This window comes from Micromys minutus, assembly GCF_963924665.1.
Source record: "Micromys minutus genome assembly, chromosome: 4".
NCBI classification, from domain to species: Eukaryota; Metazoa; Chordata; class Mammalia; order Rodentia; family Muridae; genus Micromys; species Micromys minutus.
Window position 1 is genome coordinate 89,738,761 of NC_137973.1, and position 72,089 is coordinate 89,810,849.

A 72,089-nucleotide genomic window follows, 5' to 3' on the forward strand; every position below is an offset into this window, starting at 1 on the left:
AAGGATTAATATTTTGAGGTGGTTGGGTAGCCCCATCCCTATAGGGGCCCTGCCTATCCACAGGATATAGTCTTTATACATTCTATCTCCCCCATTTGGCTATTTTGGCTAATGTTCACCACTTTGGTCCTAAAAAACTCTTGGGTCCCTGGCATCTGGGACTTTATAGTGGCCACCACTAGTTCCTCGTCCCTCACTGCTACACACCTAATTTCAAATTCCTGACCTCCCACATGTTGTCCCATATCAATACAAGCCACCCTTTCCCCCCTGCCCCTCCTTTTTCCCTCCCAAATCCCTCTCTCCCTCTACTTTACAGAGATTATTCTCCTCATCTACTAAGTAGGACTATAGCATCCATACTTGGTTGTGCTCCTCTTTTCTTCTTGGGTTTCATATGGCCTCTCAGTTTTAGCATAGGAATTCTGAGCTTCTTTTGAGTTAATATTTGCTGATTGGTGAATGCATACCATGTGTGTTCTTTTGTTAATGTGTTACCCCACTCAGGATGATATTTTCTAGTTTCATTCATTTGCTTAATAATTTCATGAAATCATTGTCTTTAATAGCTGAGTAGTACTTTATTGTGTAAATATACTACATTTTCTATATCCATTCCTCTGTTGAGGAGCATTTGTGTTCTTTCCAGCTTCTTGATATTATAAATAAGGCTGCTATGAACAAAATGGAGTACTTATTCTTGTTATATTTTAGAGCATCTTTTGGCTATATGCCCAGGAGTGGTATAGCTGGGTCCTCAGGTAGTCCTATAACCAAAAAACTGCCAGACTGATTTTCAGAGTGGTTTTTACCAGCTTGCAATACCACCAACAATGGAAAAGTGTTCCCCTTTTTCCACATCCTCACCAGCATTTGCTGTAACCCTTGGGTTTTATCTTAGCCATTCTGACTAGTGCGAGGTGGAATCTCAGGATTGTTTTTATTTGCATATTTCTGATGACTAAAGATGTTGAATATTTCTTTAAGTGCTTCTGTGCTATTTAAGAATCCTCAGTTAAGAATTCTCTGTTTATCTCTGTCCTTCATTTTTAAATAGGGTTATTTGATTCTCTAGAGTCTAACTTCCTGAGTTTTTTCTATATTTTGGATATTAACCCTCTACCAGATGTAGGTTTGGTAAAGACCTTTTCCCAACTTGTGGTTTGCTGTTTTTCTTATTGACAGTATCCTTTGCCTTACAGAAGACTAGTTAAGAATCAGAAAGTTGTAACAGGAGTCTCATTAAGACCCAGGAAATCAAGGCTTTAAAATTCTAAGGAAGTTTCTAAAACTCTTAAGGTTCATAATGGCCTACCTCTTTAAGGTTATATAAGAAGTAATAATTGCTGAGGAGTGGAAACTCTCTTATCTGTTCATAAATCTGCAAGTCCTTCCACTTTTCCTGAGTCATCATCCATAGAAATACAGTTGTCTTTGAATCTTCCATGCTCCTATAAGTAACTCTTCACTCATTCATACTTCTTTTAGTAATCCTAATAGACTCATTAATTCACCAATTTGGACTTTGGTAGTATTGTTACTTTTGTCTGTCACTATTATCTTATCTGCAGTGAGAATAAGTTTCTTTACATCTTCTCATACATTATGTCATTCTGAAAAAATTTAGAATGGTCAAGTTTTGTTCTGCATCTCTGTTCATGTTTATGACAGCATTTCAAGATTTTGCTGAATATGGAAGATCTATCATGAATGTTGATAGTGCTACCCCATAGGCTGAGATACTCTACAGGAAAGAAAGAAAAATAGAAAGGAGGAGTAAGGAAGGAAAGAAGGAAGGAAGGAAGAGAATGAGAGAAAAAATTAAGAAGAAAGGGAGGAAGGGAAATCATTCTTTAAGTTGATATTGTTGAGTATTTTGCAATGATATGAAAAAACAGCTAATACAGATCATTGTACAGAAAAAACAAAGTAATACATATTTTAAATTTAAGTAGAACCTCCAGAACTCATGAAGCTATAAAATAGAATTAAATTTTGTATTATCCTAGTCATAGATGGAAATAAGAATATATTGATAAAACTTTTGAGAAATCATCTTTAAAAAAAACTCATTTAGTAAATAAATTTAAAAACTACCCACATTTGAAGAAAAGGTACACATTTTAGATCAAAGAAATGCAGCAAATCTAAACAAGCAAAATACATATTCAGAACTATCATATTCCAAATACTAAAAACTACATATAAAGAAATATCATTGAAGCAGCTCAAGACAAATAAAGTACCGTTTCTAAGAAAATCAGATAATTAAAGTCACCTCATTGTGGCCAGAAGGAAGTAAAACAATATTTATAAATTCCTGGAAGAAAAATAATTCTCAACTCAGAACTTTATATACACAGAAAAACTATTTTAGAAATTGTGGAGAGCTGTTTTGGCACCTCTGAACAGTTGATGGCAGAGTAATACTAATATTATCCCAGGACATTTTGGGGCTAGCCAAGGCAGGAATCAGGCCTCTGTGCTACACCCTGTAAGGGCTATTAAGGAGCACAACTGCATCTGTAGCCCTAGGGCAGATTCTAAGAATAAGGCTTTAAGGAAGTTCATCTACATCTGTAGCTCTAGGCAGGCTCTAAGAATAAGGTTATAAGGAAGTACATCTACTTCTGAAGTTTGGGGTAGGGCCTTATAGAATGCAGCAAAGGGAAGTACGTACCTATTTGTACCTCTAGGCAGTATCCTTAGAAATGCAATTTAGGGCAGTGTGGATTTTGTAATGTAGGCACAGCAGTATCCATTTTTGTCTCTGACCTTTTCACATGATCTCCAAGATTGTTAACTCCTTTGATCCCTGTCTCTGAACAGTTGTTACCATTTTTGCATGTAATTAAAAAGGTTTAAAAGAGGACAGATACCAAAAAAAAAAAAAAAAAAAAAAAAAAGCTTTGCTTCAGCCACAAGGCTTCAGCCTCAAATCTAGCCGAAGTCATGTTGCATCTTTAACTAACTTGTCTTTTTCTTTCAATCCTTGCTCCAGCTCCGGTTGGACCTCTTGGGAGTTCGAGCTGGTCTGGGACAAGAAATGAAGATGAAATATTTCCAAATAGGGATAAATATAATTTTAAGAGTAGTTGTCACCAAATGTGTTCTAAAAGAATTTTAAAAGACTTCTTTAGACAGAGGAAATAACACCCAAAATTACCAGTAGATTTGAAAAGGAACTAGGTAAACAGAAATAGAAAATGCCTCTGTAAGTCTAATATACTCTTGTTGTCCTTTACATTTTTGTAAAATACATTTGATCTCTGAAAACAAGAATCAAAACATATCTTGTATGCAGTTTGTGTAGATATAGTAAGCTATAGTAAACTATAGTAAGCTAAAGCTAGACATAAATGTCTCCACTTGCATTGTAGCTATCTACAGAAAAAATGGTTACTAATATCAGAAGCAAAATTAACAGGAATAGATTTGTAACTTTTAAAGTGAAGCTCTTAGAAGGCAAGTAACCTGAACTGTTGTGCTTTGCCTGCACAACTTAATATCACTTTTAAAATTCTCTTAATATTCCATTCTACCTGGCCTCATGATTTTGTTTCTTTTTCTCATTAAACACCCTCTCTCCGTGTGGCTTACTCTAAATCACAATCAGCTTTGGTGTTTCCTTCTTAAACAAACCCCTACCCAAAAGAAAGGCTTCATAACTTTTCTATCCATTCCACATAGTTCATTAAGGTTATCATAGTGATCAAGAAAATATATCATCGATTTATTTACTTCACAACTTATACAAAACATGAATGTGTGCTCAGTGTAAATTTAGGCAAATTGAGAAACAATTTTTTTTTTGCATAGAGTAAACCTTTACAGACCTATTCCCCCTGATTGATATTCTTCCAATTTTCCAACAAATTCTCTTTTCAGAAGCTAACAAGTGAATAAAAACAGATCATATACAAATACACATATTAGTAAATACACACACGTACATACACATATAATATTAAAGATCATAAGCAAGTATAAGGGAAGTAGAAGGAGAAAGAAAAACTTGGTATTGTAAGTAAATGTAGACAAGAAAGCAGATAATGTGAAATTATAAATAAATGTCAAGTAGTTTGAAAGAATGTTCCTTTTCCTATAAATTTATATTATACAAGTTAATTTCCAGATTTTGGTGGCCTTTTCTCAACAATGACAACAAAATCTTCATAATGTTTTCACTATTCTGAGTAAATTATTTCTGCCATTGTTATTATATAAATCATTATCTTTCCTAGAAGAAGACAGATAAAAGAGCAAGTCAAAGAAATTTTTACAGAGGTGTGAACTAACACATATGTGTATGCATCTTGATCCTATAAAACAGTACAGCTAAAAACAACTGATTTTTTTAAATGAAAATAGAACCATATTTGTCACTTTGCACAAAGCTCAAGTCCAAGTGGATCAAGGACATCAGTATACAAACAGATACATTGAATCTAATGGAAGAGAAAGTGGTAAAGAGCCTTGAACTCATTGGCACAGGGGGAAATTTCCTAAACAGAACTCCAATGGTTCACGATTTATGATCAAGAATTGATAAACAGGACCTCATGAAACTGGAAAGCTTCTGTAATGCAAAGGACATGGTCAATAAGACAAATCAGCAACCCACAGACTGGGAAAAATCTTCATTAAACTCACATCTGATAGAGGGCTAATATTCAAAATATATAAAGAACTCAAAAAGCTATCCATCAAAAACCAAACAATGCAATCAGAAAAGGCGGTTAGAACTAAACGGAGAATTCGCAACAGAGGAAACTCGAATGGCGTTGAAGCACCTAAAGAAGACAACTGATTTTTAAATGATAATAATTCATCTTAACTGAAAAAATATAAAAACGATTTTAAATAGGGCAAATATAGACATTTGGTGTGCACATGGTACATAAGCCAGCACTACCCTGTAACAGGTAGGGACTGAAGGATGCAGGGAAAAACTGCAAGCCAGGCCTGCTTTGATATGTAAAATAGGCACCTAAGCTGCTTGTTCTGGATTTGAAAGTACGAGTGAGAGAAAGAGAAAGAAAAGCAGGGAGGGAGGTTGAAAGGAAACACAGAGGCCATCCTTTTGGGTGTAGTGTCCGAGAAAAGCCCAGTTTGGTTTATATTAGCATTGGTGAAGATCCCCTAGAGTCAAGAAGAAAGAATCGCTTCTGCTGAGGTCCGGTTCACTCGCTTTACAAACCCTTTGGATCTCAGCTCAACAATCCTCAGTACCACCCTGACAGGCAGTGATCACGTCACAGCGCCCCCTCCCACCCCTGCCGTGTAGCATCATGTGACTCAAGGGCGCCACCAATCAGCTTCGCTCCGAGATATTCAAATCAGCAGCGCGGCAGTTGTTCCGATACCAACTCTGAGCCACAGAAGTTCCTGCTACCAAGCTGTTTCCGCCGCCTCAGCCTGGCAATGACACCATGGAGCGACAGGGTGCTCCTCTTGGACCTTACCGGGCCACCAAGCTGGTAAGAACGTGGAAGAGAGGGATCGGAGGCCGAGGTTTCCCGAGGGATCCTGGGTGACCTGGGTATATGAAGGACTTAACTTTCCTGAGAGGACTAAGAGCTACCAGATTCACGAAGAGCCAGGGATCTGGTATACCGAGTGACCCAAGGCGCCTAGATTTCTGAGACAGGTGCTGAGGGAAGCTAATGCGACTGCTCCTGTACACCCCACCTCCACCCCGTCTTCAACTTCCACTCCACTCTGGTGTCTCAGCTTCAGATCCAAAGTGCTGTGCCTCAAAGCTACACCACTTTCTGACTCTGCGAGATAACTCCTCAGATGTACTTTCCCTTGATGCTCATAATAGTCTTAGCCACTTTTCACGTGTAATTTACAGCCTCTCAGAATTAGAAATTAAAAGTTTCAAGTCTGTCAGACATGACAATTTGGCTTATTGACCCTATAGAATTTATAAGTAGCACTAGGAAGGAACTATTCAACCTAAACCCAGAATACTTTTAGTAACCTCTTTTAATAATCACTGGAGCTGTGCATTTGGATTACATTAAGAGATTTACCTAATTTGTTTCCACATTGGAACAGTGGTACAATACATACTTACTTTAAGAGATTTTTCTAAAAATATACTGTCTATATGAGAATTTGTCGTAGTTTGTAGAATAACAAGCAAATTATCTTCTTACAAATGCTGGTCCTACTTTACCATTGTGGAAACTAAGTCTGAAAGAAGTTTCCTAAAGCCACATAAATGGTGAGTGGAGGAACTAGGAGAAAAAAAAAAAAAAAAAAAAAAAAAAAAAAACTCTTTCTGGCATGGTTACCTTGTTATTCTATTGCTCAACAGGTAGTATTGGTTATGTTTATTAGTATAAAGGATGGACATAAGTTCTGCAATATACCATAATGAGTTAGTCCTGTAACATTAAAAATTTTCTATCTTAGATGAAAGTAGCATAAGCACACACACCCCAAAAATGCCAAGTACTTAAAAATACTTTAAATAAAGGTTTTTTAATTACAAGATAGGTATAAATATGAGGATGTTGAGGTACAGAAAGAAAGAACAAAGATTCATAAACAAGAAATAAAGGTAAAATTTAAGGAAAGCCTATATAAACGTTTTTGTGATGTCTGAGTGCAGTCACATGCCACTTTACTACTATAGTGAAGCAGTTCAATAAGTTTCTTGACTGTAAGTAATGAAAGACGTTTTGGATGAAAACAATTAAAGTTATTGTTTTTCAGGTGTAAAGTCAATATTGCGATCTTACATATGGCACAGTAGTAACATAATTAATAATTTTATCAATCAGGCTAATAATCTGATTTTAACATTTTTTCTATTGAAAAGTTATGCGTTTATGCATTATGTTCTAATGTTAATGTCTCAAATCTAGACAGTTAAATTATTTGAAGGTATCTAAAAAATAAGTGATTTTCTTTACATAAATATGCATAAGTTCATTAATGAATTTCTTTTACTAGTTTATTATTTTATCTATACTATGTTGATTATAGGTGTTTGTTTGTTTGTTTAGAGGTAGGTCTTTATAAGGTTCTGGCTGTCCTGATACTCACCATGCAGACCAGGTTGTTCTTGAACTCACAGAGATCCGCCAACGTTTGCTACCATACCCAGCACTATAACGATCTTCATAAGAGATACTGTACTAAATAACTGGCATTAAAAGCACATCAACATTATAATTACTGCGTGCCAGAAGTCTTATCTGGCTAGTACAGTAGTTGAACACAGATTCTCTACAGAGTTGGTTAAACCTGCCCTTTGCTGTTGTTTGTTCATTTTGTTTCGATTTTATTTTGTGATAAGAACCTATAGCCTCAGTTCTACTTTTAATTTTGAGTCAGGGTCTCACTAACTTGTGTAGGCTAGCTTTGAACTCACTCTGTGTCTCCTCCAGGACTTGAACATAACAAAGCTCATGCCTCAACTTCTGGAATTATAAGCTTATAATTATAGAATGATAGGCCCACTTAAATGTAGGTTTGAATATTTATGTTAATCATTTAGATCAGCAGTTCTTAACCTGTGGGTTGTAACCTGTTAAAAGATTGCATTTCAGATATTCTGCATGTCAGATATTTATATTATAATTCATCAAGTAGCAAAATTACAGTTATGAAGTACCAATGACATAATTTTATAGTTAGGTATCCCCTGAAGAACTATATTAAATGGTTTCAACATTAGGAAGGTTAAAAATCATTGACTTAAATACATGATCTTGGTCAAGTTATCAATCCGTGCTTCGTTTTTCTTATATGAAAATGAGATGATATCTTTATAAAACTGGGATTTACAATGAGAAACTGAACAAAAATATATTGTCTGGCATAAATGCTACCAGCATATTATTACTATTAATTACATTTAAAAAACTAATAGTAAATGCTGCATTGACTAAGAAATAGAAACATTATACTTTTCATTCTCAAGTTTCCTAAGTAATTGGAATGCCCAATGAATATTTAGTAAAGAAAGCCTGTTAAAATAAAATATTATTTTGACACAAGAATTAGAAATAAGAAATCTGTGAGATAAGAATTTATGTAGTACAAATAAGATTATTTTTTTCAATTGTATTTACAATATAATTACCTGTAAAATAAAGAATTATCTTTGCCTAATGATTTTCTTTATTCCATTTGGTTATTTTGAGATAGGGCCTTATGTATCCCAAACTAGCCTATAACTGGCTACATACCCAAATCAATGAGATTTCATTATATATTTTCTAATTTATGTAATTATGAAAATATTATTATATAATTATATATTTATAAAAATTGTATAATATTTTAAAATGTTTTTTCTTATCTTTGCAGTGGAATGAAGTGACCACATCTTTTCGAGTAGGAATGCCTTTAAGAAAACATAGACAACATTTAAAAAAATATAGCAATTGTTTTACTGCAGTTGAAGCAGTAGATTGGCTTTATGATCTATTAAGAAGTAATAGTAATTTTGGTCCTGAAGTTACAAGACAACAGACTATTCAACTGTTGAGAAAATTTCTTAAGAATCATGTGATTGAAGATATCAAAGGTAGATGGGGATCAGAAAACCTTGATGACAACAATCAACTATTCAGGTACTAAATTGATATGTCATTACAAAGCCTAATTACCTCTGCTTTCACCATTCTACCAAAGAGATATAGTCTTTCTTGTTAAAAAAATAGTTAGCCAATACCAAATGGTCATTTCTGAAATCATACACATGCAAGTAACATTATATTAATTGACCTGGTTGTGTTTCTATATTTAAAATATGTATATAAATAAATACATGAATTTGAGAGAGCAAGGATATATGGGAAGGATTGGAGGGAGAAAAGAGGAGAAAATCATGTAATTATATTTTAATTACAAAAATAAAAAATAAACACTAAAAAGAAAAAAAAACTGAAATAACAATATAGTTGTAACTCCAAATTTGTTATAGCTTTACTGCATTAGCAGCTTCTTTCAGAGAAGTAATGCTTTTGTAGAAAGGTATTGCTGCTCTTTTTTTCTCTTTTATTGAAAATAAATTTTTTAATACAATATATTCTGATTATGAATTTCTCTGCCTCAACTCCTCTTAATTCCTCTGTAACTCTATTCCCACACAGATCCACTTTCTTCTTGTCTTAGAGGGAAAAAACAGGTATTGAGGGAATACTAATAAAAATATGTTAAATAAGAAATAAATCAGAATATGATAAAACAACCAAAGGAGAAAATGGCTGAAAGAAAAAGCACAGGAAAATATATATAGATGCAGAGACACACACATTCAAACACTCAAGAATCCCATAGAAACACAAAATATAAAGTCATAATATATGACTTAGGTAAAGGACCTATAAGGTAAACAAAACAAAACATGTCTTAATGTTATGAGACAGAACCTTTTATGTTGTCTATCTGCTGGGCTCACGGCAATGCCCTTAGGAATGTTTTGTTTCCCCAGGAAGACTGCTTTGATAAAAGCTAATTTTTCTTATGCAAGTTGATAGCAATTGGAGATAGCTTCTGGGTTAGGGATGGGTGCAGGTCTACTTCTTTTAGCTCCAGGACCCCATCTGGTGCAGACCCTCTGTGAGCTAGTCCTCTTGTATCTAGAAGGCCTTGTTTCTTTACTGTTCTCCATCCAATCTGGCTTTTACACTCTTCACATTGTCTTCAATTTTTTTCTGAGAACTTAAAGCAGGAATTTGATGGAGACATACTATTTACAACCAAATATTCTGATATCTCTCATTCAGCATAATGTCTGGCGGAATGGGTCTCTATTTATTATTCCTATCGGCTCTAGGAGGTAGCTTCTCTGATGATGGTTAAACATGGCAGTGATTTATGAATATATAAGAATGTCATTGCTATATTTTATTGTTGTTTTGTTTTAAAATAGTAGTGTTTGATTTAAAATAATACCCTACTTTATCTAGTCTCAGGTTCTTGGATAACCAAGCAGTGTTGGGTATGGGATCCATCTCATTGAGTATACTTAAGTCAAATCAAATATTGGTTGGTTACCTATACTAGCTTTATGTCACCATTTCATTAGCATACCTTGTAGGTAAAAACACCACTGAAGATCAAAGAGTTTATGGCTTGGTTAGTATTTACATTTCTCTTTTCATAGTGTATAGAGTAACTTCCTGTACTAAATATGTTAGCACATAGGGGTGAAGACTATGTAGGCACCATGTTTCTTCATGTTTGTTGATTTGTGGTGTTGTCTTCAGCAGTAGGATCTTATTATCATTTGTGGAATGGTACCAATTTTAGTCTTGGCAATAACTTGGGTTGTTTGTGGCTCTTATGGGTCCCCTTTAACCAACAACACAATTAGATGTACCCATTGCTGGTACTGTAAGCTTTATTGTTGGTGAGAGATATTGAGTTGGGGCTCTGTCTCACAGACTATTTGGTGATTTTCTTCATATGTGTATGTATTAAAGAAGTTCTACTATATTGGGTTTTTAAATGGCTCTTAATTTTAGGTGTTCTTCCCCAGATCCCTTGCTTGTCCTACTCCTCACTTCCCTCCTCTTCCCCAATTGACCTAATTCCCAATCTAGTTCCCCCAGTCCCAACACACACACACACACACACACACACACACACACACACACACACACACTCTTCCATCCATGGCTGTGTGTTCTATTCCCCCTTTCTGGGACATCTATCCTTCTACCCTAGTACTTTATTCTCTAGCTCTGTGGTCCTATAGACTGAAGCTTGATTATCAATGACTTAACAACTAACATTCACATATAAGTGAATACATACCATATTTGTCTTTGGATCCGAGTTACTTCACTGAAGATTAATTTTTTTCTAGCTCCACCCATTTACCTGTGAAATTCATGATTCCCCCTTTTTAACTGCTAAGTTAATATATCACAGTTTCTTTATCCATTCATCTATCAGTAAACATCTAGGTTGTTTTCAATTTCTAGCTATTATGAATAGGTTAGTAATGAATATGATTAATCAAGTGTCTCTGTAGTAGAATAGAGTGAGTGACCTTTGGATTGTATGCCCAAGCCTGGTATCACTGGATCTGGAGGTGGATTGGTTTACATCTTCCCTAGGAACTGCAAAAGTGATTTCCACAGTGGTTTTACAAGTTTGTGTTCCTATCATCAATGGATGAGTGTTTCCATTAGTCCACATATGTGTCACCATGACCTTGCTTTATTGATCTTAGTCATTATGACTTATGCAAGATGAAATCTTAGGATTTCCAGTTTGTATCCCTTTGACTTTCTTTTGCTCTCTAATTTTTCTCGCTAGAACTTCCAGTACAATATTGAATATGTAGGGGGAGAATGGGCAGCCTTGTCTAGTCTCTGATTAAATTGGGGTTTCTTCGAGTTTCTCACCATTTAGTTTGATGTTGGCTACTGATTTGTTGTATATTTATTTTGCTGTTTAGTTATGGGCCTTGCTTTTCTGATTTTTCTAAGACTTTTAACATGAAGGGGTAGGGAATTTTATCAAATGCTTTCTCAGTATCTAATGAGATGATAATGTGTTTTTTTTTTTTTTCCTTTGAGTTTGTTTATATAGTGGATTACAGTGATGAATTTTTGTATACTAAACCATCCCTGTATCGCTGGAATGAAGCCTACTTGATCATGGTGAATGATCATTTTGATGTGTTCTTGGAATCAGTTTGCAAGAATTTTATTGACTATTTTTGAATTGATGCTCATAAGGAAAATTAGTCTGAATTTCTCTTTCTTTGTAGGATTTGTGTTGTTTAGCTTTGAGTGTAATTGTGGCTTTGAAGAATTAGTTAAGTAGGGTTCTTTCTGTTTCTATTTTGTGGAATAGTTTGGAGAGTATTGGTATTAGGTATTGTATGAAAGTCTGATAGAATTCAGAACTGAACCCATCTGGTCCTGAGCTTTTTTTGTTTGGGAGACTTTTGATGACTGCTTCTATTTCTTTAGATGTTATGGGACTGTTTAGATGGTTTATCTGGTACTAATTTAACTTAGATACCTGGTATCTATATAGAAATTTTTCTATTTTTTCTAGATTTTCCAGTTTTGTTGAGTATAGGCTTTTGTAGTAGGATCTAGTGATGTCTTGGATCTCCTCAGTTTCTGTTGTTATGTCTTACCTTTTATTTCTAATTTTGTTAACTTGGATACGAATACTCTCTCTTGGCCCTCTAGTTAGTCTGGCTAAGGGTTTATCAATCTTGTTGATTCCTCTCAAAGAATCAGCTCCTGTTTTTTCCTGATTTGTTGTGTAGTTCATTTTGTTTCTACTTCGTTGATTTTAGCTTTGAGTTTGGGTGTATCTGCTTCTTTTTTTTTTCTATAGCTTTCAGGTGTGCTGTCAAGCTGCTCGTTTATGCTCTCTCTAGTATCTTGTTGGAGGCACTTAGAGCTGGATTTTCCTCTTAGTACTGCTTTCATTGTATCCCATAAATTTGGGTATGTTGTGTCTTCATTTTCATTAAATTCAAGTTATCATTGAGTAGAGCATTGTTTAGCTTCCATGAATGGGTGGGCTTTTTGTTGTTTATGTTGTTATTGAAGACCAGCCTTAGTCCATGGTGATGTGATCGGATGCATGCAATTATATCGATCTTCTTATATCTGTTGAGGCCCGTTTTGTAACTGACTATATGGTCTGTTTTTGAGAAGGTACCATCAGGTGCTGAGAAGAAGGTATATCTTTTGTTATAGGATGAAATGTTCTATAGATATCTGTTAAATCCATTTGGTTCATAACTTCTGTTAGTTTCACTGTGTCTCCATACAGTTTCTGCTTCCATTATTTGTTCATGAATGAAAGTGGGGTGTTGAAGTCTCCCACTATTATTGTGTGAGGGGCAATATATACTTTGAGCTTTAGTAAAGTTTCTTTTATGAATATGTGTACCCTTGCATTTGGAACCTTGTTCGGGATTTAGAGTTCATATTGATAGATTTTTCTTTTGATGAGTAAAGTGTCCTTTCATATCTTTTTTGATAACTTTTCATTAAAAAATCTGTTTTATTCAATATTAGAATGACTACTCCAGCTTGTTTCTTGTGACCATTTGCTTGGAATGTTTTTTCCCAGCCTTTTACTCTAACGTAGTGTCTGCCTTTGTCACTGAGATGAGTTTTCTGTATGCAGCAAAATGCTGAATCCTGTTTACATATTCAATCTGATAGTCTATGTCTTTTTATTGGGGAATTGAGTCCATTGATGTTAAGAGATATTAAGGAATAGTGATTGTTGTTTCCTTTTAATTTTGTTGTTAGAGAGTTTTGTTGTATAGTAACCTGGGTTGGCATTTGTGTTCTCTTAGGTCTGTGTGACATCTCTCCAGAATCTTCTAGCTTTCATAGTCTCTATTGAGAAGTCTGGTGTAATTCTGATTGGTCTGCCTTTATATGTCACTTGTCCTTTTTCCCTTGCTGCTTTTAGTATTCTTTTTTTGTTTTGAACATTTCATGTTTTGACTACTAAGTTTCAGGAGAAATTTTTTTCTGGTCCAATCTATTTGGAGTTTTGTAGGTTTCTTGTATGTTCATGGTCAACTCTTTAGGTTGGGGAAGTTTTCTTGTATGATTTTGTTGAAGATATTTAGTGATTCTTTTAGTTGGGAGTCTTAGCCCTCTTCTATACCTATTATCCTTAGGTTTAGTCTTCTCATGTGTCAAAACATTCATTTCCTGCATGTTTTGGATTAGGAGCTTTTTTATTTTTGCATTTTCTCTGACTGATGTGTCAGTGTTTTCTATGGTATCTTCTGCCCCTGAGATTTTCTCTTTCATCTCTTGCATTCTGTTGGTAATACTCTTGCATTTATGACTCCTAATCTTTTTTTTAGGTTTTCTATCTCCAGGGTTGTCTCCCTTTGTAATTTCACTATTGTTTCTATTTTGCTTTCACTTCTTTCATCATTTTGGTTGTGTTTTCCTGTAGCTCTTTAAGTGATTTTTGTGTTTCCACTTTAAGGGAGTCTCCTTGTTTACATGTGTTCTGGCACTCCTGTCATTCTTTAAGGGAGTTATTCATGTGCTACTCCTGACTCTCCATCATCATGGCATATGAGTTTAAGTCCAAATCTTATTTTTCTGGTGTGTTGGATTATCCACTATTTCCTTTGGTCAGAGAACTGGATTTTGATATTGCCAGGTTGTCTTAGTTTCCATTTTTAAGATTCTTGAGCTTGCCTCTTGCCATCTTGTTGTCTATGATGCTAAGTGATCTTATTGTCTCTGAAGCTTGTCTCTCCTACATGTCTGTGGGTTTGTGGGCTTAGGAGGGAGATTGCTCTCTGAGTAGTCTGTGAGTTTCAATGGCAGTGGGCCAACACTGGCTTTTGGCAGGAGCAGTCCATTTTCAGGCAGCACCTGCTCCCGAGATTTCCTTGTATTCTCTCCCCTGTAGTCAGTGGAGAGGAAGCATAGACTCATCAGTGGTTTTAGGAGGGAGAGTGCTCCTGTGGCTCCTCTGGTTTCCCAGCAATCTCTGGACAAGCTGTGAGTCCTGATGGAGGTGATCCTGCTCCTTTGGGCTGCAACTGTCTCATATCTGTTTCTATAGCTATCTATTTCCCCTTCCTTGAGAGATCTGTCTTTTAGTCTATAGTCTCTTTTGGTCTCTCACTTGAAAACCATTGGGAGGTGCTTTTATTGAAAAAAAAATATAATAAATATAATATAATATAATACAATGCAATATAATACAATAAAAACTAACAAATTGGAGTTGAACAAAATAAAGAGATGGGGGAAAAGCCCAAGAAAAGACACAAGAATCAGAGACTCTCATTTTGACACTCAGGAATGCTATAAAAAACTGGAAGCCAAAATATGTATGCAGAAGAACCAATGCAGACCCTGAGCATGCTTCTTCAGTCTTTGGTGATTTCACATTTTTTAACTTCTGAATAATGTTCTTGTACATAAATGTACCACATTTTTTTTCTGTTCACTTGATGGTCAGCATGTAAGTTGTTTACAACTTCTTGCTACTATGAATAGAGCAGCAATAGACTTTGTTGAGCAAGTGTGTCTGTGATAGGATAAAATGTCCTTTGGGTCTGTGTATTCTTTGATCTTAAGATAGATCAATTCCTATCTTTTTGATGAAGTGCTGCAGTGATTTCCATATAGGCTGACATTTTTGCACTCCTTTCAGCAACAGATGAGTGTTCCCCTTCCTCTACATCCTTGCTGGCATGAGCTTTTTGTTGTTGTTTTACTGATCTTGGCCATTTTGAGAGGTATAAGATGAAATATTAAAGTAAATTTGATTTGCAATTTCCTGATGACTAAGGGTGTTGAAAACCTTAGTGCTTCTCAGCCATTTGGGTTTCTTCTTTGAAAATTCTGTTTACATCTGTACCCCATTTTTAAATTAGGTTGGTTTCTTGATGCCCAGTATTTTAAGTTTTTTTATGTATTTTAGATATTAGTCCTCTATCTATTGTGTAATTAGTAAAAAATATTTTCCCATTCTGTAGCCTGCTGCTTTGTTGTAATAGTGGTGTCTTGCTATTAAGAAGTTTTTCAGTGTCATGAGCTTCCATTTATAAATTGTTGCTCTCTGTCTATTCTCTTTATGTTTTATTCAGAAAGTCTTTTCTTGTGCCAATGAGTTCAAGACTATTCCCTACTTTCTATCAGATTCATTGAATCTGGTCTTATGTTGGGTATTTAATCTATTTGGAGTTGAGTTTTGTGCAACTATAAACTATAGCTGTATGGTACAATTTGAGATATAATATAATTTGAGATTAAAGGTGGTTATACTTTTAATCTCAAATTATATTAAACTGAATGGCAGTTCTTCTACCATTCAGGGGGTTTTAGCTATCCGGGGTTTTGGGGTTTCTATGTGAAACTAAACATTGGCCTTTCAAGTTCTATGAAGAATTAATTGTGTTGGAATTTTGGTAGGGATTGCATTGAATCTATAGATTGCTTTGGTAGGATGTCTGTTTTTATTATGTTAATCCTACATATTCATGAGCATGAGACATCTTTCCATCCTCTGATACCTTCTTCAATTATTTTTCTTCAAAGACTTAAAATTTTTATAATGCAAGTCTCTCACTTGCTTTGCTAGAGTTACCCCAGTATATTTCTTATTATTTTAAACTATCATGAAAACCATTTCTTTCCCAGACCATTTGTCATTTGTGCATGTGAAGGCTGCTACTGATTTTTGTGATTTAAATTTGTATCCAATGGCTTTGCACAAAGTGTTTATCAGCTTTAAGAGTTCCCCCAGAGAAAAATTTAAGATCACTTATATATAATAACATCTGAAAATAATTATTCTCTTTCTTCTTTTCCATTTCCTTGATCTCCTACAGTTGTCCTATTACTATACCTAAGTATTTAGTACATTGTTGAATATGTGTGGAAACAATCGAATACCTTGTCTTGTTCCAGATTTTAGTAAAAATGTTTTGAATTTCTCTACATTTAACTAGATATTTTGTATGGGCTTGCTATAAATGGCCTTTATTCTGGTGCAGTATGTATTTGTATCCCTAATCTCTATAGGCCGTTTATCATGAAGTGGTGTTGAATTTTGTCAAAGGCCTTTTCTGTTTCATATGACTAGATCCTGTAGGTTTTTTCTAATTTTTTTTTATTGAACAACTTTATTTTAAAAAAACAGAGAAAAATGTACAGCTTTTAAGCATTTTAGCATAAAAGTATATGAATACATTTTTGTCAGTGCTTGGTTTTTTTTAAAGGTTTGATTGTGTGCATTAAGATTTTACTAGTTGCAATGAGCATAAAGCACATGTAAAACAAGATGTAACCTGAAATTAGTCAAAGTTTTCTTGGTATGTAAAGATTAAGCAAAATGGTTTTTCATTTTCTTTCTTTTTGTCCTTTGTTTTTACATGAACTTCATATAGTCTGTGAGTTGTTTCTGGGGTATTCTGAGCTTTCAGGGGTTAGTGTCAAATTATTAGTGATTGCATATTATGTCTGTTCTTTTGTGACTGGGTTATCTCACTCAGGATGATATTCTCTAGATGCATCCATTTTCTTAAGAAATTCATAAAGTCATTGCTTCTGAGCTGAGTAGTACTCCATTGTGTAAATATACCACAATTTTTGTATCTATTCATCTACTGAAGTTCTTTCCAGCTTCTAGCTATTATATATAGGACTGCTAGGAACATTGTGGTGCATGTGTCTTTGTTGTATGTTGGGACTTCCCTGGGGTATATGCCCAGAAGTAGAATAACTGGGTCTTCAGGTAGTATTATGCCCAATTTTCTGAGGAGTCCCCAGACTGATTTCCAGAGTGGTTGTACAAGTTTATAACCCCACCAATAGTGGAGAAGTGTTCCTCTTTCTCCACATCCTCACCAGCATCTGCTGTCATCTGCATATTTGATCTTAGTCAATCTGACTGGTGTGAGGTGGAATCTCAGGGTTGTTTTGATTTGCATTTCCATGATGGTTAATGATCTCCAGCACTTCCTTAGATGCTTCTCACCCATTCAATATCCCTCAATTGAGAACTTTTTGTTCAGCTCTGTACCCCATTTTTTAATAGGGTTGTTTGGTTCTTTGGTGTCTAGCTTCTTGACTTCTTTGTATACCTTGAATATTAGGCCTCTATCTGATATGGGGTTGGTAAAGATCTTTTCCCACTCTGTTGGCTGCTGTTTTGTTTTCTTGACAGTGTCCTTAGCCTTACAGAAACTTTGCAATCTCATTCAGTACCATTTGACTATATTTGACCTTAGAGCACGAGCCATTGGTATTCTGTTGAGGAAATTTTCTCCTATGACTATGTGTTCTAAGGTCTTCCCTACTTGCTCTTCTAATACTTTCAGTTTACTTGGTTTAATGTGGAGATATTTGATCCACTTACACTTGAGCTTTGCACAAGGGGATAGGAAAAGGTATATTTTCATTCTTTAGCATGCTGAGTGCCAGTTGGACCAACACCATTTGTTGAATAGGCTTTCTTTTTTCCATTGCATGGTTTTACCTCCTTTGTCAAAAATCAGTTGACCATTATGAGAGGGCTCATTTCTGGATCTTCTATTCTATTCTATTGATCCACATGCCTATTTCTGTACCAGTACCATGCAGTATTTAGCACAATTGCCTTGTAATATAGATTGAGGTCAGGGATAGTGATTCCCACAGATGTTTTCTTGTTATTGATGATGGATTTTGTTATTCCAGATGAAATTGCACATTGCTCTTTTCAACTCTATGAAGAATTGAGTTGGAATTTTGATGGGTATTGCATTTATCTGTAGATTGCTTTTTGTAAGATGGCCATTTTTAAAATGTTGATCCTTCCAATCCATGAGCAGGGGAGATCTTTCCATTTTCTGATATCTTCCTCGATTTCCATCTTTAGAGCTTTGAAGTTCTTGTCATACAGGTTCTTCACTTGCTTAGTTAGTCACACCAATGTATTTCATAGTTTTTGTGACTATTGTGAAGGGTATCTTTTCCCTAATTTCTTCCTCCATATGTTTGTCCTTTGAGCAGAGGAAGGCTACTGATTTGTTTGAGTTAATTTTATATCCAGCCACTTTGCTGAACTTGTTTATCAGATGTAGAAGTTCTCTGGTGGAATTATTGGAGTTACTTAATTACACTATCATGTCACCTGCAAACAGTGATGATTTTACTTCTTCCTTTCCGATTTGTATCCCTTTGATTTCCTTTTGCTGTCTAATTGCTCCGTCCAGGACTTCCAGTACTGTGTTGAATAGGTACCGGAAGAGTTCCTGATTTTAGTGGAATTCCTTCATGTTTCCCACCATTAAGTTTGATGTTGGCTGTTGGATTGCTGTATATTGCTTTTACTATGTTTAGTTATGGGCCTTGGATTTCTGTTCTTTCCAAGATTTTGAACATGAAGGGGTATTGAATTTTGTCAAATGCTTTCTCAGCATCTAGTGAGATGACCATGTGTTTTATTTGTTTGAGTTTGTTTATATGGTGGATTACATTGATGGATTTCCGTATATTAAACCATCCCTACATCCCCGGGGTCAAGCTTACTTGATCATGGTGAATGATCATTTTGATGTGTTCTTGCATTCCGTTTGCAAGGATTTTATTGAGTATCTTTGCATCAATGTTTATAAGTGTGATTGGTCTGAAGTTCTCTTTCCTTGTAGGGTCCTGGTGTGGTTTAGGAATGAGGGTTATTTTGGCCTTGAAAAATGAGTTAGGTCGTGTTACATCTGACTCTATATTGTGAAATAGTTTGGAGAGTATTAGTATTAGGTTGTCAATAAATGTCTGATAGAATTCTGCACTGAAGCCATCTGGACCTGGGCTTTTTTTGGTTGGGAGGCTTTTGATGACTACTTCTATTTCTTTAGGTTGTATGGGATTATTTAGATGGTTTTCCTGGTCCTGGTTTAACTTTTGTATCTGATATTTGTCTAGGAATTTGTCCATTTCCTCCAGATTTTCCATCTTTGTTGAGTATAGGCTTTTCTAGTAGGATCAGATGATTTTTCGGGTTTCCTCAGTTTCAGTTATTATTTCTCCACTTTCATTTCTGATTTTGTTAAATTGGATAGTCTCTCTTTGCCCTCTAGTTAGTCTAGCCAAGGGTTTATCAATCTGGTTAATTTTCACAAAGAACCAGCTCTTGGTTTTGTTGATTCATTGAATGGTTCTTTTTGTTTCTATTTGATCTGTTTCTGCACTAAGTTTGATTATTTCTTTCTGTATACTCCTCTTGAGTGTATCTGGGTGTTTTTGTTCTAGAGCTTTCAACTGTGCTGTGAAGTTGCTAGTGTATGCTCTCTCCAGTTTCTTTTTGGACACATAATAGTCAAAACATCAAGTGCCCAAAAGCAAAGAAAGAATACTAAAAGCAGTAAGGGGAAAAGGTCATGTAACATATAACAGCAGATCAGAATCACACGATTTCTCAACAGAGACTATGAAAGCTAGAAGAGCAGCTTGGGCTGGCACTTGTGCTCTCTTAAGGAGTGCATGATGTCTGTCCAGGCTCTTCTAGCTTTCATATTATGTGTCGGGAGGTATTTCTTTTCTAGTCCACTCTATTTGGAGTTTGTAGGCTTCTTATGCTCATGGTCATCTCATTCTTAAGGGTATGGAAGTTTTCTTCTAAGATTTTGTTGTAGATATTTACTATGCCTCTTAGTTGATATTCTTTGCCCTTTGCTATTTCTATTATCCTTAGGTTTGGTCTTGTCATCGTGGCCTGGATCTCCTGGACATTTTGTGTTAGGAACATTTTGGTTTTTGCATCTTTTGTGACTGTTTTGTCTATGATTTCTTTGTTGTCTTTGGCCCCTGAGATTCCCTCTTCCATCTCTTGTAGTCAGTTAGAAATGCTTGCATCTGTGACTCCTGATTTCCTTTTTAGGTTTTCTACCTCTAGGGCTGTCTCTTTTAGTGTTTTCTTTATTTTTTTCCTTTTCCATTTTAAATTCCTTTTTTCATTCCTTCATCTCTTTGGTTCTGTTTTCCTCTAATTCTTTGAGTGTTTTTCTTGTTTCCTCTTTAAAAGCTTTTTATTCTTTATGCTTTTCTTCCTGTTCTTGTTTCAGGATCTCTATCATATGATCTTGAGATATGATTTTGGGTCTGAGTTTTCTTTTTCTGGAGTGTTTGGCTTTCTGCTGTTTGCTGTGATGGGAGAGCTTGGTTCTGGTGTTGCCAGGTTGTCTTGGTTTCCCTGGGATTCATTCTTTCTCTTTCCTCTTGTCATCTTGTTGTCTGTGGTTATAAGTGGTCTTGTTGTCAGTCTTTGGTTCTCGTCTCTCCCTTATACCTGGCCTGTGTCTTTGGATCTCATCTTTTCCTGGTGGTTGATGGCCTGAGTGCCTGTTCTATATGCACAGGCCACAGTGTGCAAACAGACACCCTTAAGCAGAATTCCTGCTCCCCTGAACCCCTAGGGGGTGGTGGGATCAAGATCCGAGCATTTGGCACAGACCTTTCTGCTGCCCGGCTACTTGAAGCACTCACTGTCTTACCAGGCCTTTGTCCCTGGATCTCTACTGTTCCTGGTGGCAGATGGCCTGAGCGCCTGTTCTGCATGCACTGGCCACTGGCTGGAAACACACACCCCAAAGCAGGGTTCCTGCTCCCCTGCACCAATGGAGGGGCACACTTTCCTTGAGCTTGGCAGAGACCCCTCTGCTCCCAGGCGACTCAGAATGCCGTCTCACCAGGCCTGTGTCCCTAGATCTCCTGATCCTGTAGGTTTATCCTTCAGTTTGTTTTTTTAATGGATTATATTCATTGATTTATTAATTCTCTAATTGTAAAACAAAGTCAGTGTTCCTTTAAATAATGTATAAATAGTATAATAACTTGTAATACTTTGACGAATTTAAATATCATGTCTCAGGACTCTGAAGACATCTATAGTCACATGTACATACCTACAAGTAATTAAAAATTATGTATTTTTTAAACAAAACATTATACCTGTTTCACATACTTCAGTATGAAAAACAAGACTTTTATGAGGTAATTTTAAAATTATATTATAGGAAAGAAAGTTTCTAGTGCCACAAAATGTTAAGTATAAATTTAGTATATGATGGAAGATACCAAAAAAGAACAACACAGAAGACTACAATGTTTACATACATTTATTGAATACCTAAACACATAAAAACCATAAGTTCGTGATTCCCCTTAGGACAGGAAAAGATTTTAAATAATCGGAGACTTTCTTGTACTTAAAAAAAGGGACAACTATCCAGTAAAATACCAATAATTATGTTGCTTGATAACCAACATACATGCATGTTGTTTTATATTCTGTTCTTGTTTGTATCCTTGAAATGTTTCATATTAAGATGAAAAACAAAATGTACCGCAGGTCAAAAGAAGCAAGAAACTAAGTCCTAAAATTGGAACAAATTGTCAAAAGGCTAGAAGTATATAAACTATAGGGACATTTTTTTTTTATATTTTTTATTTGTTTGTTTGTTTGGTTGTATTTTGGTTTTGGCTTTGCATTTTTGTTGTTTGTTTTTAAGGGGTTTTTGTTTGTTTGTTTTGTTTTTGAGACAGAATTTCTCTGTATACTTCTGGCTGTCCGGAAACTCACCTATAGATCAGGTTGGCCTGAAACTTACAGAGCTCCACCTGCCTGTCTCCTGGGGCCTGATTTTTTTCAGGGATTTACATGACAGTTTTCTAGAGCTATTTGTATGTAAGCATTATTTTTTTAACCAAATTTGTCCTGTCTCTAACCCTGACCTGAATTTAAGCAAAACTGAAGTGTGCACAGTATACAAAACAAGAAACTACTAAGATACTATAAAGGCTTAATGATAATAGTGATTTAATGTAGAATTTTTATTACTTGATAATGTAAGCAAATCAGATTTTTGTATGACTTTTTTTGTGATTTAGCATTTAATTTTTAACACCATTTACTTAGATATGGATTGCAGAATGTTTTTAGAATCTGAAAAAAGTTACCTGATCCTTGGTTCTATCTCAAAAAATTAATTTTATTGTTATTTTCCCATTCTTATAGCATACTTACCTATTTAGAGAACAGATCAAATTTGAGACTTAAAACTAGGCACTTGAAAATTTGAATGATTTTATAATTTGATGTATTTGAAAAGCCTATTATTTATTATTTACTGAATACTAGACTGTATCAGGACTGAACTTAGATGTTTATGAGTTTCATGCCAGAGTCTAGATTTCTAGTTTGGAGAAAATGATAGAAAAGCATATACTGTTTGAGTGTACTGGTACATTCAATACAATACACAACATGGCCTCATAACAATTTTATTTGTATGACCTTGAATAATTCTAGTTATTGAGTATCAGTAATGAGTTAGGCAATTAGGCACCCAACATACAGACTCACGGCAAAGCAAGAATAGAATCAGCAAACACTAACTTCTTCACATAATAAACACTTATGGTGTCTAAACACAGTAAATTGATGTAGTCATATGTGGTGACACACTTTCTTAGGACACCCTGAAGAGTCAGAGGTGGGAAAAGGTTGTTTCGGTTTATTTAAATGAATGATTGGAATGATAGTATGAACAGAAATAAGAACCTTCAGAGAAGGTATTTCTGAATATAGAAGGATATGGAGAAAAGTAGACTAGGGATTGACAGTAGTCAATACTTGCATCCCTCTGCTTTTCTTTCTCTAATCTCCCCCATGACATATATGTTCATATATATGTAAGCTCATAAAATAAAAAGTTGACCTGTGGCTTTTTCAAACATCCTTAGTATTATTTATTTCAACATTCCTTTCTCCTTGTAATATCCTTCTTTCTCCATCCCAAGTTAAATCTCTACCCTCCATTTTTCCCATCCTAGATCTTTAGATCATATCATAAATTTTAAAATCTAGGTGAGATTATTTAATATATAACACCCTATCTCATAGTTAAAGAACAATTTATGCAGGTATTGGAACAAAACATAGGAAGAACACACAGAGGAGGAGGAGAAGTACTAAATGGGGTGTGAAGGAGCAAGAACGTGATAGAATGACATCATCATCACTATACAAACTTTGTATGACTTTTAAAATATACTCTAGAAGTTTATTTTTTGTCACATCCTATTTAACTTCATATTATTTTTATACCAGATTTCCTGCAACCTCTCCACTTAAAACTTTTCCACAAAGACATACAGAAATCAAGAAAACCAACAGAGAATACTTTTCCAAAGACAAAGATAGTATTTTTAAATTAAGAAACTTATCTTGTAAAACTCCTAAGAAGCGTGGATTACATTTTTCTCAGGTAAAATATTCTTTTATTTACCAATAATTTAAATAGCATTAACATGTGGTTAATAATAAGATCATTAAAAGTAAGTGATGCTTTAATATTTGAAGCCAATACTGAAATCTTCTAAATTACAATCTCAAAAAAAAAAAAAAACTATGTGTGAATATGTTTGAAACCTGAAGAAACAGTGTTGAATACAGTAATGAGGTATGCTTGAAAAGGATTTTTGTAATATAATATTTTGTCATTTGTTATTATTTTCATTTGTGTTAACAGATTATCACCACTGTGATAAGATACTGGAAAACCACTCTTAAAATAGGCAAATCTAACTTCAGATTCCAAAAATTAAGTCCATATTCTCTACTCTCTGTTACTTTTGGTCTTATAGCAAGGCACTGCTGTCATAATAGGAACATGTGAAGGACGAAGCTACTTATTGAAATGGGAAGGTGAAAGAAGGCAGAGTCCTGGATTGGGGCACCAACAGCTCCTCCCAAAAACCTGATGTTTGTGATACAATATCTTTCCATGAGGCCCTGCTTCTTAAAGATTCCATTACCTAGTGGGACCAGGTTGGAATATAAGTATAGGTTGTGTATAGCACATTTATGGTCTAAGCAATAGACTTTGAATTTCATTAACTCTTCAACTCATCTTTCTGCCACTAGTCTTTTCTAAAAACCAAACTATAAAGTACCTAGACATGAAGTTGATTTGAATGTGTTGGCAAAGCTGCAAAACTGAAAACTATGTGCCTCATTATTTTCAGACACATTGTAACTCCACAGTAGACTTTGACTTATACAATTAATAAGTATGAAAACTACCTGGATAAATAAACTGGAGATCCATCAAGAAAGACACTTAATGTCAACTTCAGTCCTATACACATATGCACACACACACACCAAATGAACAAATCTGTGTTAAAAGTGTTCAGCATTCCTTTGCAGATTGTAACAAACCAAAGCCATTTTTTTCCCCTTCAGGAAAATACAGAAAAGATAAATCATGAAACAATAACCAATGAAGATCAAGAAAATGTGCCTGACAACAAAGAAATAAGTCAGGAATATGTTGAAGAAGTTTGGAGAAACATTATTATGACCTAGTAAGACAAAAATAAGCAATAATTAAGATTCTGAACTATGTGGATTAATTTGATATTTTTCATTTAAATATGCTAATGAATAAAAAGATTACTTCTCAAAGCTTGGCATTTAACTATGCATATGTTTTTAGTAATTGCTTTTAGTATAGATCTAGTACAGTATAAAGAAGTTGTACCTTTGAAGTCATCACTGAAGTTTGAGATTTTTGTTAAATTCCTCTAAATTTTGTTGAGTAAATATTTATGTAAAAGTAGAGAGTAAATACATCTTTGAAGTTTTGATAAGAGAAAAATAAAGTATTCTTGTGGCTTTGTTTGTTGCAAGTCATGTTCTATTCCTCTTATTTTATAAAGAAAGAAATTGTTTATACTCTTCTATTTAGCCTGCAAACAATTTTAGGTGTGCCATCCATAGAAGAACTCATAAACCCAAACCAAGTAATTCCTCAATATATAATGTACAACATGGCTAACACAAGTAAGCATGGAGTGGTCATACTACAAGACAAATCAGGTAGGTGTTTAGAAAAGAATTTGGGATCTTTTCAAACTTAGTAACCAAAGGTACATTTATGATTCAGTGTAGAGATCTAGATCTAGAAAATAGAACACTTTCTGAGGGCACATTCATTTTAGCAATAATGATAGAATTTTTGGAAGTAAATATTATTCATGCTATTGCAAAAATTATTTAGTTCCTAAAATGAATTAATATATGACTTTAAAAATATAACAGTGAAGCATCCAAAATATAGACAATAAAAACTATTATTAACAACAATTGTGCTAATGACCTATAATGTGCAAGATATTTTGCTAAAGATTTAGTGATAAACAAGGATATAGTATCAACTTAAATATTGGAATCAGCCCTTAATGTAAGAGTACCCTGATATTCAGACACAGTTAATTTCAATTATAAGCTTCACCTATATTAGTAATGCTCATGTAGGATAGCAGTAGAACTAAAGTTGAACTAAAGAGAAATAGTAGAGTAGATAAAAGTGAGATTTAGTTTATATCTCAACATTCTCTTCCTAGATAATTCTTTATTTGTGGTAACTACTTCTTTTAGGTATTATAGATAGACTCAAACTCAAGATCTTTATAAATTTTTAATTTTTGTATTTTAAAATATTGATCTGACCTGTACGGATAGTTAAGCTGGTAAGAGCCCTTGATACTAAACAAGTATAAAGCCTAAAAATAAAATGAAAGACTATCATAAAAATGGTATGGCTTAATATAAATTCTTTGCATTTTTTTTTTATCTAGAGGATCTTCCACACTGGGTATTATCTGCTATGAAGTGCCTAGCAAATTGTAAGTTAAAACAAACCACAAGTTTGTGTGGGTGTAAGTGTGTGTGTGTGAATCTGTCTATCCATTTGTCTGTCTGTCTGCTATATTAATAGTGTTTAACAAAATTAAAGAAAATATTTTAAATTATGAGTCAAATGATAGTCAAATGCAATTTATTATAAGCATTTTCTTTTTCATGCAAAAAGTTATTTTGTGATTAGAATCTGTCATTTATGGTTTATTTAAATAAATCAATCTCATAGGCTCATAGGATTTGAAAGACTCTTAGGTAAAATCTAAATTGTAGTAATTGCTACAGTGAGGCACAAAGGCTTAAAAGTGGCAGTTTAGAAGTATATAGAATATGAGTAAAATATATGAAAAAAGAAATAAAGTTGCATACAGCCCATGTTGGTCCTTTCCATGATAGATTACTTCTTAGATGTGTTAATGGAAAAAGCTATGTGAGTAATCTATAAATCAGGTTTTAGCATTTTATTCTTCAGCCTTTGTTGTAGTATTTAATCTTAAATCAGGATTTCTACCCCAACTTAAATCATTTAGTTGCTAAATAAAAGACACACAATTGTTATATTTATTATAAGCCTCTATCAGAACTAAAGCTGGGAAGATGTTTACTCACCATACTCTACTTTCTTATCAATAACCCTGAGTTATAACTTGCTGTGTTCAATCTGGGCTGCTCTTAACTCCAATTTGGCCAGCCCTCATGGTCATGTTTTTGTAACTCACCTATCCCATGTCATCTTTCCACTCTCCACCTTCTACTCACTCTTCATCCCCCTGATGGCCTCCTCCTACCCTCAGCCTGGGAATCCAAATTTTGCCTACTGCACTTCTGTCCAGCTATAGGCTGTAAGCATCTTTATTCAGCCAGCAGTTTTAAATTAAATTCACATATCATTATTTTGTGTACATACAAATTCTCTAGCCTCTAAGAACAACCAGGCCCAGGGGTTGTGGGGGTTAGTATTTAGCATTACAATACACAGCAAAAGACCGAACCTCAACAAACCTTTTTCTTAGTAATCAGTGATAGTTGGTTTTTGTTACATAAGCCTCTGATTCAAGTACAAAACTCTTACTGTTTTCAAAATAAATTTTAGAAATTCACAAAGATATATACTTTTAGGTTATCAAAAGTTAGAATTTTAAAAAATTCTAGTGATAAGTATCATTTTCCAATTATGAAATTAGTATTGTTGAAATTTTAATGGGATTAAATGTTGAAGATCATATTTCTTATTTTATGTCAAAATGACAGAATAGCAAAATAAATAGTTATTATGTAATAAATTGCAGAAACATTTTATTCATGGAATTAAGACAAAGAGCCATAGTTTGAGCATAGACTTCTGAATATCTCTTTCTGTAATCCTTGCCCAACTATCTTGTTCTCCTATGACTTATAATTAGCAACACAGATAAGCATACTCACAGAAATTTATCTTTCCATCTTTAGGGATCTTCTCAGATCATGTTATAGTTAAATAACAATCTTATCAGCTACTGAATTTTAGTTAATAACAATGTATTTAACTAGAGTTTATAGTGACAGTTCTCAATTGCAGGGCATAATCTCTAACTCCAAAACATTACAATTTATAACAGTAGTAAAATTATAGTCATGAAGTAGCAACAAAAATAATTTTATGATAGGGGGTCACCACAACATAGTTATTAAAGGGTTATAGCATTTGGAAGGTTGAGAACTACTGGTCTATGGAGAGCACAGTATTGGGAATTGATCTTAAGAATACTATCCACAAATTTTTCCCCGGGGTTGAAAAATTAAGATTCTCAGAATGTTCTATTAATGCAATGGACCTAGAACTCAAACCTAAATTATCTGACTATAAATTATTTGGGTTTGTTTCTATTGTTTCTGTTAAACCTGTGATTTCTATTTTAGAAACCTTACTAAGGATTACTTACTACTGTGTATTTTAAAGGTGGATTGAGGCCAGTCTGATTTACATAGTGAGTTCCAGGATAATCATAGCTACATAAAAACAAAAAATCCTGTCTCGAAAAGAGCAAAACAAACAAACAAGATTAGAATTTGGGTCTGATTTCTCCCAGCCCTATGCCCCCAGATATAAGACTTAGACTCAAAATATATTTACAGATACCTTGGCCATATAGCTAGCCTCTTCTCTGAGTATGTCATAACTTCATAGAACCCATTTATCTGTCCTACATTCTGCCCTGTGGCTGGTTGTTACCTGAGCTCAGGTGCCATGCGTCTATCTTAGCATATCTTCCCAGGCAAATCTCCCACCTGCCACTATCCCAGTATCCTTTCTAACTCCCAGATGTCTCACCTCCTATATCCTGCCTCAGTTATAGGCCGTCAATTTTTATTGACAGGTGCCACATCCATTCAGGCAGAAGGTATTTTCTCTACAAAGAATATTTCTTATGTCTGCTTTAGAGAAATACCAAGTTTGCTCTCTATAAAAATAATTATTAACTTTTAAACTATTATGTATGTATGTATGTAATTTGCTTTTGCTTCAATCATTTTGCATTGTGTATGTAAAACCATATAAAAATTTGGAGACAGAAAAAAAAAACAAACAAAAAAAACCTACATATGTTTCAAGCAAAAGGGTATTTGATAATAATGGCTGTGAAATCTGAATACATATTTTTTGCACTAAAGAGATGTTTCCAAGACTACCATGTGGTTGAGTCTTTTTTTTAATAAACCATCTCATTAAAGATTTTTATAAGAGTCCCAAGTAAAAGTTTAGAGACCACTAAATTAGAGAGTGCAGAGCAAATAATTCTAAGCAAGTAAGTTCCTAACTTTCCCTTGATAGATTCTAACCTGTGCATAAAAGTTTTTGTTTTTAATAGGTCAACAGTGATTAATTAACAGTCATGATTATTTTTATAGTAGCATTAAATCTAAAATTTAACAATGGCAAAATATTAAACTCATTTTTAAAAAAGTAAATAAGTAGAAAAAAATAATTTGAAAAAATAGCAACATAATAAAATTTGGACCAATATCTAATGAAAGTGTGTTTACATGCAAGTAATTCCATTTAGCCTTCTTGATATGCTCATGATGTAACTGATTTTACTACTAACTAATGCATTAAAATTTATTGAAGCACAGGATGATTTAGAAGAAGTATTTGTTATCATTCAAGATTTCTTGTCTTCACAAAATAAATTGCAACAAAATTTCATTAAAATAATTTTACCAGAAGTATTGCTTTATATACAGTTTTTCATATATTAAAATAATATTTAAAACAAAATACTAGCCAGAGACGGTTTACAGTGACTTTTAGTGAAAAGATGAGACATGGGGCTGAAGAGATGGCTCAGAAATTAAGATCATTTGCTGCTCCTCTAAAGGAGGCAGGTTCACTTCCCAACACCCATATGGTAGCTGACAGCTGACTGTAATTCCAATTCCTGTTGGTCTATGCATGTGGTGTGTGTGTGTGTGTGTGTGTGTGTGTGTGTGTGTGCATAAGATAAAATACTCATACACGTAAAATAAATAAATATTTAACAAGAGAGATATAAATTGATGAATTGCATATATTGTAACATGAATTGTTAACTGTAGCTTCTTTGTGAAATATAAGTTTAAGCATGAATATACTTAATAATATTTAAATTGAAATTTATTTTGCCCATTTCTTTTGCCTTCTGCTTCTTAGGGCCAAGAAGTAATGACACCAATAATCTAACTTATGTTGGATTTGAACGTGATGTATTCAAAACAATTGCAGATTATTTTCTAGATCTCCCTGAACCTCTACTTACATTTGAGTATTATGAATTATTTGTGAACATTTTGGGTATGTGTAAATTTTACTTAATATTATTTAAGTCTTTAACTTTCTTTAAAGTTAAAAGTCTAAAGCATGGTAAAGTTGAATGTGGTAGGATATAAATTACTTCAGATTTTAATAATACTATGGGTATATCAGTCCAGATGGCTTAAATATGCTTTAACACCACTTGCCCTGAAATCAAATGTCATATAGTTCTATTTAGTTCTGACACAGCTCCCTACAGTTAGTTCTAGTCCTACAGGAGAAAGGCTCAGATCCACAAACCTACTCTTACTTCTGGTGCTGGTAACAAATAAGTTCCCTTTGCTCCCTACACTTATGCTCAGCTACCTACTAATTAAACAGTCCCTTTGAACTCCTTTGTAATTTAGTCATTCACTCAAACCCTGGAAAGTAATTATGTTTGTTACTTTGTTTTTAAAAGGATAGAATTCAGGAACAGAAAAAGAGAAAAGATGCACATGGAATAGATTAGGGGTGACACAGAGTTTCTATAACCTCTCAGGAAAGACACCCTGAACATCTGTGTGTGTTCATCAACCTAAAGCTACTTTAGTTTCATTGCTTCAAAATTTTAAGGTTTTATTAGCTAGGTATGATTGTATAGTTTATTGCGTTTTTGTTGTTGTTGTTTGTTTATTTTTGTTTTGTTCTCTTGATATTGAACTCAATCTCAATTTTCCTTCCCAAGAGGTTGTAGGCAATGCAGATATGTGACTAACCATGAGTTACATTAGCACAAACTCATGTATATTGCAATAGCTCCTCCTGTAAAACAAGACTGATCACTCAGGAAATTCAAGGATTTTAGTAGTTCTATAAAGAATAGAGACCAAGTATAGGTACAATTATCATTGGGTTTTTTCATGTGCAGTTTTTGCCTAACTCTGGATTCAACCAAGTTACATAAAACTACAGGGTGTTTTTTGTTGTTTTGCTTTTTGTCAATATTCTCTAAACAATATATATATATATATATATATATATATAATGCTCCTTGTCTTAGTGTATGAATAATGTAAAGATTATTTAAAATAAATACTTAGGTTATATGTATGTACATGGTACACCAGTTTAGATAAGAAATATAAATTTGCAGATTTTTGTCCCTGGAATGAGTCTTTCCATAAACACTGAGATGACTATACGTGTGCTGCTATATATACAATTGACATATAATTGAAGGCTTTCAAGTACTTGTAAAATTAAAAATAAATATTTTTAAGTGTGTTCTCATTCGATCCTCCTAATTATGTTGCTAAATTAGTTTTTTAAATAATTCATATCACAAATGGAAATACCACTAGTCAATCTTGCATGTTTTTTTAACTGAATGTTGCATGTGTCCTATTGAAGTGGTTTCCAAATTAAGCAACTGCTATGTGTTCTCTACTAACAGTGTATATTATAATGGTGCCTTATTTTTTAACTTTACTTTGTTTCTGTTTTATTTTTATCCACTGTCTTGCAGTTGCATTTTAATTTTTGTTTCATTTTCTGGTAGTTGCTTGTGGCTACATCACAGTTTCAGATAGAACAAGTGGGATACATAAAATCCAAGATGATCCATGCTCTTCAAAAATTCATGATTTAAGCAATTTGAATTCCTTCAAATCAACTGAGTGCCTTCTTCTCAGTCTGCTTTACAAAGACAAAAGCAATGAAGAATTGGATTCTACTGAGAAACTACAAAGAAGTGATCAAATATTTCAAGAAAGATGTGCCAAGAAAATGCAGCTAGTTAATTTAAGAAACAGAAGAGCTAGTGCTAACGACATAATGGGAGGAAGCTGTCATAATTTAATAGACTTAAGTAATACAAATACCCTGTCTTCTAACATCAAACCAAGTTGCTCTTCTTTGGAAGGAATTGTAGATATATCAGTGAATTCAAGTGAAAAGAAGTCCAGTATCTTCTACCAGTCTATTCTGAATACAGAAGAACAAAATAGTAAGCAATCATTAGTGTCTGTATTCAAACAGAAATCCCTACTTAATCTTCACTCAGAGGAAAATACTCAGCAGCCACACTGTGTTGCTTTTAAAAGAACCTCTGCTTTGACTGTTCAAGACCAAGAAGAGTTATGTAATGTAAAGTACAAGTCAAAACAGCTTTGTAGATCTCAGAGTTTACTTTTAAGAAGTAGTACAAGACAGAATAGTTATATCAATAAACCAGTGGCTGAAATTATAATGAAACCAAATGTTGGACAAGGCAGTACAACTGTACAAAGTGAGCTCGGAGAGCCTAGTACCACAATCAATAAAAGACTGTGCAAAAGTGCTGTAGAACTTTCAGAGAATTCTTTACCTCCAGCTGCTTCTGTGTTGACTGGCACACAAAGTAAGACTGGTTTTGGTGCATGTGATGTTAACTTTTAATGTTGACTAACTCAGCTTTGTATTCCTGGCTTTTCTATGAAATTGCTTTGTTCTTTTCTTGAAAAGAAATTATTGTGAAATACTTTGGTCATGGCATAACCAACATTTATTCTGCCCTACTTAAAGCACTTAATTTCTTTTCCTTTAATTTCACTTAATCTGTGTCACTTTATTTTTTAAATGATGGATTTTAATACTTAGAAAGAAATTGCAAAAAACAATAGAGATTATCTCGCTATATGTCAAAGGAATATAGAAATTTGTAATCATAATTGAAAGAATACTATTATATTACCCTCATTGAAAGCTATTATCATTGATGATTTTTTTCACGGTGGGGGTGACTTTGCCTTCTAGGTTTGCTGCAACCTCATTTAGAGAGGGTTGCCATCAGTGCTCTACAGTTATGTTGTTTGCTACTTCCCCCACCAAATCGTAGAAAGCTTCAACTCTTAATGCGCATGATTTCTCGAATGAGTCAAAATGTTGATATGCCCAAACTTCATGAAGAGATAGGTACAAGATCACTGGTAAGTTGAATTTTTAAGTATAATTTTTATTAAATTCTCAAGAATTTCATAAACATATGCAACATATTTTGACCATATTTACCCCGTCCTCTATCTCTCCACCCAACTTCATATCCTAATTTTTAAATAAATTGTTACGCCTAATTAATGTTGCTCAAATGTACATGAAGATAGAGCCATCACTAGAGGATCATTGATCTACCTGGGGCCATACCCCTAAAGTAAGCTGACTTTCCCTCCCCTAACAGGCATCAGCTGTAAATAGCTCATTGACTGTTGATGGAGTTTGTAAATTCCTCCACCTCCATACTGGAATGTTGCTTGGTTTGGTCTTGTGCAGGCAAACATTTTTGTGAGTTCATAAGTTGATTAGTTCTGTCATATCCAGAAGACTCTGTTTGATTCAAATACTCCCTGATCTCTACCTCTTCCATGATGTTTGTGTGTGTGTGTGTGTGTGTGTGTGTGTGTGTGTGTGTGTGTGTGTGTGTGAGACTGACTGTTTCTGTCTGGGGTTGTTTCTTATAATGGAAAAAGTAAGCCATAAAACTAAAAGAAGACCAAGCTATTTGAACATGCTACTTAAGTGATATTTCTATCTTGCAATGCTTAAGTTAGAAAATGCTTCAGTAATAAAATAAAGTATAAGATATTTTTAAAATCCTTTTAAAGTAAACAACCTCATAAAATCAAAGCCATGTATAAAAAGAACAAAATAGAGTTTAATAGTTTCACAGTGGTAAACTATTCTATCAAGGTTACATTCTTAATTTTTATTTGTTTTGTATGATCGGTCATGTCCTTATTTCATTTTATGCCAAATATTTGGATTAAAAAGTTGGTTGTTTCATGTATTTGCATTTCAGATGTTATCCCCTTTACCCCCTCTCCCATACCCCCTTCCTCTCTTCCCTTTGTTTCTATGAAGATATTCCTACTTCCACCCACCCACTCTTACCTCATCTCCCTGGCATTCTCCTACACTGGGGAAATGAGCCTTCACAGGACCAAAGGCTTCTCCGGTTGACAAAGCCATTCTCTGCTACATATGCAGCTAGAACCATGGATACTCTTTGGTTGGCAGTTTAGTACCCAAGAGCTTTGGGGGAGGGGGGTCTGGTTGATTGATATTATTGAAACATAAGAAAAGCAGACCCTAAAAAGCTTGACCTTTTCTAGCAGAAAATAGTGTTACACAAATTGTTTGTGCTTAGGCTTTTATACTTTCACCTTTTATTAATCTTAGCAGAAGACTGCATTCTTGTTAATTTTGTACATGTCACAGTAATTGGTTAGTCAGTCAAACCATAATATATTACCTTGTATTAGTTCTGTCTAATTGGGAGGGAAGAGGATTTGTAGGTGTTATTAAAACCTAAGAATACTCCAAACATGAGGTAGAGAGTGAGAAAATAATCAGTCAATAATCTGTCAAAGTGTTTCAGAGAATATGGCTTTGGGGAAGTTGTATCTAATGAGTTATGACAATAAGTCATTGTGGACAAGAAGTAGTGGAAAACAAAATAAACAAACAACTGTTACTAAGCAGTTACCATTCAGACTTCTTTTTTAGTCATCCTCATTGAGATGATAGTTACAAATATAAAAAGGTTTCTATGAGTGCAAGAAGAATATGTACAGAAAAACAAAAAGCTGAGGACTGGGCCTTGGAATGAAAAGGGAATATTTCAAGTCAGTAATTATGCTGTGTCCGTTATTATATACAAATGTTTAAAAGAGAATTTAAATATCCTAATTATGTATTGTAGATATGGATTATATGGTTATGAGAGTAATGAGTTTTGAGGCAAACATTTTTTCAGAGTTTCAAAATCCTTATGATAGAAATAGAGATGTGTGCATTAACTCACGGTCTAAACACTAATTATCATCACCAATCATTTTCTAGAGTTTTAAAAGATAAATAAAGCCAACTTTGCAACTTCTGCTGAACATGTGTCCCATATATTATATAGTCCTGGTTTGTGTTTTTGTGGAATTGGTTTAATGTAATAAATCTTTATTCTCTAACAATTTTTGGCTTAAGGGTTGCATCTCTATATTAATGGAAGCTGTGATATATATTAATAAAATTATGACAAGCTGAAATAAAAACGTATTATACATGATCCATTAGAACTTTGCTAACATAATACATAACAAATGTTTTACTGTACTGTAATGTAATATAATAAATTTCTTATCCTCCTAACTAAAATAAGTTATCATTTATCCCTATACATCATGTAACAAAAATTGGAAATTATTGACACTATAATTTTTATGAAAACTTAGGTTCTTAAATTGGCATCTTTTTGTAGATGATAAACACTTTTTCTCGATGTGTCCTGTGTTGTGCTGAAGAAGTGGATCTTGATGAGCTTCTTGCATCAAGATTAGTTTCTTTCCTAATGGATCATCATCAGGAAATTCTTCAAGTACCCACTTATTTACAGGCCGCAGTGGAGAAACATCTTGACTACATTAAAAGGGACCATGTAGGTATTTTGAGCCTTAAAAATCTCCTCATTTTGTATTAGCAAGTAGCAAATCCTTCTCAAAGTAACCCCACAAAAATGGACACTTAATAGCTCATATAAGCATTCTCTAGTCAGGAATATATAGAGCCTAGAAACTCATACTGCACTGGGACTTTTCCTGGCCTTTCTTGTAATTCCTTGTTGACAAATGTTTCCTTTATATTATGAGAAATATGATTATTAAAGTTCCTGCATACAACATTGGGTTTCAAATCCAAAGTGAAAAGAAAGAAAAAAAAAATCACACTACATCCAATTTTAAAATAATAATAATAATAATAATAATAATAATAATAATAATAATAATAATAAAAGTACCCTCAGCTTTGGTGTAAGAGAAGCATGTCACTGTGGCCAGATTTTTTTATATTGGTGCTGGGAATCCAAACTCAAGTCCTCATGTCATCTTGGGAAACATTTTACCCACTGACCCATCTTCCCAGTTCCTATGTATAAACTCTTGATTATCTCGTGCTAAGTTAGATGTCTGTCCTTTGAAAATCTAAGGGTAAGTAGGATGGAAAGAGTCTTATTATGATACATTCTATAGAATTAAAGTAGAATTTGTTGTTAAAGTAAAAAAGAAGAGGGTTAGAATAAGTAAAATGGGAAAAAATGTTAGAAAAGGAGGAAGAAAACACTAACCAAGATATCTGCCATATTCAGGAGTTGGCTAGCCAGCACATTTTTTTTTTTTTTGGTGCTTTTCTCATGTATACTATTATAATATTGTACTGGTTTACTATAAATATGTACCTTAAACTTCATTATCAATAGATAGTAGGCTCTGATAGTATCTCAAAAACAATTGATCATTTCTAAGTAAAAATATTGGAGTTTTAAACTGAATTTAAACATTGTTTAGATTGTTATATTTTATACTTCAAATAATTAAATGTATGGTTAAAAATTACAATACCTAACTATATACATGAAATCTTCATTATAATGATTAGAAAACAGATCAGAAAAAGGTAATTCAGGGCTATAAAATAGGTTGTAGCACTTAGATTTATATCCTGCTAACTTTCCTCTAGTGTATAATCTTCAGTTTTCTTAATACACTGAATGTGTAATTGAGGCCAAATGATAGATTATAGACTTCCCCAAAAGTGTTCCATATGGGAAAAATATGACCAGAATGTACTCATTTTCAGTCTTGTATTTTTCACTGACAGATTAAAAGTTGTGGAGATGGAATAGTTGTTCCTTTGCCAACATATTCTTACTGTAAGCAGATTAGTACTAAAGAATTTGATGAACAGAAAATTTCAACTTCCCAAGCTGCAATTGCAGAACTTTTGGAGAATATTGTTAGAAGTAAAAGCTTGCCTCTTAAGGAGAAAAGAAGAAAACTGAAACAGGTGCAAGAATGTACAATTTTTCATCTTACAAATGTTTTCCAGTGTGTGATCAGTGATTGCTGTTTTTAATAATATTTGGGATAAACTTTTAACTTTAGATGCATAGATTTCTTATTGTTCTTTATTATTTACTTAAAGTATATGAGTGAATATTTAGTTTCTTTTTCTCTGTTTTAAATTTAAAATAATTACAGTGATATTAATTGATTCCCTTTTATGTTACTGATATTTTGTATAATTATCTCTTGAATTATCCTGAGAAAGCATATGCAAAATCTGGATTTTAACACCTGTCTCTGAGTGACTCACCTCTGCCATTGTTTAGAACTTTGGGCTCTAGAGCAAAATGCAATAGTCACATGATTCTAGAACAAACACAAACTGTGAAACTCAACAGCAAAATACAAACTGTACCCAATCCCTGTGACCTTCATAGGCTTTACCAATGAGAAAGATTGGGGTTTGGGGTAAAACTTAACAGAAGAGAATCCTAAGATTTTAACATTGAGAAGGGTCTAAAGGATCTTGCAGTGTCCTCTTCACAAATGTAGAGAGAAAAGTCAGATGAAAGAATACTTGACTATCTTTATATAAGAAAATATTCAGGAGCTTTTTTTTTTTTTTTTTTTTTTTGGAGTCGGTTTCTCTGTGTAACAACCCTAGCTATCCTAGAACTTGCCTTGTAGTAGACCAGTCTGGCCTTGAATTTTCAGAGATCAGCCTGCCTCTTCCTCCCTAGTTCTGGGATTAAAGGCTTGTGACACCAGACCTGGCCATAATTGCTAATTCTTCCCCTTCTTTTCTAGTTTCAGAAGGAATACCCCTTGATATATCAGAAAAGATTTCCAACCACTGAGAGTGAAGCAGCACTCTTTGATGATAAACCTACAATCAAGCAACCCATGCTGAATTTAAGAAACCCCAAACTTCACAGTCTGCGATACTGACTTAAAACTTCAACAAATGAAGCCATACATGAGAATATTTCTACTTAAAAAAGTCAAAAGTCTGTTGATATTATAGTGTCTCTTTAAAGGACATTATACAAGGATGTGACAAAACAGTATTTTTATCTGTGCCAGACTGCTAAAGCTACTGGATCTTAGCTAAGTGCCTAATGAAAGGTGATACCAAATATTTTAATTATAACTACTTTTAATATAATGATCTGGTAAGACTATCAGAATTGTATCATCCAGATAAAATTGTGGTGCTTTTTTAAAAGAAAACATGCTTGTATCTATATGTATATTAGCTAAGAACTGGTTGTTTAGGATTGCTTCTTTATTTATAAGTATCAGATCATGAAAAATATTGTACTCTTTGTATAATCTTTTTATACTTATGATCTACTTAACTGTATATATAAACACACCTGTAGCTTGGCTTTTTTATTATTATTTTTGGGTTATTCACGTACAGAAGTTTTTGAGATAAAGTCTCTCTATTCTAACCTCAAACTCATTCCTTCTGCTTTATTCTCTTGAGTGGTAGGAATACATGTATGTACCACCATTCCTGGCTTATATGTATGTTTTAAAACTATGTCTGTGTAAGATTTTTGTTGTCCTCTAAACATTATCTCAACTACTTCAGTCTCTTTCCAGAAATATGCTTTGAATCCTTACATTCATTATCTATTCTAATACTGAAATAGATGTGTAATAATTATTTAGTTACAGAAATGTGTCTTTTATTGATTCTTAAATGTGTGGGCTATAATGAATAAAGCAAAATTTCCTCTCTTAAGACAGTTTTTTTTAATCATGGACACTACATTTTTCAGGTCCTTAAAATAATGATATACTAGCTGACATCAAGGTATGGGAATTCTTTCAGCTGAAGACTGGTCTTTCTGAAAATTTTTAATGTTTTTGTTTGGTTTGAGTTTTTTTATTTTATTTTAATTTTTATTCACTTTACATCCTGCTCACTGCCGTTATTGAATCACCCCCTCCCATAATCCTTCCACATACACCTTCCAATTCTCTGAGTAGGTCAGAAGGAGGAGGGTGCTGGATATCCCTCAAATCCCTCTCCATCTTGGCACTTCAAGTTTCTACGAGGCTAGGCACTTCCTCTCCCACTTATGCCAGACAAGGCAGACCAGCCAGAAGAACATATCCTACATACAGGCAACAGCTTTTGGGATAGTCCCTGGTCCAGCTGTTCAGGACCTGCATGAAGACCAAGGAGGGAAGCCTAGGTCCACCATGTGGTTAAAACTCTGAAAGCTACAAAGGTCCAGGTTATTTGACTCTGTTGGTCTTCCTGTGAAGTTCTTGTTCTCTTTGAGGCCCTTTATCCTTCCTCATATTCTTCTATAAGAGTCCCCAAGTTTGATCCACTATTTGGCTATGGGTGTTTATATCTGTCTGAGTCAACTTCTGGCTGGAGCCTCTCAGATGACAACATGCTCCTGTCGACAAATATAACAGTATCATTAATAGTTTTAGGGATTGGTTCTTGCCCATGGGATAGGTCTCAAGTTGGGCTGGTTATTGGTTGGCCATTGACCTCAGTCTCTGCTCCATTCTCCAGCCTGACTTTCTCATAGAATTAATTTTGGATTGGAAGTTTTGTGGGTGGGTTGGTGTCTCTATTACTCCACTGGGGTTCCTGCCTAGCTACAAGAGGTGTCTTTTAGGTTCCATATCCCCAGCGTTTTAAGTCACAGCTAAGAATACCCTCCATTGATTCTTAGGTGCCTCCCTTATCCCAGGTCTTTGTCTTGTCCTGGAGCTGCTATACTCAAAAGACCCAAAGAAGCTAATCAAAAAGGAAGGCACAAGTGAGGATGCTTGAATCTCACTTAGAAGAAGGAATAAAATTGTCATAGGAGCTTATAGGGGTAGGAAACTGGGAGGCAGGATAGAGAGGGGAATGTGGGAGGCAGGATTAGATGTGGGGTAGTACAGGAGAGGTGGCCAGATGGCCATGAAAACAAATGGAAATCTGCAACTAACTGGTGTGAAGAGGTCACTATTTAGCTAACTTTGAGAATCAATACCCTAAACATAATTACAAATATTTAAATATCAGAATGATGATTCAATAGCAGTACTTTCACCATGAGAAAATGCCCAATGTTGATTCCATTTAACATGGGTTTTCCAGAAATCATTTTGGTATGGTCTGGAACAAATTTTCCTTCATTTCGTTTTTCGATTAATATTTAATAATTGCTCTCATAAGTGTAAAAATAGATATAAGTGATAGACTCTTGATGTTAAAAGACTATTTTTTTGATTTCTAAATGTAGTTTTACACCGTTGATATGTGTAATGATAGTGTCCCCTTTAACGTTACTATATTTCAATTTGTATTTGGACAAAAGAATGACAAAATATACCATTAGTCTAGAAAACATGCCTATGAATTAATTAAATGAAATAGAAAATATTTACATGCTAAAAGTTTTGCTCATTAAAAGTGTGCTCTTTTACTAGCTCTTAATTTCTCCCCAGGAGAGGGCAGTTTATGAACTAAGGGATAGAGTCCATGCATTTAGCTCCATATTAGAGCAGTGTCCGTGGAGTGAGATTGTGGGGCCCAATAAAAAGATAAACCATCCATTTTAATATTTACAGCAACACTCTTCCTCTCTGGGCTCTGACTCCCAGCACGGTTCTCAAGCTACACCAGTCAGTGGTTGGCAACTCCCACAATTTCTGCATCTCTTCTACCCCAGCACATCTTATAGTCAGGACAAATTGTAGGTCGAGGTTTATATAGCTGGATTGGTGTCCCTATCCCTCCACTGGAAGTCTTGTGGAAAATGGATATTTTCAAAGCAATATCCCAGACTCAGAAGGCATATGAGATCTTGTGCACACTTAGGGTCTAGCCCTGCTACAACATAAACAGATGTTGTAGGCATAGTCAGTCTTCAAGTTGACTTATAGAAGACTGACCTGTAAAACTTGGTCTTAATTGCAGGTAGAAATGCTCCTGTGGTTATATTTGCTTTTTCTAAACTTAAGAATCAAAGCCGAAGGGACACAGGCCTGGTGATGTTGTGCTGTGAGTAGCCAAAGCACAGAGAGTGCTAGGCAGAGCACATGGAAAAGACGTGCCTGCTGCCCACTGTGGGAATGGACCTCTGGCACGGGAACTCGGTTTCTGCCCGGAAAGCCCATGGGCACAGACCAAACTCTCAGGCCCTTTCCCACCTGGAACAGCAGAGGTCAGGAGACACAGGCCTGGTGATACTGCACTGTGAGTAACCAAGGCACAGAGAGGGCTAGGCGGAGCATGTGGAAAATCCGCCCCTGCAACCCACAGTGGGCCAGGACCTCTGGCATAAGGACTCAGGATCCACCCAGAAAGCCCTGGCTCACAGACTAGACACACAAGCCCACAGTAAGGCACAGGCCCTTGTCAGTGGGAGCCAGAGTCTGCCCAGGAAAGACAGTGATTGAAGTTTAACTCTACAGACCCTCTTACACCTGAACCAGAGGGGAGCCTGGCACATAGGCCCAGGGAGACCACACCGAGAGTTCTCAGAAAGCAGAAAGTACTCTGCGATCTGGAAAAGAGCCGTTTTGGCATAGAGAAAGAGACAGATCCCTGCCAGTAGTACCCAGGACCTGTGGGCATAGGACTGAGCTACCAGAACAGCCACACAAGAGCTCCCACACATTGAGCCACAAAGACAGAGCTGAGTCACTGCTACCAGAACTCACGGCTTAACCACTAAAAGCTGAACACTCACAAACAGTTTTGTTGCTGAGCCCACTAGCTATCATGTCCACAGAAGAGATGGGTACCAATTATTAACAACAAAATGGCAAGAAGACAATGAAAGAACTTAAGCAATGGAAACCAAGAAATCCTGGCAACATTAGAACCCAACTCTCCCACCACATCAAGCAGAAGATTGCCAAACACTCCAGAAAAGAAGACTCAGACCTGAAATCATACCTTGAGGTGATGATGGAGATATTTGAGAAGAGCATGAATAACTCCCTAAAACAACTATGGGAAAACAACCATAAACAAATAAAAGCATTCAAAGAGGAAACACAAAAAACACTCAAAAAAGTAAAAAAATAAAATAAAATAAAACTACAGAAAAAAAACAAGCAAAGAGATGAAAGAATTAAAAATGGAAATAGAAACAATAAAAAAACACAAAAACAGAAAACCCTGGAGATGAAAAACCTTAAAAAAAAATCAGGAGTTACAGATGCAAGCATCTCCAACAAACTATAAGAGATGGAAGAGAGAATATCTGGGGCCAAAGAAAACATAGACAAAACAGTCAGAAAAGATGAAAAAATCAAAAAGCTTCTAACCCAAAATGTCTAGGACAAAATGAGAAGACCAAACCTAAAGATAATAGAAATAGAAGAGGGCGAAGAATATCAACTAAGAGGCACAGTACATAGCTTCAACAAAATTGTAGAAGAAAACTTCCCTATCCTTAAGAATGAGATGGCTATGAACATAAAAGAAGACTACAGAACTCCAAATAGATTAGACGAGAAAAGAAATTCTTCCCCAAACATAATAGTCAAAACGCCAAGTTTTCAAACCAAAGAAAGAATACTAAAAGCAGTAAATGAAAAAAGTTATGTAACATAAAAACAGAACAATCAGAATTATACCCAACTTTTCTTTTTTTTAACAACTTTATGTTACAAAACAAAGATAAATGTACAGATTTTAAGCATTGTTTGCATAAAATTATGCAATAAATTTTTGTCAGTACTTTTTTTCAGATTTTAAAATAATTTTTACATAAAACTTTATGAATATATTTTTTAGTCAGTACTTGATTTTTTTAAAGGTTTGATAGTATGCATTGAAAACTTAATAGTTACAATGAGCATAAAATACATGTAAAACAAAATGTAACATGGAAATAGTCAAAGTTTTCTTGTTGTATAGAGATTATTTTGTTTTGTTTTGATTTGTTTTCTTTATTTCTTGGACTTCATACAGTCTGTGAGTTGTTTCTGGGGCAGTGCAAGCCTCTGGAGTTAGCATCCCATTTTCAGTGACTGCATATTATGTCTGTTCTTTTGTGACTGGGTTATCTCACTCAGAATGACATTCTCTAGATGCAGCCATTTTCTTAAGAATTTGGTCAAGTCATTGATTCTGGTGGCTGAGTAGTATTCCATTGTGTAAATGTACCACAATTTTAGTATCCATTCATCTTCTGAAAAACATCTGGGATCTTTCCAGCTTCTGGCTCTTATAAATAGAACTGCTATGAACATTGTGGTGCATATATCTTTGTTGTGTACTAAAGGTGTCTCTGGGGTATATACCCAAAAGTGGAATAGCTGGGTCGTCAGGTAGTATTGTGTCCAATTTTCTGAGGTATCGCCAGACTGATTTCCAGAGTGGTTGTATTAGTTTGCAACCCCACCAACAGTGGAGAAGTGTTCCTCTTTCTCCACAACCTCCACAGCATCTGTTGTCATCTGAGTTTTGGATCTTGGCCAATCTGACTGGTGTGAGGTGGAATCTCAGGGTTATTTTGATTTGCATTTCCCTGATGGCTAAGGATGTCCAGAACTTCCTCAGATATTTCTCAGCCATTCGATATTCCTCAATTGAGAACATTTTGTTTAGCTCTGTAACCCATTTTTAATAGGGTTATTTGATTCTCTGTTGTCTAGCTTTTTGAGTTCTTTGTATACCTTAGATATTAGGACTCTATCTGATGTGGAGTTGGTAAATATATTTGCCCATTCTGTTGGCTGCCATTTTGTTTTCTTGACAATGTCCTTAGCCTTACAGAAACTTTGCAATCTCATTGAGTCCCATTTGTTAATCTTTGACCTTAGAGCTTGAGCCTTTGGTGTTTTGTTCAGAAAATTTTCTCCTGTGCTTATATGTTCTAGAGTGATTCCTACTTTCTCATCTAATAGTTTCAGTGTATCTGGTTTAATGTGGAGATCTTTGATCCACTTACACTTGAGCTTTGTACAAAGAGATAAGAAAGGGACTATTTTCATTCTTTTGCATGTTGAGTGCCAGTTGGACCAGCACCATTTGTTGAATAGGCTGTCCATTTTCCATTGAATGTTTACGGCTCCTTTGTCAAAAATCAGGTGACCATATATGGGAGGGCTCATTTCTGGATCTTCTATTCTATTCCATTGATCCACATGCCTATTTCTGTACCAGTACCATGCAGTTTTAAGCACAATTGCCTTCTAATATAGCTTGAGGTCAGGGATAGTGATTCCTGCAGATGTTTTCTTGTTATTGAGGATAGATGTCGCTATTCTAGGTCTTTTGTTGTTCCATATGAAATTGCACATTGATCTTTCCAATTCCATGAAGAACTGTGTTGGAATTTTGATGGGGATTGCGTTGAATCTGTAGATTGCTTTTGATAGGATGGCCATTTGTAAAATGTTGATCTTTCCAATCCATGAACAAGGGAGATCTTTCCATTTTCTGAGATCCTCCACAATTTCCTTCTTTATAGGTTTGAAGTTCTTGTTGTACAGGTCTTTCACTTGCTTAGTTAGAGTCACACCAAGGTATTTCATAGATTTGTGACAATTGTGAAATGTACCTTTTCCCTAATTTCTTTCTCCACATGTTTGTCCTTTGAGTATAGGAAGGCTACTAAATTGTTTGAGTTCATTTTGTATCGAGCCATATTGCTGAACTTGTTTATCAGCTGTAGGAGTTCTCCGGTGGAGTTTTTGGGGTCACTTAAGTACACTATCATGTCATCGGTAAGGAGTGATGTTTTTATCTCTTCCTTTCCGAATTGTATCCCCGTGATCTCCTTTTGATGTCTAATTGCTCCAGCCAGAACTTCCAGTACTATGTTGAATAGGTAGGGGTGAGTGGGCAGCCTTGTCGCGTCCCTGATTTTAGTGAGATTGCTTCGAGTTTCCCCTAAAGTAAAAGAATACACCTTCTTCTCAGCACCCCATGGAACCTTCTCAAAAATTGACCACATAATTGGACACAGAACAAGGCTCAATCGATATAAGAAGATTGAAAAACTCACATGTATTCTCTCAGATCACCATGGTCTACGGCTGATTTTAACAATAACAAAGACAACTAAAAAACCACTTAAACCTGGAAACTAAACAACTCTCTGTTAAACAATAGAAGGGTCAAAGAAGGAATAAAGAAAGATTAAGGACTTACTAGAATTCAACGAAAACGAAAACACAACATACCCAAACCTATGGGATGCAATGAAAGCAGTACTGAGAGGAAAACTCATAGCCCTAAGTGCTTCCAAAAAGAAACTGGAGAGAGCTTACATCAGCAACCTGACAGCACAGCTAAAAGCCCTAAAATAAAAGGAAGCACATACACCCAAGAAAAGTAGACAGCAAAAAATAATCAAAATTAGGGCAGAAATAGACCAAATAGAAACAAAAAGAACCCTTGAAAAAATCAACAAAACCAAGAGTTGGTTCTTTTAGAAAATCAACAAGATTAATAAACCCCCAGACAGACTAACTAGAGGGCAAAGAAAGAGTATCCAAATTAACAAAATCAGAAAGGAAAGTGGAGACATAATAACTGAAACTAAGAAAATTCAAGAAATCATCAGATCCTACTACAAAAACTTATACTCCAAAAAATTGGAAAATCTGGAGGAAATGGACGAATTCCTAGACATATACAAGATCACAAAGTTAAACCAGGACCAAGTAAACCATCTATAAACCCAATAACACCTAAAGAAATAGAAGAATTCATCAAAAGCCTCCCAACCAAAAAAAGCCCAGGTCCAGACAGGTTAAGTGCAGAATTTTATCGGACATTTATTGCGGATATAACACCATTACTCTCCAAACTATTCCAAAAGATAGAATCGGATGGAATACTACCTGACTCATTTTTTTTAAATGACTTTATTTTACAAAACAAAGATAAATGTACAGATTTTAAACATTTTTTGCTTAAAATTATACATATTTGTCAGTACTGCTTTTTCAGATAAAATAATTTTTACATAAAACTTTGTGAATATATTTTTTAGTCAGTACTTGATTTTTTCAAGGGCTTGACAGTATGCATTGAAAACCTAATAGTTACCATGAGCATAAAGTACATGCAAAACAAATCGCAACATGGAAATAGTCAAAGTCTTCTTGTTTTGTAAATATTTTTTTTTTGTTTTCTTTATTTCTAGGACTTCATACAGTCTGTGAGTTGTTTCTGGGGGAGTGCAAGCCTCTGGTGTTAGCATCCCAATATCAGCGACTGCATATTATGTCTGTTATTTTGTGACTGGGTTATCTCACTCAGGATGATATTCTCTAGATACAGCGTTTTTTTAAGAATTTGGTTAAGTCATTGCTTCTGATGGCTGAGTAGTATTCCATTGTGTATATGTACCACAATTTTTGTATCCATTCATCTTCTGAAGGACATCTGTGTTCCTTCCAGCTTCTAGCTATTATAAATAGAGCCACTATGAACATTGTGGTGCATATATCTTTGTTGTGTATTATAATGTCTCTGGGGTATATGCCCAGAAGTGGAATAGCTGGGTCTTCAGGTAGTACTATATCCAATTTTCTGAGGTATCGCCAGACTGATTTCTAGAGTGGTTGTATTAGATTGCAATCCCACCAACAGTGGAGAAGTGTTCCTCTTCTCCGAAGCCTCTCCAGCATCTGCTGTGATCTGAGTTTTGGATCTTGGCCAATCTGACTGGTGTGAGGTGGAATCTCAGGGTTGTTTTGATTTGCATTTCCCTGATGGCTAAGGATGTCCAGCACTTCCTCAGATATTTCTCAGCCATTCGATATTCCTCAATTGAGAACATTTTGTATAGCTCTGTACCCCATTTTTTAATAAGGTTATGTGATTCTCTGGTGTCTAGCTCTTTGAGTTCTTTGTATACCTTAGATATTAGGACTCTATCTGATGTGGAGTTGGTAAATATCTTTGCCCATACGGTTGGCTGCCATTTTGTTTTCTTGACAATATCCTTAGCCTTAAAGAAACTTTGAAATCTCATTAAGTCCCATTTGTTAATCTTTGACCTTAGAGCTTGAGCCATTGGTGTTTTGTTCATGAAATTTTCTCCTGTGCCTATGTGTTCTAAGGTTTTCCCTACTTTCTCATCTAATAGTTTCAGTGTATCTGGTTTAATGTGGAGATCTTTGATCCACTTACACTTGAGCTTTGTATAAGGAGATAAGAAAGGGTCTATTTTCATTCTTTTGCATACTGAGTGCCAGTTGGACCAGCACCATTTGTTCAATAGGCTGTCCTTTTTCCATTGAAGGTTTACTGCTCCTTTGTCAAAAATCAGGTGACCATATACATGAGGGCTCATTTCTGGATCTTCTATTCTATTCCATTGATCCACATGCCTATTTCTGTACCAGTACCATGCAGTTTTCAGCACAATTGCCTTGAAATATAGCTTGAGGTAAGGGATAGTGATCCCCGAAGATGTGTTTTTGTTGTTGAGGATGGATTAAGCTATTCTAGGTCTTTTGTTATTCCATATGAAATTGCACATTGATCTTTCCAGTTCCATGAAGAACTGGGTTGGAATTTTGATGGGGATTGCATTGAATCTGTAGATTGCTTTTGGTAGGATGGCCATTTTTAAGATGTTGAACTTTCCAATCCATGAGCATGGGAAATCTTTCCATTTTCTGAGATCCTCCTCAATTTCTTTCTTTAGAGGTTTGAAATTTTTGTCATACAGGTTCTTCACTTGCTTAGTTAGAGTCACACCAAGGTATTTCATAGTTTTTGTGACGATTGTGAAGGGTACCTTTTCCCTGATTTCTTTCTCCACATGTTTGTCCTTTGAGTATAGGAAGGCTACTGATTTGTTTGAGTTAATTTTGTATCCAGCCACATTGCTGAACTTGTTTATCAGCTGTAGAAGTTCTCTGTTGGAATTTTTGGGGTCACTTAAGTACACTATCATGTCATCGGCAAAGAGTGATGTTTTTACTTCTTCCTTTCCGATTTGTATCCCCTTGATCTCCTTTTGCTGTCTAATTGCTCCAGCCAGAACTTCCAGTACTATGCTGAATAGGTAAGGGAAGAGTGGGCAGCCTAGTCGAGTCCCTGATTTTATGGGATTGCTTCAAGTTTCCCATAGTTAAGTTTGATGTTGGCTGCTGCTTTGCTGTATATTGCTTTTATTGTGTTTAGGTATGGACCTTGGATTCCTGTTCTTTCCTGGACTTTTAACATAAAGGGGTGTTGGATTTTGTCAAATGCTTTCTCAGCATCAAAAAGCTTGACACCAGAGAATCAAACAACCCTATTAAAAAATGGGGTACATAGCTAAACAAAACGTTTTCAGTTGAGGAAAACCGAATGGCCGAGAAACATCTGAGGAAGTGCTCGACATCCTTAGCCTTCAGGGAAATGCAAATCAAACCAACCCTGAGATTCCACCTCACACCAGTCAGATTGGCCAGGATCCAAAACTCAGATGACAGCAGATGCTGGCGAGGCTGCGGAGAAAGAGGAACACTTCTCCACTGTTGGTGGGGTTGCAAGCTAATACAACCATTCTGGAAATCTGTCTGGCGATACCTCAGAAAATTGGATATAGTACTACCTGAAGACCCAGCTATTCCACTTCTGGGCATATACCCCAGAGACATTATAATACACAACAAAGATATATGCACCACAATGTTCATAGCGGCTCTATTTATAATAGCCAGAAGCTGGAAGGAACCCAGATGTCCTTCAGAAGATGAATGGATACAAAAATTGTGGTACATATACACAATGAAATACTACTCAGCCACCAGAAACAATGACTTGACCAAATTCTTAAGAAAATGGCTGCATCTAGAGAATATCATCCTGAGTGAGATAACCCAGTCACAAAAGAACAGACATAATATGCAGTCACTGATAGTGGGATGCTAACCCCAGAGGCTTTCACTCCCCCAGAACCAACTCACAGACTGTATGAAGCCCAGGAAATAAAGAAAACAAAACAAAACAAAAAAATATTTACAAAACTAGAAAACTTTAACTATTTTCATGTTACATTTTGTTTTACATGTACTTTAGCTCACTGTAACTATTAAGTTTTCAAGACATACTACCAAACTTGAAAAAATCAAGTACTGACTAAAATACTTTCATATAGTTTTATGTAAAAATTATGTTAAAATGTGAAAAAAGGTACTGACATAAAATGTATAATATTAAGCCAAAGATGTTTAAAATCTTTACATTTATCTTTGTTTTGTAAAATAAAGTTGTTTAAAAAAATGGGTACAGAGCTAAACAAAACGTTCTCAGTTGAGGAATATTGAATTGCTGAGAAATATCTGAGGAAGTGCTGGACATCCTTAGCCATCAGGGAAATGCACATCAAAACAACCCTGAGATTCCACCTCACACCAGTCAGATTGGCCAAGATCCATATCTCAGATGACAAAAGATGCTGGCTAGGTTGTGGAGAAAGAGGAACACTTCTCCCCTTTTGGTGGGGTCGAAACTAAATCAACCACTCTGGAAATCAGTCTGGCGATACCTCAGAAAATTGGACATAATAATACCTGATGACCCAACTATTCCACTTCTGGGCATATACCCCAGAAACACCTTAGTACACAACAAAGATATATGCACCACAATGTTCATAGCAGCTCTATTTATAATAACCAGAAGCTAAAAAGAACCCAGATGTCCTTCAGAAGATGAATGGATACAAAAATTGTGGTACATTTACACAATGAAATACTACTCAGCCACCAGAAACAATGACTTGACAAAGTTCTTAAGAAAATGGCTGCATCTAGAGAATATCATTCTGAGTGAGATAACCCAGTCACAAAAGAACAGACATAATATGCAGTCACTGATAATGGGATGCTAACCCCAGAGGCTTGCACTTTCCCAGAAACAACTCACAGACTGTATGAAGTCCAAGAAATAAAGAAAACAAAACAAAACAAAATAAAAAATCTCTATACAAGAAAACTTTGACTATTTCCATGTTACATTTTGTTTTACATGTACTTTATGCTCATTGTAACTATTAAGTTTTCAATGCATACTATCAAACCTTTAAAAAAATCAAGTACTGACTAAAAATATATTCATACTCTTTATGTAAATGTTATTTTAAAATCTGAAAAAAAGTACTGACAAAAATATATTGTATAATTTTTTTTGCAAAAAATGCTTAAAATCTGTATATTTATGTTTTTTGTAAAACAAATTTGTTAAAAAAAAATAAGTAGGGGAAGCATTTCATTTTATAAAAATTGTATATTTTAATGGAAGAGACAGACAACAATAAGTGAAATATCATGTCTTAAAGCTGTGATAGGCATTTTCATGCTATATGATAGTAATATTTCATATGATCCATGTCCAACCTTTATTTCAGGTAATTATAATTCTGTACTTTTTAAAAAAAAAAAAAAAAGAAAGAAAGAAAAAAAATAAACTCATCTCAGACAAAAAGACAGACAGTATTTCAGAGTAAAAGACTGGGAAAAAAACCTTCCAAGCATACGGCCCCAAGAAAAAGATGGAGTAACCATTCTAATACCGAATAAAGTAGATTTTCAACCAAGTTATCAAAAAAAGATATGGAAGGCACTTTTACTCATTAAAGAGAAAATTTATCAGGATAAATTTTCAATCATTAGCATATATGTTACAAATAAAAGAGCTCCCATATTTATAAAAGAAACCCTACTAAAGCACAAAACATACATTGTACCACACACAATAATAGTGAGAGACTTCAATACCCCACTCTCATCAATGGGTAGATCATGGAAGCAGAAACTGAACAAGGACACAGTGAAACTACCAGGTGTTATGAACCAAATGGAATTAATAAACATCTACAAAATATTTAACCCTAAAACAAAAGAATACAATTTCTTCTCAGCACCTCACCAAACCTTTGCCAAAATTGACCATATAGTTGGTCACAAAACAAGCCTCAACAGATATAAGAAGCTTGAAATACTCCCATGTATCCTTTCAGATCACCACGGTCTAAGGCTGATCTTCAATAACAACAAAGAAAACAAAAAGCTGATATACACATGGAAAATTAACAATGCTCTGCTCAATAATAGCATGGTCAAAGAACAAATAAAGAAAGAAATTAAGGATTTTCTAGAATTTAATAAAAATGAAAGAACAACATACCCGAACCTATGTGATGCAATGAAAGCAGTACTAAGAGGAAAATTCATATCTCTGAGTGTCTCCAAAAAGAAACCAGAGAGAGCATACACTAGCAACTTGACAGCACAGTTGAAATCTCTAGAACAAAAAGAAAAAAAAAGCAGATACACACAAGAGATGTAGATGGCAAGAAATAATAAAACTCCATGCAGAAATTAACCAAGTAGAAAAAAAAAAGATCCATTCAAAAATAAACAAAACCAAGAGCTGGTTCTTTGAGAAAATTAACAAGATTGATAAACTCTTAGCCAGACTAACTAGAGGGCAAAGAGAGAGTATCCAAATTAACAAAATCAGAAAGGAAAATGGAGACATAATAACTGAAACAGAAAATTCAAGAAATCATCAGAGTCTACTACAAAAGCCTATACTTAACAAAGCTGGAAAATCTGGAGAAAATGGATGAATTCCTAGACAGATAACAGATACAAACATTAAAGAAGGAACAGATAAACAATCTAAATAATTGCATATCAAAAGCCTCCCAACCAAAAAAATCCCAGGACCAAATGGCTTCAGTGTAGAATTCTGTCAGATATTTATTGACCACCTAATACCTATACTCTCCAAACTATTTCACAAAGTAGAGTCAGATGGAACACGACCCACATCACTTTTTGAGGCCACAATAAACCTCATTCCTAAGACACACAAACACCCTTCAAGAAAGAGAACTTCAGGCTATCTCCCTTATGAAAATTGATGCAAAAATACTCAACAAAATTCTTGCAAACCGAATCCAAGGGCACATCAAAAAGATCATTCACCATGATCAAGTAGGCTTCATCCTTGGGATGCAGGGATGGTTTAATATACAGAAACCCTCAACATAATCCATTATATAAACAAACTCAAAGAACAAAACGACGTGGTCATCTCACTAGATGCTGAGAAACCATTTGACAAAATTCAACACCTTTTCATGTTAAAAGTTTTAGAAAGAACAGGAATCCAAGGTCCATACCTAAACATAATAAAAGCAATATACACCAGCAGCCAACATCAAACTTAACCCTGAGAAACTTTAAGCAATCCGACTAAATCAGGAACTGCGCAAGGCTGCTCATTCTCCACCTACCTATTCAATTAGACAGCAAAATGAAATCAAAGGTATACAAATCAGAAATGAAGAAGTAAATATAAAAATATCACTATTGAAGATTACATGATAGTATACTTAAGTGACTACAAAAATAACACCAGAGAACTTTTACAGCTGATAAACAACTCCAACAAAGTGGCGGGATATAAAATTAACTAAACAAATCAGTAGCCTTCCTCTACTCAAGAAACATACATGCTGAGAAAGAAATTAGAGAAAAGATACCCTTCACAATAGTCAAAAACAATATGAAATACCTTGGTGTGACTCTAACTAAGCAAGTGAAGGACCTTTATGAAAAGAACTTCAAATCTCTGAAGAAGAAAATTCAAGAAGCTCTCAGAAGATGGATAGATCTCCCATGCAGATGGATTGGAAGGATCAACACTGTAAAAATGGCCATCTTACCAAAAGCCATCTACAGATTCAGTGCAATCCCCATCAAAATTCCAACCCAATTATTCATAGATTTTAAAGAGCAATGTGCAATTACATCTGGAAATCAAAAGACCTAGAATAGCGAAATCCATCCTCTATAACATGGAAACATCTGTGGGAATCACCATCCCTGACCTCAAGCTATATTACAAGGTAATTGTGTTAAAAAGTGCATGGTACTGCTACAGAGATAGGCAGGTTGATCAATGGAACAGAATAGAAGATTCAGAAATGTACCCTCACACATATGGTCACTTGAATTTGACAAAGAATCTGATAATATTCAATGGAAAAGGACAGTCTCTTCAAGAAATGGTGTTGACTCAACTGGCACTCAGTATGGAGAATAGTGAAAATAGACCCTTTATTATCTCCTTGTAAAATACTCAAGTGCAAGTGGATCAAAGATCTCCACATAAAACCAGGAACACTGAAACTATTAGAAAAGAAAGTGGGAGAAATCTTAGAACACATAGGCATAAGGGAAAATTTCCTGAACAGAAAAACAATGGCTTGTGCTCTAAGATCAAATGTGGAGAAATGGGACTTAATGAGATTGCAAAGTTTCTGTAAGGCTAAGGACCCTGTCAAGAAAACAAAACGGCAGCCAACAGATTGGGAAAAGATCTTTACCAACCCCACATCTGATAGAGATCTAATATACAAAAAACTCTAGAGAATCAAACAATCTTATTTAAAAATGGGGTACAGAGCTAAACAAAAAATTCTCAACTGAGGAATATTGAATGGCTGAGAAGCATCTAAGGAAGTGCTGAACATCATTAGCCATCAGGGAAATGCAAGTCAAAACAACCCTGATATTCCACCTCACACCAGTTAGAATGGCTAAGATCAAAAACTTAGATGATAACAGATCCTGGGGAGGATGCTGAGAAAGAGGAACACTCCTCCACTGTTGCTTGGGTTGTAAACTGGTACACCACACTGAAATCTGTCTGGTGGTTCCTCAGAAGATTGGACATAGTCCTAACTGACTACCCAGTTATCCCACTTCTGGGCATATACCTCAGAGATGCTCCAGCATACAATAAGAACACATGTACCACAATGTTCATAGCAGCCCTATTTATAATAGCCAGAAGCTGTAAAGAACCCAGATGTCCTTCAGTAGATGAATGAATACAAAAATTGTGGTATATTTACACAATGGAGTACTACTCATCTATTAGAAACAATGACTTTATGAAATTCCCAGGAAAATAAATGCATCTAGAGAATATCATCCTGAGTGAGGTAAACTAGTCACAAAATAACAGACATAATATCCACTCACTGATAATTTAGCCCCCGAAAGCTCTGAATACATCAGAAATAACTCGCAGGCCATATGAATCTCAAGAATAACAAGGGCTAAATAGTGAAAGCCTCAGTCCTTCTTAGGAGAAAAAATAAGTGTATAGCACCCTGTCAGAGTGTAGTACACCTAGACCTTAAATCATTAGTAATCCAAGAGCTAGGAATATAGACTCGTGGCATTTTTTGTTATCCAAAAATCATTATGCTCAATCTGTGCACCCCAAGAAAACTCCAACTGTTTCCATGTTACATTCAGTTCTACATGTACTTTATGCTTATGGTAAGTAGTGGGATTTCAAGGCATATTATCAAACCCCTAAAAGAAGTATCAAAATGCTTTTAAAAATTTCTACATGTATCTCTCTTCTTTAAATAAATTTGTAAGAAAAAAATAGAAAAAGAAAGAATAAAGAATTAAAGCCAAACTTCTGAGGAAAAAGTAGAGGTAGGTTAAACGTATTTTCAAAATATAATGTATGAAATACTCTTTTAAAACCATAGAAATACTTAGGTTTTATCAGATCAAATTATGTCTGATTATTTTATACAGTTTTGATTCTAGAAGCAATTCCCACCATCATTCCTAAGTATCCTCATCTATAAAATGTGAAGAAGAATATCTTGTATATCTGTTACCTTGGGATTAAAACATTACCTCTAGGAGGGAAAAGGCTCATAAAACTCAGAAGTTATACCATATGTCGTAGCCTGGGAGAAAAGAAACTTTGCAGACTGTCCATAGTTCCTCCCAAACAACACAAAAAGGAGTAAATAACTGCTGGGGAAATAGCTTACCAGCCAAATTGCAGAGAGAAAGAAATTCTCACATTTCCCACTTCTTAAATGCTGTACAAAAACTTAGGGCTTCAGCTTTAGTGAGTGGTCACTCATGTGTCTGAGTTTTTTTATGATTCAATGCTTCTTTGAGTCATTTCTGCTCCTGTAGGTAACTCCTCATTATATTCCTTTTACTAACATAAATAAAAATAAATAGCAAAAACAAGCAAACAAAAAAACTTTACTGGTTCACCAAATTGGACTTTTGTGCTTTGGGCTATCATGGGTTTCTTTTCTGTAAATGAGTGCTTCTCTCCAGGGAAAACTTTTATATAACAGAACATTTCATAAATAAGTATAGTTTTTATAAAAGACAGTGGAAAGTGGGGTGGGCTGAAGATGTGGCTCAACATTTAAGAGCATTGGTTGTTTTTCCCAATGAACCAGTTTTGTATCTTAGTACTGATATGGGTCTCACAACTAACTATCTGCAACTTCATCTCCAGGATATCTGAAGCCCTCTTTGTTTGGCCTTTGATAACACTGAATGCACAGAGTGCACAGGCACTCATTTAATCAAAACACATGAAGTAAAACCAAAGAGGGGAGGAAAAGAGTGACAATGGGTTTGTGTCAGTGTATTATTAAAGTAACAAATACAGGAATTAATGTAGAGTGACCAAGCCTCTCAGTCAGTAGGCAGGTTCTCCAATGCATGAGGGAGGAGGATAAAAAAGAAAAAAAGACAATTAGACAACATTGTAGCACGGCCCCAGCCAGTTCTGAGGCTGAGATAGGTTTATTTTTTCCTAGTCTGCTTTTATACCATTTTAATTACATGCAAGTAATAAGGTCAGTTCTAGGTTAAAGGAACAAGCAAAACAATAAACATAAATAATCAAGGAATAAGCAAGGTAATAAACAAAGTCCCCCATCACTGTTTCTAAGGGCTTATAGATACCTGAGCCTACTTCCCTATTCTAGACCAAAGTCTTCTATTGGCTGAAGCCTACTTCTTTGTTCTAGTCTAAAATCAGATTCCTGTCTGAGCTTATTTCCCTGTCCTGGCCCAAAGTGAAATTCCTGCCTGAAGTAGCTTTATTTGCTTGTCTTGGCCCAATGTCAAATTCTTGCCAAGTGGCCCCAAAAGCTCTCCACAGTAGAGCCTTTAATCCAGGACCAATTAGTTTCCCATTGTTTTTCAGCCAGTAGTAACACACACACACACACACACACACACACACAGAGAGAGAGAGAGAGAGAGAGAGAGAGAGAGTAAAATTAATTAGCTGTGAGTCAAATTAACCCAAGAAGTTAAAAGTCCCTAGGTTGAAAAAGAAAAAAAAAGAAAAAAAAAACTGATGAAAGAAATTAGGGATCTCATAGCAAGTGGAGAGACACCCATGCTTATAAATGGAAAGAATTGGCATTGTCAATATCTATACTATTCAGAACTATTTACAGATTCAATACAGTTCCCATCGAAGTACAATGACATTTTTTAGAGAAAAGGCAAGTAAAACATTTATATGAAACCATAAAGTACTTAAGAACAGCAATCCTGAAGTGAAGAAAAAATCTAGTCATCAAATATTAGGATTCAAAACACATACTCAAACTACAATAATCAAAACAATATGGTGCTGGCATAATAAAACAGACACTGTGACCAAAGGAACAGAGTAAAAATTTCAGAAGATCACATGCTTACAGCAATGGGTGCTTTATTTTGTTGCCTATCTTTTTCAGGAGATCTCTATTTTGTCCTTGTCTATTCTAAAACTCATGAACTCATGACCCTCCATTCAGTTTACTGAGTATCCAACTCTATTCAGCACAGCAGATTGACTTGTGTCAAAGGCCCCAAGAACACTGAATAAATATAATTTCTTCAATAAGGTGTACTGAGAAAACAATACACAAAAGCAGAAAAATGAAACTAGATATTTCTTCTTGATGTATACAAAACCAAAATGAATGAATTAAGAACTTAAATATAATAATGAATGAATAATAACTTAAAATACTGGTGTGTAAAAAAAAAAAAAAAAAAAAAAAAAAAAAAAAAAAAAAGAACCTGAAGAGTAGGCAAAGATTTTTAGATAAGAACCAAGTGTAACAACAACAAAAGCGAGACTGGATGCGGATCTTCCAGATTGGAGTCTTGTTCCCACCACCCACTCTAGGCATTTTACAACTACCTGTAACTTAGTTCTAGGAGAGATAAGAAGATGCAGTCTTCTCTGCAGAAACCTGAAGAAACTTGTGTGGGTGCATGCACAGAGCCACACTAAAACACATTTTTTTAATGTAACATATATACTTAATAAGTAGGATTCAGCTATGGAAAAGTATGAACTCTGTCATTTGTGACAATATGGATCAAAATGGGTAACATTGATTAATGAAGTAATCCAAGTACAGAAAGAGAAATATATTTGATTTGCCATATAAAAATTGTTGGTCATTTATAATAGGAATAAAATAGGGTCAGAGGCTAGGAAATGTAGTTGAGGAACAGAATGTTTTGTGATTTCTAATGAAGTGATAAGTGATTTTTATTGTTCTCTATGATCTTTTCTGTGTTAATTTTCTTATTCTTTCTCTCATACAATGTATCCTAACTAAAGTTTCTGCTCCATTAACTCCTTCCAGTCCCTCCCCACAATCTCTCCTATGCCCCAGATCCACTCCTCCATTTTCCTACATAAAAGAGCTGGCATCCCAGGGATATAAACTGAACACGACATAACGAGATACAATAAGACTAGAATTATGTTAAGGTGATACATGATTGGACAGGAGAGAGAAGGTCTAGGAAGGCAGGGAACGGTCTAAGAAGGCAGAATAGAAGAGAAGGAGGAGATTCTCGGAGAAATGGAGGCAGATGTGTGTTTCTCTTGGTGCATCTCCAGCTGGATGAGGTTGTTACTATTACTTCTAAGTGTTTCTATGGGTATTTTTTATCTCATATAGAAGGGCAGTTTGTATATTTGTCCACTGATTGTAAGTTCATTCTATAGAGAATTTATGGATTGAGAATTTAATATATAAACCTGCTTAATAAGCTACTGGGCTTTGGAGTCATGTTTGTGCTGAGCGGTGGAAGAAAGGAACATACCAAGTGGTCATATCCACCTGGCACAGAAGCAACAGGGCAGGCAGAGTGAATTTTGGAAGGCAACTGCATGGAAAAGGCAGCTTGTGGACTGGGTGACAGAATCTGTGCACTTGGCTCCACACTGGAGCGGCATCAGTGGAGTGAGACCACGGGGCCAATAAAAGGTTTAATATTTACTGCAACGAAGTCTTATATCAAGTCTAGATGAGTCAATGAAGTCGAAAGTAAAGGGTCCTAAAAGCAGGCAAAAGAGTCAGAGACCTTCTCAACTCTCACTGTTAGGAATCCCATAAGACGAAGCTGCATAACTAACATATATGCAGAAGGCCTAGAGCAGTCCCACACAGGCTCCCTGGTTGTCGGTTCATTCTCTTTGAGCCCCTAACTTTGCTTAGTTGATTCTGTGGGAAATGTTCTCTTCATGTCCTGGTATCTCCTGGCTCCTTCAGGCCCGACCATGATACAGAGCCGCGTGCACCTCTGGCACCCGGCCTGAGCCACCACCACGGCCCAACTTGTCCGAGAAACTCCCTTCCCTGGCGGTTTTCTACCACCTGTTGTCTGCCTCTGTCCTGGAGAGTTTCTTTACCCCAAAATCCCATACAAACACAACTCTACAGCCAGATAGCACTTCATATACATTTGTATATCCAACTCTCAATCCACAAACCCTCTACACAACAAGATTACATCAAATAAACAAAGATACAAATTGCCCTTCTATATGAGATATTAGACCTATAAAATCCTTAATGGTCCTAGCTATTTAATGTGAATTAATATCACCTGGCTCTAGCTGGTTTTTGGGAACTTCCATCTTGCCACCACCTCCCCTCAGCCTCTTTGACCTCTCTCCTCTCCACCTCCCTTGCCCCACCCAGTCACTGGCTTTCCTTTATTTTACTAATCAAAATAGGAAGGTTCAGATGAAGTCATCTCTTTAGTATATGACTGGGCAGCCCTTCTTGGGGAAGTAGAATTAACATTAAAATACCAACAGCTTCAGGACAATCTACAGGCACCAATCTATAAGTATAGTAGACTATCATTGGGAATCATTTCTCTTTTTCTTTTTCTGTTTTTCCCAGGTTGTTTGGTTCTATTCTAGATGTCTGAGCTACCCAGCCTCCAGTTCCTGGTCACTTAGGCAGCATTGGTCATAGGCTCCTTCTTTTGGCATGAGCCTCAAGTTAGACCAGTCGTTGGCTGGCCATCCACAAAAGTTCTGTACCACCATTACACCAGCACACCCTGTAGGAAAGACAAATTATAAGTAGGTTTTCGGCTAGATTGGTGTCCCAGCTTCACTACCAGAAGCCTGACTAGATACAGAAGATTGCTTTATATCCCTTAATACTAGGAGATTTATCTAATGTTACTCTTGTAAATTTCTTGGAGTTTCCAAGGTACTAGGTTTCTAACTTGTCCCTGAAATTCTCCCCAATTCTAGTTTTCTCTTCTAATACTTTCTCCCTTCATTCCTTCAGTTTGATTACTATTTACATCCCTACCTGTCAACAATCCACCTGTGAAATCTATTCTAGCTCCCTTTCCCAGACAAATTCTTGCATGTTTCCTTCACCCCTCCTTTTTACTTGGCCTCTTGAGATCTCTGGATTATAGCACAATTATCCTTTACTTAACAGCTAATATCCACTTATAAGAAGTGAGTACCTACTCTGTTTGTCATTCTGGGTCTGGGTTACCTCACTCAGGATGATTTATTTCTAGTACCATCACTTTCCTGCACATTTCATTATATCATTTTTAAAAGCTGAGTAATACTCCATTGTGTAAAGGTACCACAGTTTCTTTATCTATTCCTCAGTTGTGGAACATCTAGATTGTTTTTAGTTTCTGATTATTATGAATAAAGCTGCTATGCACACAGTTGAGGAACTATTCTTGTGGTAGAATGGAGAGCCTTTTGGGTATATGCTCAAGTGGAATAGCTGGGTCATGAGGTAAAGAGATTTCGATCTATCTGAGGAACCCCCACACTGATTTCCAAAATAGCTGTACAATTTTGTACTCCTACCAGCAATGTTCCCTTGGGCCATATCCTCACCAGCATTAGCTGTTACTTGTGGTTTGACCTTAGCCATTCTGACAGATATAAGGTAGTAGGTTTATGTTAAGGTGATACATGATTGGACAGTAAAGAGGTAGGCAGGGTAAGGTCTAGGAAGGCAGAAGAGGAGGTAGAGATGGACATAAGAGAAGATGAAAGCAAATGTGTGTTTCTCTCAGTGCATCTCTAGCTTGAGGGGGTTGTTATTATTTTTAAGGATTTCTATGAGTCTAATTTATGTATTCTGGATGGGAAATTTATATATTTGTCTGCCTATTGTAAGCTTATTGTGTAGAGGGTTTGTGGATTGAGGACTAACATATAAACCTGTTTGATAAGTTACTGGGCTGTGGAATCATGTTTATACAGGCAGTGGAAGAAAGGAACAGTCTAGGGTGGTCTTATCCACCAGGACAAAAGCAACAGGGATGATGGAATGAACCGTACCTGAGTTCATATATATATATATATATATATATATACATATTTGCTAGAGGTTTTATGTTATTTTTTATTGGATAGTCCCTGTATTTACATTTCAGGTGTTATGCCCTTTCTGCCATTCTTACCCCCACCTATTGCTTCCATGAAGGTACTCCCTCTCCCACCTCAGCACGTTTGCATTCACCTACACTGGGAAAACAAGCCTTCACTGCATCAAAGTCCTCTCCTTTCACTGATACCTGAGAATAATATCCTCTGCTGCATATGCACCTGGTGCCGTGGGTCTCTCCATGCAAACTCATTGATTGGTGTTTTAGTCCCTGGGAGATGTGGTAAGTTTGGTTAGTTAATCATTTTGTTCATCCCAAGGGGTTGTTGACCCTCTTAACTCTTCCAGTCATTTATCTAGCTTCTTCATTGGGGTTCCCATATTCAGTCCAATTGTTAGCTACAAGCATCCTCCTCTGTATCAGTATAGTTCTGGCAGAGCCTCTGAGGAGGCATCCATATCAGATTCCTGCCAGTAAGAACTACTTGGCATCAGCAATAGTGTGTAGGTTTAGTGACTGCATATGGGATAGATCCCCAGATGCGGCAATCTAAGGATGATCTTTCCTCTAATCCCTGCTCTTCTATTTGTGCCATTATTTCCTTCCATGAGTGTTTTGTTCTTCCTTCTAAGAACTGAGGCATCCAACTTCTGGCCTTCCTTCTTTTTTGTGCTTCATAGTTTCTGGGAATTGTTTCTAGGTTATTTTCAGCTTTTGGGGCTAGTATCTGTTTATCAGTGAGTACATACTGTGAGTGTTCTTTTGTGACTGGGTTACCTCACTCAGGATGATAGTTTCATGTACTATCCATTTGCCTAGAAATTTCATGAAGTTGTTTCTTAGAGCACCAAGTTAGAGATCCCCATAGTGACAGATGACCCTGTGGGACCTGGCAAAGTGTGGGATTAAAGGTTAAGCTACTTTTTTTATATTTTCCACAACATAAGATGGAATCTCAAAGTAGTTTTGATTTAACTTTTTCTGATGCCTAAGGATATTGAACATTTCTCTGTTTCTCAGTCATTTGAGACTCCTTTATTGAAAATTCTGTTTAGATCTGCATGTACACAATTTTATTTGATTTGTTGATGTCTAGTTTTTTGAGTTCAGATACACACACACATATATATGTATATATATGTATGTGTACATATATATGTATGTATGTATGTATGTATCCCACTATGAGATAAAGAGTTGGTGAAATTTTTTTTCATTCTGTAGGATGTTATTTTATCCTATTGATGGTAGATGGTGTCCTTTTGTGTCTGTTTAATGAGGTTCCATTGTTGATCTTATATATGCTTGGGCTATATTGTGTTTTGTTGTCTCATGTGCCAATGTGCTCAAGGTTATCCCCTCTTTCTCATCTCTCAGGTTTAATGTATCTGGTTTTATGGTGAGATCTTTGATCCACTTGGATTTGAGTTTTGTCAGGGTGATAGATATGGATCTACATTTGCATTCTTCTACATGCAGACATCCAGTTATTTCAGCACCATTTGTTGAAGATAGTTTCTTTTATCCCATTTGATACCTTTGGCTTCTTTATCAAAATCAAGCATCAACAGGTATGAATATTTATATCTGCATCCTCAGCTTGATTCCATTGATCAACCTGTCTGTTTCTATACAAAGACCATTCAGCTATTCTTACTATTGCTTGAAATAGTAACAAAATGTAAGCAAAGCTTGAAATAGAGGATAGGGATACTTTCAGAAGTTCTTTATTGTACTGGATTGTTTTAACTATCCTGGGATTTTGTTTTCTACATGAAGATGAGTATTGTTCTTTCAATGTTGTAAAGAATTGTGTTGAAATTTTGATGAGAGTTCTGTTCAATTCATGGATTGTTTTTTAAAAGACAGCCATTTTGGTAGAGGCTGAGCAACTGGTGGGTAGGAGACCAGGGCTGCTGGGGAGCAGAGAGATCTCTGCAGAGTGCACACGGAAAGTGCACACCCTACCTTGCCCTGCCCTGCCTTGCCCTATCCAGCAATTGGGAACAGAAAATTAGAACTTCTGTTTCCACCCGGAGGTGACTTCAGGATGCAGGGCAGAGCCTGGCCCATCTGCCACCCGGAATGGTGACTCATAGAGGCTGAGCAACTGCAATTGGGAACAGAAAATTAGAAATTCTGTTTCCACCCAAAAGCGACTTCAGGACGCAGAGCAGAGCCTGGCCCATCTGCCACCAGTAACGGCGGCTCGTAGAGGCCGAGCAACTGGTGGGTGGGAGACCTGGGCTGCAGGGGAGCAGAGAGATCTCTGCGGAGTGCACACGGAAAGTGCACCCCCTGCCTTGCCCTGCGCTGCTGTGCCTGATCCAGCAACCAGAAACAGAACATTGGAACTTCTGTTCACACCCGACGAAACTGAGGCATAAAACAGGGCTCGGCCTATCTGACATCTGGACCAGTGGAGAACCAAGGACACAGACCAGATACAAGGGAAAAGCAAGAACATATCACTGACAACAAAATGGCAAGTGGAAAGAGAAAGAGTATATCCCAAGGAAACCAAGACAGTCTAGCAACACCAGAACCCAGCTCTCCGATAACAGCAAACATCGGAATTACAAACACTCCAGAAAAAGAAGACAAAGACCTAAAATCATACCTCAAGACGCTGATAGAGATACTTAAACAAGAAAGGGAGGAAAAGCAAAAAGATTCAGAAGCATTTAAAGAAGAAACAAGAAAAACACTCAAAGAACTCAAAGAACTAGAGGAAAACAGAACCAAAGAAATAAAGAAATGGAAGAGGGAAATTAAAACAGAAATTGACACAATAAAGAAAATGCTAAAAGAGATAACACTAAAGTCAGAACACCAAAAAAAGAAATCAGGAGTCACAGAAGCAAGAATTTCCAATAGATTACAAAAGATGGAAGAGAGAATCTCGGGGGCAGAAGACAACATTGCAAACATAGACAAAACAGCCAGAGAAGATGCAAAAAACAAAAAGCTCCTAACCCAAAATGTCCAGGAAATTCAAGACACAATGAGAAGACCGAACCTAAGGATAATAGGAATAGAAGAGGGAGAAGAGTATCAACTAAGAGGCACAGTAAATATCTTCAACAAAATCATAGAAGAAAACTTCCCCATCCTCAAGAATGAGGTGACCACGAGCATAAAAGAAGCCTTCAGAACTCCAAATAGGTTGGACCAGAAAAGAAATACCTCCCAACACATAATAGTAAAAACATCAAGTGCCCAAAGTAAAGAAAGAATACTAAAAGCAGTAAGGGCAAAAGGTCAGGTAACATATAAAGGCAGACCAATCAGACTCACACCCGATTTCTCAACAGAGACTATAAAAGCTAGCAGAGCCTGGACAGACATCATGCACTCCTTAAGAGAGCACAAGTGCCAGCCCAAGCTGCTATACCCAGCAAAACTATCAATCACCATCGATGAAGAGATGAAGATATTTCAAGACAAATCAAAATTCACACAATATCTGACCACAAACCCAGAACTACACCAAATTATAGGTGGAAAACCCAATAAAATGAGGGAAAATACAGCCAAGTAAAAACAAGAAAACTCCTAAACAAGAAAATTAAAAGAAAAAAAAAAAAAAAAAAAACACAGACACAACTCAACCCAAAAAAGCAATAATGACAGTAAACAGAAACAACTATTCCTTAATATCTATTAACATAAATGGTCTCAATGCCCCAATAAAGAGACATAGACTATCAGACTGGATACATAAACAAAATCCAGCCTTTTGCTGCATACAGGAAACTCATCTCAGAGACAGAGACAGACACTATCTCAGAGTAAAAGAATGAAAAAAAAAACGTCCAAGCAAACAGCTCCAAGAAGCAAGCTGGAGTGGCTATTCAAATATCAAATAAAGTAAATTTCCAACCATAAGTTATCAAAAAAGATAAGGAAGGATACTTTTTACTCATTACCGGGGAAATCTGTCAGGAGGAACTCTCAATCCTTAACATATATGCTCCAAAAAAAAAAAAAAAAAAAAAAAAAAAAAAAGAAAAGAAAAAGAAAAAAACACCCACACTCATAAAAGAAACCCTACTAAAGCTCAAAAAATACATTTCACCCCACACAATAATAGTGGGAGACTTTAATACTCCACTCTCACCAATGGACAGATCAGGGAAACAGAAACTGAACAAGGACACTGCAAAACTAGCAGAGACTTTGAACCAACTAGAATTAATAGGTATACACAGAACATACTATCCTAAAGTAAAAGAATACACCTTCTTCTTACCACCCCATGGCACCTTCTTCAAAATTGACCACATAATTGGACACAGAATGAGCCTCCATTGATATAAGAACATTAAAATACTCCCATGCATCCTCTCAGATCACCATGGTCTATGGCTGGTCTTTAACAACAACAAAGACAACAAAAAGCCTACATACACATTGAAACCAAACAATGCTCTGTTTAAGGATAGCAGGGTCAGAGAAGAAATAAAGAAAGAAATTAAGGATTTTCAAGAATTCAACAAAAACCAAAATACAACATACCCAAACCTATGGGATGCAATGAAAACAGTATTGAGAGGAAAACTCATAGCTCTAAGTGCTTCCAAAAAGAAACTGGAGAGAGCTCACATCAGCAACCTGACAGCACAGCTAAAAGCCTTAGAACAAAAGGAAGCAGACATACCCAAAAAGAGTAGACAGCAAGAAGTAAACAAAATTAGGGCAGAAATAGACCAAATAGAAACAAAAAGAACCATTGAAAAAATCAACAAAACAAAGAGTTGGTTCTTTGAGAAAATAACTAAGATTGATAAACCCCTAGCCAGACAAACTAGAGGGCAAAGAGAGAGTATCCAAATTAACAAAATCAGAAAAGAAAGTGGTGACATAACAACGGAAACTGAGGAAATTCAAGAAATCATCAGATCCTACTACAAAAACATATACTCCACAAAATTGGAAAATCTGGAGGAAATGGATGAATTCCTAGACAGATACAAGGTCCCAAAGTTAAACCAGGACCAAGCAAACCATCTAAATAACCCTATAACACCTAAAGAAATAGAAGAAGTCATCAAAAGCCTCCCAACCAAAAAAAGCCCAGGTCCAGACGAGTTCAGTGCAGAATTTTATCAGACATTTATTGGGGATATAACACCAATACTCACCAAACTATTCCAAAAGATAGAATTAGATGGAATATTACCCAACTAATTTTTTTGAGGCTACAATAACCCTCGTACCTAAACCACACAAAGACCCTACAAGGAAAGAGAACTTCACACCCATCTCACTTATGAACATTGATGCAAAAATACTCAAAAAAATTCTTGCAAACCGAATCCAAGAACACATCAAAACGATTATTCATCATGACCAAGTAGGCTTCATCCCTGGGATGCAGGGATGGTTTAACATAAGGAAATCCATCAACGTAATGCACCATATAAACAAACTCAAAGATCAAATCACATGGTCATCTCACTAGACGCTGAGAAATCATTCGACAAAATCCAACACTCCTTCATATTAAAAGTCCTGGAAAGAACAGGAATCCAAGGCCCATACTTAAACATAATAAAATCAATATACAGCAAACCAACAGCCAACATCAAACTTAATGGTAAGAAACTTGAAGCAATCCCACTAAAATCAGGGACTCGACAAGGCTGCCCACTCTCCCCCTTACCTATTCAACATAGTACTGGAAGTCCTGGCTGGAGTAATTAGACAGCAAAAGGAGGTCAAGGGGACACAAATCGGAAAGGAAGAGATAAAAACATAACATGATAGTGTACTTGAGTGACCCCAAAAATTCCACCAGAGAACTCTTACAGCTGATAAACAAGTACAGCAAAGTGGCTGGATAAAAAATTAACTCAAACAAATCAGTAGCCTTCCTATACTCAAAGGACAAACATGTGGAGAAAGAAATTAGGGAAAAGGTACCCTTCACAATCTTCACAAAACTATGAAATACTTTGATGGGACTTTAACTAAGCAAGTGAAGGACCTGTATGACAAGAACTTCAAACCTCTAAAGAAAGAAATAGAGGAGGATTGAAAAAATCAACATCTTAAAAATGGCCATCCTACCAAAAGCAATCTACAGATTCAATGCAATCCCCATCAAAATTACAACCCAGTTCTTCATGGAATTGGAAAGATCAATGTCCAATTTTATATGGAATAACAAAAGACTTAGAATAGCGAAATCCATCCTCAACAACAAAAAAATATCTTCGGGAATCACTACCCCTGACCTCAAACTATATTACAAGGCAATTGTGCTGAAAACTGCATGGTACTGGTACAGAAATAGGCATGTGGATCAATGGAATAGAATAGAAGATCCAGAAATGAGCTCTCATGTATATGGTCACCTGATTTTTGACAAAGGAGCAGTAAACATTCAATGGAAAAAGGACAGCCTATTCAACAAATGGTGCTGGTCCAACTGGCACTCAGTATACAGAATGAAAATAGACTCTTTCTTATCTCCTTGTACAAAGTTCAAGTGTAAGTGGATCAAAGATCTCCACATTAAACCAGATACACTGAAACTATTAGATGAGAAAGTAGGGAAAACCTTAGAACACATAGGCACAGGAGAAAATTTCCTGAACAAAACACCAATGGCTCAAGCTCTAAGGTCAAAGATTAACAAATGGGACTTAATGAGATTGCAAAGTTTCTGTAAGGCTAAGGACATCGTCAAGAAAACAAAACGGCAACCAACAGAATGGGAAAAGATCTTTACCAATACCACATCATATAGAGGCCTAATATCCAATGTGTACAAGGATCTCAAAAAGCTAGACACCAGAGAATCAAATAACCCTATTAAAAAATGGGGTACAGAGCTAAACAAAACGTTTTCAGTTGAGGAACACCGAATGGCCGAGAAACATCTGAGGAAGTGCTTGACATCCTTACCCATCAGGGAAATGCAAATCAAAACAACCCTGAGATTCCACCTCACACCAGTCAGATTGGCCAAGATCCAAAACTCAGATGACAGCAGATGCTGGCGAGGCTGTGGAGAAAAAGGAACACTTCTCCACTGTTGGTGGGGTTGCAAGCTAATACAACCACTCTGGAAATCAGTCTGGCGAAACCTCAGAAAATTGGATATAGTACTACCTGAAGACCCAGCTATTCCACTTCTTGGCATATACCCCAGAGACACTTTAATACACAACAAAGATATATGCACCACAATGTTCATAGCGGCTCTATTTATAATAGCCAGAAGCTGTAAGGAACCCAGATGTCCTTAAGAAGATGAATGGATACAAAAATTGTGGTACATTTACACAATGGAATACTACTCAGCCACCAGAAACAATGACTTAATCAAATTCTTAAGAAAATGGCTGCATCTACAGAACATCATCCTGAGTGAGATAACCCAATCACAAACGAACAGATATAATATGCAGACACTGATAGTGGGATGCTAACCCCAGAGGCTTGCACTCCCCCAGAACCAACTCACAGACTGTATGAAGCCCAAGAAATAAAGAAAACAAAACAAAATACAAAAATATTTACAAAACAAGAAAACTTAACTATTTCCATGTTACATTTTGTTTTACATATACTTTAGCTCACTGTAACTATTAAGTTTTCAAGGCATACAATTAAACCTTGAAAAAAATCAAGTACTGACTAAAAAATATATTCATATATTTTTATGTAAAAATTATGTTAAAATCTGAAAAAAAGTACTGACAAAAAATGTGTATTTTAAGCAAAAAAAATGTTTAAAATCTGTACATTTATCTTTGTTTAGTAAAATAAAGTTGTTTAAAAAAAAGACAGACATTTTTATTACACTAGTCCTATTAATTTATAGTCATGGTAGATCTTCTGATGTCTTTTTCAATTTCTATCTTCAAAGATTTTAAATTATGTCATACAAGTCTCTTACTTGTGTTGTTGTTTGAATATGCTTGGGCCATGTGTACCACTGGAAGTGGTACTAGAAGATGTGACCCTGATGGAGAATATATGTCCACTGTGAAGAAAGGCTTTAAAGTCTCCTATGTTCAGGCTCTGCCCAGTGCAGACTAGACTCCCCATTCCCCCTTTCATGCAGAAAAGTCTTCTTTGGGCAACCTTTTGGTCAAGGTATAGAACTCTCAGTTCCTTCTCCAGCATCATATCTTTCTGCTTCACTTTCATACCTGCAGGCTTACATGCTTTCCATCATAATAATAATGGACTGAATATCTGATATTTTAAATCCCTTCATAGCAAAAAAAAAAAAAAAAAAAAAAAAAAAAAAAAAAAAAAAAAAAAAAAAAAAAAAAAAAAACAAAAAAACTAAGACAATTTGTTTGTTTGGAATTATACCAAGATACTCTATTTCTTTTTTTCCCTCTTACAACTTTATTTTTTTTAAAAAAAAGAGGGATACATGTACATATTTTAAAGGCATTTTGGCATAACACTATATGAATATATTTTTGTCAGTACTTAATTTTTTTAGAGGTTTGATAGCATGCACTGAAATCCCACTAGTTACCATAAGCATAAAGTGCATGTAGGACAAAACATAACATGGAAATAGAGTTTTTTTTGGTGTGTACAGATTAAGCATAATGATATTTGAATACCAAAAATTGCCACAAGGCTATATTCTTAGCTCTTGGACTATTAATGATTTAAGGTCCACATGTACCACACTCTGAAAGGGTGCTATACATTTATTTGTTTTTCCTAAGAAGGACTGAGGCTTTCACTTTTTGGCCTTGGTTTTTCTTGAGCTTCATATGGCCTGTGACTTGTTCCTGGGGTATTCAGAGCTTTCTGGGTTAGTATCCAATTATCACCGACTGCATATTATGTCTGCTCTTTTGTGACTGGGTTACTTCATTAAGAATGATATTCTCTACATGCATCAATTTTCTTAGGAGTTTCATAAAGTCATTGTTTCTAATAGCTTAGTAGTTAGTACTTCATTGTGTAAATATACCAAAATTTTTGTATCCATTCATCTACTGAAGGACATCTGGGTTCTTTCCAGCTTCTGGCTATTATAAATAGGGCTGCTATAAACATTGTGGTACATGTGTCCTTATTGTATGTTGGAGCATCTCTAGGGTATATACCCAGAAGTGGAATAACTGGGTCTTCAGGTAGGACTATGTCCAATTTTCTGAGGAACCACCAGACAGAATTCCAGAGGGGTTGTACCAGTTTACAACCCCACCAACAGTGGAGGAGTGTTCCTCTTTCTCCACATCCTTACCAGCATCTGTTTTCATCTGAGTTTTTGATCTTAGCCACTCTGACTGGTGTGAGGTAGAATCTCAGGGTTGTTTTGATTTGCATTTTCTTGATTACTAGGGATGTCAAGCACTTCCTTAGATGTTTTCCTAATTTTGTTCTCAGCTGGTTTGCCATTTGTATAAAGGAGAGCTGCAGTTTTGTTATTGTTGTCATTGTTTTGTGTAGATTGCAGTCTGTAAGATGAGAGCAGGTAAAGACAATGTTAGAGCCTATGATTGGACAGTAGAAAAGGAGGGAAGGCACACAGTTTTTGAGAGATAGGAGAGATAGAAGAGAAGAGAGAAGAAAAGAAGGTGGAGAAAGAGAAGGATCACCCAGATCTGTATTGCTTCGAATAGCCACAGGAAGCTATGGTAAATAAGGGATAGATAATTATAGGACAATTTGTCTTATCTAGGTGACCAGTTTATAACAGTGTCAATTGGCTCTAACTTTATTGTGTGGATGTTTTGTGGGGTGAGAATTTACTGACATAATCTGATAAATTACAAGCCTCAAAAGTTTTGATTTTGCAGGGTTACAGGTATTTGTGACAGCTAACCACAAGGTGGGTGGCCATTGCCTGGGGCTGGTGTAGCAATGATCCACTATGGGAAGTAGATGGTCAGTCATGCAACTGGGGCTATCTAGGGTGGCAAGATTTCTGAAGTTTATGCTCTTTTTTCCCCTTGATTTTCATTTTTAGGCCTTGAACAGTTTTATTCTTTTCCTTATGCTTTCTTTTGCAGGGGGGGCTTCCTTTAAGGGATTTATTTATTTTCTTTTTAAAACCTCTATCATCATAACATTAGTTTTAAGGTATTTCACTTGTGCTTCAGCTGTATTGCAATATTCAGAGTTTGCTATAGGAAGATATCTGGGCTTTAGTGGAGACATATTGCCTTGTCTGATGCTGATTGTGTTCTTAAGCTGGTGACTGTGCATCTGGGTTCTAGATGATTAAAGATTTAGGCATCAATTTATGAATTTGTCTTTGTTATATGGGTGTTTGGTTCCTCAATTTTGGCTTCTTTTCATCTTCTGGTCTGTGTGTCCTTTAGTTGGCAGGGATTCTCTGCCAGGGTTGGGGGCTGGGACATGGCAGTGAGGATAAGAGGGGAGGTTAGAGATAGTATTGAGTGAAGTACTAAAAAGGTGCACTGATTTGATACTACATACTGACTAAATTAATTGTAATACTATTACATAAACGTGCACAATTGATGTATGTGAGTTTTAAAAACTAAGGCCTTCATTTAATCCAAGAAACAACTGAGAAATACTGTTTTAGACTGACTACATGCCTGAGAACTGCTGCCAACTTTCTCTGGCCACTCCTTGGGCTTATTGCCTTAAGTAATGATCTTAATAATACTGAACAATATAGTGTGTGTAGAAGGTTTACATGGAAATAAAATAAATAAAAAATATAGTAGAACAAAAATTTGAAAGTAATATAGTTATGACAAAGCTTCAGTTGAAGTCATGTAAAGTTCTGTTGCTAGGTGATTTTTCAGAATTTTTCCAAATCACATGACAAGTCTTCCCTTGCATCACTGTAGAAACCAGATACTAAAAGCAGAACACTCCTGGAAGAAGCAGACCCCTGATGGAGAATGATTCAGCCCTTCCTGTGGATCCATAACATTAAAAATAAATGAAAAAGGTCTGTCTGTCTTACTGTCCAAGAGTCAGAGAAAGAAGAAGTAACAGCAATAGTTTTGATGTTTTTAATGTCTTGTTATTTATCAAAAAGTAGATACAACTTTTTATAGATAATTTAAAAATATAAATTTAAATCCCTTACAAGTGCATCATTACACTAAGAACAATAATAAAAATCTACCATTTGCTCATTATGTACAATGTCAAACTTTTGTATTAATAAATGTTTATCAGCTGATTTATAACATTAGGATCCTAAAGATTTCATCTATTTTCAGGTGTTAGCCACCCTGGTGACCCCTACACTACTAATTGCACAGGAAGAGCCTCAAACTCCATCAGAGGACCTGGTGCTCTCTCCTACCCAGTATCACTGACATACAGCTCTACATTTCTTAAAATATGTAATCTATTTGTTACTAGGCAGATGAGCATTATACTCACTTCATTAAATTGAAAATTAAATTCAACCATAAACTTCAAGGAACTATTCAGTTTGTAAATCACTCAAGGGTCAGCTAAGTTTTATGTTTTGAAACCAGTGCTGTATAATTTCTAATTATCTTTGTAATTTTAAAGAAAACATCAGTTAGAACTCAGTGGCAAAGGATAGCACTGCCATCTACAGGCTTGTGGCAAGCATTTCATACACTATTTGCTCAATATTTATAAGTTCATAGTGTAAAACAAAAAGTGAAATTAATCAAAATTTAGAAAGAGTAAATTTACAAGTAGTATCAGCTTTTTCAGAATTTTCCAAATGACGTGACAAGACTTGTTCTATAAATTTACTGAGCTAGTATCAGCTATGATGTCTATATGTATAATCAAAATGTTAACCATAATACACAGGTTGCAGAATAGTTATGGAATGAGTATGC

At 35.5% G+C, this 72,089-nt stretch overlaps 1 protein-coding gene across 3 annotated transcripts; it reads left to right on the forward strand.

The window, feature by feature from the left end:
• Nucleotides 1-5,432: 5,432 nt before the first annotated feature.
• On the forward strand, nucleotides 5,433-37,761 carry DEPDC1 (DEP domain containing 1; the record flags this gene model as incomplete). 3 transcript variants are annotated; one of them, XM_080915313.1, is made up of 12 exons in its annotated part: nucleotides 5,433-5,480; nucleotides 8,329-8,594; nucleotides 23,596-23,752; nucleotides 24,733-24,854; nucleotides 25,238-25,368; nucleotides 26,130-26,177; nucleotides 29,861-30,001; nucleotides 31,503-32,342; nucleotides 32,738-32,910; nucleotides 35,232-35,408; nucleotides 36,629-36,814; nucleotides 37,621-37,761. In XM_080915313.1, 12 exons carry the CDS (start codon nucleotides 5,433-5,435, stop codon nucleotides 37,759-37,761), a joined length of 2,430 nt encoding a protein of 809 aa, XP_080771439.1. The 3 variants fall into 3 exon arrangements, with proteins under 3 accessions (XP_080771439.1, XP_080771440.1, XP_080771441.1); XM_080915314.1 differs by having other exon boundaries at nucleotides 37,627-37,761; XM_080915315.1 differs by lacking the exon at nucleotides 31,503-32,342.
• Between the last annotated feature and the right edge of the window lie 34,328 nt (nucleotides 37,762-72,089).